Source organism: Amphiura filiformis, chromosome 11 (genome assembly GCF_039555335.1).
Source record: "Amphiura filiformis chromosome 11, Afil_fr2py, whole genome shotgun sequence".
Taxonomy (NCBI): domain Eukaryota; kingdom Metazoa; phylum Echinodermata; class Ophiuroidea; order Amphilepidida; family Amphiuridae; genus Amphiura; species Amphiura filiformis.
In genome coordinates, this window is record NC_092638.1 from 10,544,727 (window position 1) to 10,616,815 (window position 72,089).

At 37.2% G+C, this 72,089-nt stretch overlaps 2 protein-coding genes and 1 long non-coding RNA gene across 3 annotated transcripts; 1 reads left to right on the plus strand and 2 right to left on the minus strand.

Moving 5' to 3' along the window:
- Window positions 1–23,282: 23,282 nt before the first annotated feature.
- On the minus strand, window positions 23,283–32,992 carry LOC140163474 (macrophage mannose receptor 1-like). The gene is made up of 9 exons (XM_072186789.1): window positions 32,938–32,992; window positions 31,546–31,646; window positions 29,759–29,915; window positions 28,281–28,603; window positions 27,766–27,904; window positions 26,971–27,141; window positions 25,462–25,562; window positions 24,870–25,026; window positions 23,283–23,350 (listed from the first exon to the last, which is right to left on the minus strand). Exons 1-9 carry the CDS (start codon window positions 32,990–32,992, stop codon window positions 23,283–23,285), a joined length of 1,272 nt encoding a protein of 423 aa, XP_072042890.1.
- Window positions 32,993–35,538: 2,546 nt separating this feature from the next.
- Window positions 35,539–37,438, plus strand: LOC140164339 (uncharacterized). The gene is made up of 2 exons (XR_011860514.1): window positions 35,539–35,712; window positions 37,360–37,438. It is a non-coding gene; the product is annotated as an uncharacterized lncRNA (long non-coding RNA).
- Window positions 37,439–45,530: 8,092 nt separating this feature from the next.
- LOC140163475 (uncharacterized) lies at window positions 45,531–57,134 on the minus strand. Its single transcript, XM_072186790.1, has 6 exons — window positions 57,116–57,134; window positions 56,651–56,728; window positions 55,385–55,456; window positions 50,033–50,175; window positions 48,821–48,964; window positions 45,531–47,393 (listed from the first exon to the last, which is right to left on the minus strand). The coding sequence occupies exons 1-6, from the start codon at window positions 57,132–57,134 to the stop codon at window positions 45,531–45,533; spliced, it is 2,319 nt and encodes a 772-aa protein (XP_072042891.1).
- Window positions 57,135–72,089: the final 14,955 nt, after the last annotated feature.

The window sequence follows — 72,089 nt, forward strand, 5'->3', positions numbered from 1 at the left end:
CTCTGAAGTCGCTAGATTCTAGAGTCTGAACGATTCTGACGCTGAACGTTTCTAACGTTCTTCGTGTTCTCTTTATTGGTATTATTGCTTAATTGTTCCTAATAAAGGTGAAAGATTTTTAAAAACCTCGTCTCTCTCGTTTGTCTTGCATCGTTTGTCGAAAGTCGGTAACAATTCGCCTTCTCGCTTGAAAATGGCGGTATTTTGATCACACGCGTTCCTTTATATTCATGATCTCACGCATAATATAAGCCCCGCCTACTTCGTGAATATTCATATACCGTATGCTAATTAGCCACACCTCTCGTAAATATTCATATATGCAAATTAGCCACGCCTACCTCATTAATATTCATGATCTCGAGTGACCTTGAAACATGTCCCTACAGCCGGGTATACTACTAAATTAGTTTCCCTAAACCAAAAACACAAGGTAATCAACAAAGAAATAGAAACGATCGTCAACCCGGAAGTAAAATCACAGGTCGATTTTCATGTCAACAACACGCGTGTTACGGAAAATGAAAAATGCAAAATCCGTCAAACCGCGAAGTTAGAGAAGTTGAAAGACAAAAATGTGAGCAAAATATCGCTACTAAAGCGCTACGATAATGTAGACCCGGAATGTAGACCTTTCTGGAAATCAGCTCAAGAAATGGATGACGAACCTTTCCAAGCAGAAGCTTACGGATCCGGAGGAAAAAATCTTACAAAAAGGCTTGAACTTCGCGGTAAGTTGTGAACATGTACCAAATGAAGATTTCATAGTAGCAACCGAAAAGGCGTGTAGTTTCATCCCCGCGAATGATAGGCCAGCTTTGAGAGCTGAAGTAGTTGGTGTGCTACGAAATGCCAAGCCTCCCCAGTCCAACATATCTAAAGAGGAGAGGGCGGCTATTAATTCATTAAAGAAAAATGATTCCATCCTGATTATGGGCGCAGATAAAGGTAGGTCAACAGTTGTACTTGACAAAGAGAATTACGAGGAGAAAGTACACGAAATGTTAAAAGATGAAAAGACATATGAAACTTTGAAAGCCGACCCTACACCAAAGTACAAGCGCAATTTAATTGCTATCCTCTCTAGACTCCAAAAGGAAAACAAAATTGATCATGCTCAGTATAGGCTGCTATATCCCACCACAGCCAATACCCCAAGACTGTATTGTACGACAAAATTCACAAGCAGGGTAATCCAGTAAGACCTATAGTTGATTACACAGACTCTCTCGGTTATGAAACATCTAAAGCGCTAGCCGACCTACTCAATCCTCTCATCGGGAACACTGAGCACCATGTAAAAAATTCCAAAGACCTTGCAAAAGAACTCAGTGGTGTTTTCATTGAAGATCATGAAATTTTTAATTCCCATGATGTTGTTTCACTCTTTACAAATACTCCAATCAAAGAAGCCCTCTGCATAATTAAGCAAAGGCTGATTGGGGACAAAGACTTAAAAAAGCGCACTAAACTTGATGTCGACGACATAATTGAGCTTCTCGAATTCATTTTGACAACAACCTATTTTGAATTCCGGGGCACCATCTACAGACAACGTTTTGGCGCCGCGATGGGCAGCCCAGTTAGCCCCATCATTGCTAATTTTTTCATGGAAATTTTGGAGCAACAGGCCATCGCGACAGCCCCTTTAGAGTTTAAGCCACGGTATTGGCGGCGCTATGTCGACGACGTGCTCGAAATAATTTAAGAGGGTCAAGTACAAAACCTAACTGACCATCTGAATTATGTCGACGAAACTGAGAGTATCAAATTTACCTTTGAAGAGGAACAAAATGGCCAAATCCCATTTTTAGATACTTTGATTGTCAGAAAGCCAGATGGATCTATCAAGCTCTTAGTATATCGCAAACCAACTCATACAGACCAGTATCTGAATTTCAAATCAGAACACCCTTTCCACAAAAAATGGGTGTAATAAGAACCCTGTTTGACCGCATGAACTCCGTTGTAACGGAAACGGAAGATAGAATCAAAGAAGAAGAGCGAGTGCGTGCAGCCTTGAAAAATTGTGGCTACCCGGATTGGGCCATGGACAAAGTAAAAAATCAAATGCATAATAAAACCAAAGATGCTGAAAAACTGAGATCAAAGAAAACAAGACCGCCGAGGAAAAAAAGCAAAGGCATGGTGGTCATTCCTTATGTCAGCGGCCTTTCGGAACGTATCCAAAGAGTATATAAAAACACAAAGTTGACACGGCAATGAAACCCCACCGCACTCTCAGACAAATACTAGTCCACCCAAAAGACAAACGTGAAAAGGAAAAAAAACCGGCAATTGCATTTATGAAATCGGCTGCAAAAACTGTCATCTCTCATATGTCGGTGAAACCTCACGGATGTTCGGCACTAGACTTGCTGAACATAAAGCGGAAGTCAAAAAGGCCAATGAAAAAAAAGTTCACTCGCTCAGAACGCAGGACATCGGAAATGGAACAGACCAAATCAGCCATATCAGATCACGTAGCAAGGGCAAACCACGTTATAGATTGGGAAGAATCAAAGATACTTGGACGGGAGCACGACAAAAGATCCAGAGAAGTCAGAGAAGCAATGGAGATTAGAAGACGGGGCACCAAAATCAGTCATACCTGATGAAGTCCTCCGACGCACAGGACGAAATATTGTAGTGAGTTAAATTTCACTTGGTTTCGAAAAGCAAAAAATCCAAAATGTTTGCTTCTATTTTCAATGTTGAGCTATATTTTGTATTTCTAACTTGCGACATTATTTCACAGAAACTTAATACTACAGCAATGTTGAACAAATTGTATTTCTTTTCACCTATACCACCATATTGGGTAGTTTTCCGTAAGCTTAACTTTTGTGATTTTGGTAACTATTTTATATTTATTTGTGAAATCAATCTCAACTAGGCATTCTAAATTGTACTCACCATTTACATCCAAGGTATATTAGCATATCCACCTTGCACTTCTCGATATATATCCAGTTAAAGACAGAATATCAAAATTATGCCTCATTATGATATCACAGACTCTCACATGTGTATTCAAAATTGATGCTTAAATTTGACCTGAACCAATTGACCTATAACCTGACATACGGTGACCTAATAGCCTTTTCTTCTCCTAACAACACATTATAGTATTAAATTGACTAATGACTATGCATCCATTGTGTAAGTGTTTATTTAATTTATTCAGTGTTAATATTAACTGTTATTTTGCATGCAGCACTGGATTTTCTATAGAGAGTATAACAAAGGATTTAATGTATTCTATTCATGTACCCTACTTGAACATGTTGAATGGAATAAATTATGGTTTGTTATGAAACACACATTTGAGTTACTAGGATACAGTAAACAAAAAATATATAGGGCTAAAATGATTTACTAAAGTGGGTTTAAAAGCACTTTGTATGTAGATATATTTTGATGAAAATCAGGGTATTATTCCCCCTTAACAATGCAAGATAGTCTTTGACCAACACTTTGTAATTATTTCAATTGAATTATGTTACTCTCTGCTTTTGCAATTATGATCATCCTCGATATAATGAACTTTGAAATGAACTAATTGAACTTTGGCGGCTTTAACGCTGAAGGTGGACATGACAATACAAATTGCACCAAAATTGTGAATTAAGTATTTGTTTGTGATTTCTTATGTTAAGGGGAGTAATTTGACACCAGTTTCGATGAAATCGGACCATTTTTAAATTTTGAACTCTGTGTATGAAAGTTTTGACATTTTACCTATTCGACTTTATAACTCCTGAACTAAGCACCGCAGAAAAATATGACAATTGACTTTTTTATTTCCTATGGTGAGAGAAACAATTTGAGATACATTACAACATGATGGCTATTTTTAGGTTTTGGCCCCACTGTGACCCCTCGTGGGAACCATAGGGGGCATAGAAAAAATGGAACCAATCAAATGTTGATCCTTTTAGATTTAAGAATGCCAACAAAATTGGTTCCACTAATGTAGCAAATGAAAATCCCAAACCCATAGCGACCTGTAGTCAGTTAGCAGAGAACTTGAGGATGAATTTGCTTCCATTTTTACAACAATCTGACTATTTGACATTGGACCTGTTGAGCCTCAAGCCTCATAACGTATTTATTTTACATTTTGAGATCATTATGCCAAGACGAATTATAATTGGATACGTTTTTTAATGAATTTGGAGAATGTTTAATTTTTGCACTCTGAAGAGTCATGTGCTTAAATACAGATTGGCAGACAAAATAATTGAAATCAGCATACTTCAATTAACAAAACTCACTTTACCATATTTATGCTTAAATAAGCACATATTTTCAAAATAGAACCAGTCTATCTATATGAAAAGTGATGTGAATATTTTAGGTACATATGGTATGAGACAGTGGGAAAGCTATTGGGCATAACATGATAACCACGAACATGATGCACTTTACTGTAGAGTCAATAAATGTTTCATCCTTTTATATTGATGAATTTGAATGTCGCAAAATTTAGGAATTTGCATGGTCTAATAGCTGCATTCTACTTAAATATATTGTCAGAAAATAGTAGGCGAAGACATAAATTATTACTCATGCAGACCTGTGTTCAATTTAGACATTTTAAATATGCACGTGTCATACCAATTTGATATATATAATTTAGAAGACCAATCCCATGGCAACGTCCGAAAAATAGTGCAATATTTTTTCCTTGAATACAAGCTAGTGCTATTGTACCATGCCGTTTTCATCCTTTTAAAGAGGAATTGATTATGATAGGCAGAAAATAATTCAATCAAGAGAGGCCATAGGGTATACAATTAACTGTTTTGACTTTCGGCACCGCACCCATATCATTTCGCATCGTATTTTTCAAACCACCGGGTGTCTCTTATTAGACTCCCACACAGTTTCGGTTCCGATTCTGGTTAATAGCGAAAGTGCCTCACAGACAACCCTCATTATAAATATCGATCATGTAGATTGGATCACTTAAATGCACACCACATTTCGCCAAAATACATTCTAGAAACGCTTGCTGTTAGAATAAGAAAAATTTTAATGCTAATTTATTGCACATTCTAGGGAAGCGTGGTTACCTTTTTTAAAATAACCGAGTGAGAGGGTTTTCAAGAAAAAAATTTTCCTGTCAAAACTGAAGCATCCTCTGTATAAAAGAAAATATGAATATTAACTGCACATCATATATAACGATTCGTGATACCCAATTATGGCGCATTTGATGCCGTTTAAGAGGCAGAGAATTTTATTTCAATTTTATATACGCCAAAAAATTTTTTAATTGAGCAAGAATAAGGATAGAAAAAACGTTGAAAATCCTATGTGAATATTACATTAGACCCGGCAAAAGATTACTGTTTCGTTTTTATGGTAATCTAATCTTTTATTTCCTGAAAAAAAACATTTGGGGTCTAAAATGGAATTTTTATGTAATTGATAAAAACATCGAACGTGTATACAAGAAAATGGTAGGTTCCTCTATAGTATTTTACTGACCATGGAAATGTACTGACACCGTGAGAGCACGTGTCAAAATCGATATCATGTATTGTCCATATAGACGCGCATTTATCATGTTTATGGTCGGATTAACAACAATTGAGCGCTATTAATACACATTAATGTATTTAGGCAAATAAAATTCCAAAATATGGTACGTTTTCTGCTTTTGCTTGTCACGTGGTATGCCTATATTGAAGTTGCGATTATATCTTCAAATAAGTTTCAAATGAATTCCATGAAGACAAGTGGTCGAGTGGTCTAAGGCGCTAGGCTCATAGAGCATTATAAGCGGCGCCGTGAGTTCGAACCCCGCCTCTGCCAAATTTTAAAAGAAGCAAAATTTAAATTTTACTTTTTTAAATTTCATATTGGGGAAATGTGACTGGGAGAATTTATGTATGGCGTGGAGTGGTGTGACTTAAATGATGGTTAGTCAGATTCAGAAAATCCTGGTCCGATTGAATGCCTCACACACACCCAACTTTCCAACAATAAAATGGTGATCGTATTATGAATGTGGCATGATCGAGGGGAATTATATAAATAAACATAATTTTTCACCAGGTTCGACGTCGCAAGAAATAAAGAAAGGAGACAGGCAGAAACAGTGATCCCACCTGGGAATCCAACATAGGACCTCGGGTTTACAAGAGCTCGCCAAATTAAAGGTGCTGGATAAATTATAGCTTCAACAACTTCGTCCAACCCATACCACGTCAAAAAGAAATCTACACCACTGGACACTAAAATCAGGAAATAGTTATGGGTAGACGAGGTATTGTAGGTCGAAGCAACCAAAAAAAAAAAATTCATTATCTACATATTATCGTCATATTATTGACAAATAACACCTCGATATTTTGCAAAAGTTCATTCTACTAATATACTTTACAAACTTGTTTAATTTATTGTTGTTATTGAGTTATGTACGTTTTACAAATCTGTTCTTGTTTCAGCCCTCTTTACATCATAACTAAAGAACCACAGGACCAACAAAAGTATATATGTGGTATTTGAATTCTTCTACACGCTCGCTATGAAATGAGCAATGCAGTTTTTGCCGAAGCTCACATCCATTGGCAAGATGCTGTGAACTACTAAATCGCAACAGTTTGAAATAGTTAATAACCTTAATTGTGTGAAATAAGGGTCAAAGATGGGTATTGCTTTTGTTGAAACACCCTGTATCATATTTATTTAATACATGTGAATACATACATACCTTTGGAATCTGCTGTTGCACATCCTAGTCTCTCACGTAGCTCTACGACATTGTCATTGTTGACCAGCGTTAACGGATCATCCGGGTAAAAGAAGTTCTTTGATCCTGGGAGAGGTGTCGAGTTCGTTCCTCCGAACAGAATTTTGGTACAAGTACATAAGACGTCCTTATTAGACAGGACCCAACGCAAGCCCAATTCAGGGTGATCTGAGTCGGGTTGCTGCCACATGAAGCAGTTGTTGGCTCCACAGACACAGATAATGGCTATGTATAAACAAAATATAATAAAACAAAACACACATTTAAAAAATATATCAAGATTCAACTAGCTGGTATTTTAGGACAAAGTTCCATAACAGTACTAATAATTATATCAAAAACAACAATACACTCTGTATCCCAACACTAACCACAAATATTATGAACAAAACAAGTTGAAAAAGTATAAGCATGCAAACTTGAATAGTTACAATGTAAAACGAAATGGCCTGATTGAAAAGATAAAATGACTTTATTGACGACAATTCCGACTTTGTCTTCAAATGTTTGTTTGTTGTTTAAGGTTTCTTACCTGTCAAAGCCGCTATAGCGACTTTAATCGCCACAGACATGTTGAGGAAAATTTGGTAATTCTAAATCATCTTCCAATCCTATGTATATGATTCCAGAGAATGATGTTCACACCTTCCTCGCTGGTAGGCAAGGAGGAAACTAATAATACTCCTCGCAAAGATAAAACGATCGCAGCGTTGTCTGTTACCATAGTGACACCGGGGGAACCTGTCCCGACGATATGTTATTATGACGTTTGTTATATTAAAGAAATTAGTGTTTTGACCAATTTTGCACCTTATTTTTGTGAAATGCACCTGATATTGCACGGTTCATCTTAATGTGTACGTTTAATAAAATAGTAAATACGGTAAATATTCCAGCACTGTAGTTATGTGGAATATGTCCTGGTATATTTCAAATGAAAATGTATAGTGACAAAATGTTATTGATATTCCATTCATTTATGATGGGCTCCCCTGTAATACATGAGCTGGTATAATCTAGGGTAATTCTAGGCATTGGACGTTGTCAATGTTTCAGCTATTTTTGGAGTTATTCCATTATTTAGATGCCAACAAATGCGTTTCCAATGATACCTCAATTATTAATGCTTAATATCCGTCATTATTGCTATTCGTATTTTCAATGTCATATAAACATCATGACCATGAATCATTTTGAAGCCTGGTTAAACAGTATGTTAATCGATGTTAATTAGGTTAAGTGCTGCTTGTTGATGTTGATATTGTTAGTAAAGTAGGTAATGGGGATATGCATCCTGCACAAGAACAGGTATTGTAGTTTTCTTGTACCTCTAGACGTTGAAGTTTGTGCTTTTGAACCGCATTTCGCAAACTCTCTATCATATTAAAAGGTTTGACTACAAAAGCAATTCTCTTAAATATAAATGCATCTACGCACAGTTTCCACCTCGATACACCCGAGCACACAGAAATTTCCAAGCAGAATGAGTCTAGACCGTACGCAGACTGTGTTTTACTACACGGTTGAGTGCATAGCATCATAAGAGCTGTGTGAGATCAAGTGGAAAATAGAAATCTGTGATTGGTTTTCGTCAAAACCTCAAGCATTCCCTTCATCCAATCAGATTTTGTTTTTTATATATCAATGCTTAGAGCAAGGCGAATGTGGTAAATCTGTGGAAAACGACCTATCCCAGCACAATTTTTGAAAAGCAAAAACGTTGACCCCCCAGCTCAAGTGGCAAGTTCAAGCCAGTGAAAATCGAAAATCTTACACTAGAAGTCTAAATTTCACACCTAAATTTAACACCAGGGTATCAAGACTGATGGGTACCAGTCCTTTTGATATTATACAAATACTAACTGACTATGAGTTTAATGGTCGAAATAAAATCACTCGGTGATTGGAATGGACAATACATCTTTCACCGAGTGATTTCAACCATTACACGAATTTAAGACAGTTAATATTTGTTTTTTATCACTGAAACATAAATTCTGTTGTTCAACAATACTATTTAAATTGGGGAATACATTTTTTTTTATTTTGGCCGTGACATAACTTCACATTTTGGTATCCACGCCATAACTAAATCGGCGAGTCTAAAAGTCAGCGCACGGCTTGGCGCAGCACTATGATGGTAAATAAATAAATAAATAAATAAAATAAATAAATAAATAAATAAATAAATAAATAAATAAATAAATAAATAAATAAATAAATAAATAAATAAATAAATAAATAAATAAATAAATAAATAAATAAATAAATAAATAAAAACTATCACACGGAGAGGCTGATGGTAACAATGATAAATGGCAATCAACCAATGAACTGTCTGGAATTTGTGTATGATTGATATAAAGCATGATATTATTATACATTTTGTTGCTGTCATTGTCGTTGTCGTTAGGGCTAAAATACACGTTTAATAATTTGACAGTATGTACGAGCAGAGGAGTACCAAAACCCAATTCAGACATTAAATACCCATTTAGAGATTTTCAGTACAAATTATTTGGCTAAAAGCACCACCAAACGCGAACAACAATTATATAATCTGAATGTTGATGAATTTTATAGTGATCTGGTTCAGCAAACTGCTGAATAGAAAATAGACACATTTGACACCACAACAAGAGTTTATTTGAGTTTTATTTTCTCTTTATAATAACAGATAGTACACCAAGTTTGCCTAAATATTGGTCTACCATTTTAAATTAAGGGCTGGGGTATGAACGTTTGGACAGTATTTATTGTGGGACATTAGAGCACATCAGACATATCGAATTGCATTCTGAATATGAAGAATGCCATTCTGATATCAAATAATTTTGATTTTTTGAAATTCGCAATTTAATACACATTTTTATGCCAAATCATTAAAATTGATATTTTTGATATTTAACAGTACTTGAAGTAAACTTTATAAAACTGATGATTTATACTTAAAGTGTATGTAGGTGGGATGAAAAGCCGACGATCAATTGAAAATTTTGACCTTTCGTATTGAAGATATGGATTTTTTTTCCCAAAACACACAAAAAAATTAGGTCTTTTTGGGAAAAAAATTCATATCTTCAATATGAAAGGTCAAAATTTTCAATTGACCGTCGGCTTTTCCTCCCTGCTACATACACTTTAAGAATATGTCATTAGATTTATATAATTTACTTCGAGGACTGTAATATATCAAAATTTGAAAAATATCAAATTTTATAATTTGTCATAAAATTTGTATTATATTGTGATTTTCAAAAATGAAAATTATTTGATATCAGAAAGACATGCTTCGTATTCAGAATGCAATTCGATAGGTCTGAGGTGCTCTCATGTCCCACAAAAATACTATCGTAACGCAATAAACGCTCATTTTAGATCCCTTAAGCACCTTTATTTGTGACCTGCTACCACAAAATCAGCGTAAAGTCGCAAGGTGTTAGTCACTTAAAACACCCTGGCTACTGCGTTGGTGTTCACTCACCTGTTAAAGCCACTAGGTATGTCTGTATGTCCTTTGTGAATGGGGGCACAATTAGCCATTCACGAAGGATAATACTACTGGCTTGTACAGGTGACGGCAAACAAACAACTTCAACTTAGACCAAATATCTCGAAACAACAAAATGAGTACAAAGTCGCGGCGACCTTACATTGATTTCGTTGTAGCAGCTCACATTTGATTGTTAAGGGGCTGTGCAATAACTATGAGCCCTGGGGAGAGTAATATCACGTATGGGGGCGATATTTAAATAACACGCTCCAAAAAGGAAAACAGTACAGAAACATTCAAATATGTACAATTTCCTGCTGCGCTCACAATATAGACTAGTCAATTTAAATGCCTATAACATAATGAATTGTACGTCGGAGATATGTCAAACTATACTTTTTTGAAAATCCTAATAAGGAGAGGAATGCAATTAGATGGTTTTTGGCCATATTCGGCCAATTTTGGATATATACAAATTACAATTTTTCCACTATTTCCTTTTTTCTCCTTTTTGGACATGTTGGAGGGTGTTTAAAATCAAAAGCAAGCAAAAACATTGCTGTCCCATTTTTGTCTAAACTCAAACATGAATTGACTCGTCTAATATATAGGCTATAGACCATATAAGATTAACAAATTGGTAGCTCAAAAATGTGCTTTGTGCAAAGGGGAGAGCGCAGATTTTTTGGCAGGCCAAAAGGTGGGCAAGCAATTTTTGTCAGGCCGAGGGGGGGCAAGTATTAGCACGCTGTTCGAAATTTCCCCCTAGGCTCATAATTATTGCTCAGCCCATATGACACAAATTATACATAACTTTTGTTTTGATTAAACTAAGTTAGTCAATGACCCGATGCCAAGCGGGGAGCCATGTTTTTGAATGATGTTCAAAAAACTCCCCCTTCTTTTAAAGAGGAGGAAGTGGGATTTGCCCCTCACTCATTGAAAATTGTGTTGGGTTCCTAAACAATGATAACTAGGCCTGAACACGTACCTCAGCTGCACTGATACACGTACTATATACTTGTAACATCACATACACGTGTACGCATATCACTTACATACATACATACATACATACATGAGAGCTTTTGTTACACGCCATTTCAAAAGATCACAGCGTGAAAACCAAAAATCACTTGTTTCTGTAATATTGAGGTTCTATACCATAAGCTTAGCTTATTTACATTTTTACAAGACCTTAGATAAAAGCAATGCATAAATAGGACAGCAAGGTTGTTAGTCTGAAATTTAGGGTCAAAGTTAGGAGGAATGGCATTTTATGTTAGGACTAGGGTTAGGGATAATAACCGAGGGATATTCCGAGGTCCAAAGCAAAATGTTTAGATTTTTCACAATGTCCGACATATTACCGATGCAAAGTTATTAACCTCATTCATAACCATCATTTTAATCTCGTCACCTTACAAAATAACACAAACTTTTGCTCAAAAGTTTATTAAAATAAATGATTTTTACACCTTCCCTTTCCAAAAATCGATCAGGTTTAAAGAGGACGACCAATAACAAAAGTGCGTATCACAATCTGTGCAAATAAATTAGCGCGAAATCTAAATAGCAAAATGAGCAAATTTTTGCGTTATTTTGTAAGGTGAAGAGATTAAAGTGACGGTTATGAATGAGGTTAATAACTTTGCATCGGTAATATGTCGGGCATTGTGAAAAATCTAAGCATTTTGCTTTGGACCTCGGAAAATCCCTCGGGGCTATGCCCCTCGGGATATTCCTCGGTTCCAAAGGCAAAATGTTTAAATTTTTCAAAATGCCCTCCAAATGACCGATGCGCAGTTATTAACCTCTAATTAATGACCTCGATTTGCGTTCGCGTTTTCACAAATAATTAAATGTAATAGTTAAAGTGCCAAAATACCAGTTTCGAGAAAAGTGGGTTTAAAGTTATGCATTGTGTCTATTGACCACAAACTTAGTTACTTTTGTATAAAATTTGCTGTAATGAATTGATATGGATATTGTACTTAATGTAGCTATTTTTCAACGATTTGTCATTTATTGATTTTCTATAATCAATAATCAGTATTTTGTACTTGACTACTTTTTCCACTAAAACCATGGGTCAGATTTAAACAATTGCATTTTTCAAAAAATTGAAAGTTAATAATAGTTAAAAGTATACATTTTTAAAATGCCCATATCGAGAGGAACAATTTGGTGTATCATTTATGCAAATCGGATGTTGTTGAAAATTTGACCTCGTTTGACCTTTGATTGACCTTGACCCTATAACTGCTAAACTAAGCACGTTAGATATGGCAAACTATATATTTTTGTAATCCTTATACCCTAAGGAGTAATTTGGGACCAATTTGAAACAAATCGGACCATTTTGAAATTTTGACCCCACTTGACCCCTCACGTGACCCCTACTTGGAAGGGGTCAAATCGACCCAAATTTTCGGAAAAAAATGTTTGACCCCCAGTGACTTATAATCTGCCAATAACTCAATTTCGTCAAAATGGCACTTAACTACTTTATCCACTGGGGTCTTCAATTGAATACCTGAGTGGAAGAAGGGCCAACTCCATCAAAACTGTTTTTGAGATATTAAGAAAAAACTTAATATTTGGAAAAGTTTTATAGACATAATGTTGTCATCTTCAGGGCACACGAATATACAGTATTACATACATTTGAAATTATATATGATGTTTCCATGGCAACGGTACAGAAAGCTGGAGTTGGGCCCTTCTTCCACTAATATAACTGTAAGTGCCCGTTCCGTAAGCAGATGTGTTATAAATAGCTACAGAAATTTGATAATTATCCTTTATTTGCACATGTGATATGTTAGCAATAAAGTTTATTGTAGTGAAAAGCAGTTTTCATGGATGAACAAAATTCCATTTTAACCCAATATTTGTGGAAGAAGGGCCCAACTCCATGGAGCTGGGCCTTTCTTCCATAAAAACGATGATTAAGTGTACGTGGAATTCTATTTAGAGAGTGAATTGTGGCTCATCTTTCACACACAAGTCTGCTGACAATAAAATGCTGGGTTTAACTCATTTTTGTAAAAAAAAATGGAGTTTGGCCTTTCTTCCACCCAGGTATTCAATTGGATCGCACACATCGCGTTTATTAATGAGGTTATGAATTGGTATTAGGGTTAGAGTTATGAAGTTCAGGATTAGGGGTAATATAATGTTTAGGATTTATAAGTTATTGGGTTTTCGGACTATTGATCCTTCGAATAATAGTTTACAATACCACTATTACACAATGCAACAACAAATTCTACTACAAATTACAAGATCATCATGATCATACACTTTAGGATTGTGATACACAAGCAAACTGTTGATTTGGTCCATACCAAATTATATATAATAAATTCAATTATCGTTTTGTATTTTTGTATCATGTTTTATTATCTCGCGAATCTTAGCTTCTCATTATTTTGGCTACAATCAGCGAAAAATATTTTAAAAAATGCTCAAAACAATTCAAACTATACATTTCATACCAATAATATGAAGGCGAGTGATGCAAGTCATGAACAGAAACGTAGAGGTATCCTATCTCTCTTCATCATCAATGTTAGAGGCTCTATCGGACCTGATGCATGATGACAACATGGCTTTGTCCAACATCGAATTGGGAAACTGGGACAGAGATTCACCAAAAGACAGTCAAAAAGTGCAACATTTTTCCATGATTTTAGGTACCCTTGTAATACTCTGACCATCATTACCATAATTTGCTGTATAATATATATCACATACTCGTATGTAGTTCCCGACCCATTCATATTTCCAACGATTAATCTCACTTTCAGGAGTATACAGGTCTCTTGGACCAAATCACCTTTTTGCTTTAGTAGCCATTCGTTTTTTTACTTTCAAATGTTACCTAAAATTTACCCCAGTAACGTCAAAGGGGCGTACTTTGTGCAAAATAATCGTGTAGGTATAATGTCAAACATGAATTTATCAATTAGGGGTTCATTCATAGGATTGAGGACATGATCGCTGTTTATGCCCGAGGCGTGAGCCGAGGGCATAAACAGCGATCATGCCCGAAATCCTATGAATGAACCCCGTTCATACATACCCAACATTCTTAGCAATTCAATACAGATGAAAATAATAAGGGTTTACAAGTTTAAATAACATTTCCATACCGTTTTCCTTCATAAATTGAAAGAAAATGAGTAGGCCTACTTGCAGGAAGCAGTTCGGCTCATGAGGTCAACGGCCGGGAGTTAACGCGTGATACGCGTCATCTTTTGCGCGGTGACATGCGCGGTGACATGCGTGTGTACGCAACACTAGCAACTCGTGGATCGTGTTAATTGGGTTCCAACGCTGCGTGACGCAGCTTGTTTATGCCCTGCGTACTGGTCATAAACGGTATTTATGACCAGCAAAAAAGGGCGCAAATCCAATCAGAAACGTCGTTATATCGTGAGTATGTATGAACTATGATTTCTTCATAAATTGTTTTAATTTTCAATACAGATAAATAAATAAATAAATAAATAAATAAATAAATAAATAAATAAATACATAAATAAATAAATAAATAAATAAATAAATAAATAAATATAACTTATTCTACAGTTGTCTGAATTTTGGTGCATCACAATATATACAAACATAATGCAAAATTAATACACATCGATTTTCGTGATAATACAATCTGTAACACAAATTTGTTTTTTTAAAAAGCCTGCTTCTTTCAACACTGTTCGATAATGCTCGCCTGCTTCTTTCAGAGTGTGATCGGAATCCGTCCCTCACGTGAGGGACGGAAATCAATAGATAAATAGATGCACTGAGAAGTTAATGAGTATTTTCATTCAATTAAACTTGAATGGCTATTTGACTCTTAATAAGGTGAATATCTATGCCAAATGAATTGAAGGTGTTACATGTACTTTTGTCGTAATGTCGCATTTTGGCTCGTGAGGGACGGAAATCAATAGATTTGATAAACCATGGCAATAGTTACATCTTTCTTTTTTCTATTGAAACTTTTGGCCTTAATTACACTTGTAACATATAATATGTAATTTGAATGTTGTCTCTACCATATCAATACAAGAAACTGCTGAAATTTACTTCTAGTGGTTCTTTAAACGGAACATAAACTTAACGTTAGGGACGGACATTTTCTGTGTTAGGGACAGACAAAATGTGACGCCATTTTGAAATTAGTAGAATTTTTTCAAATTACCTCAAAATCTGTCCCTTGGCCTCTTACAGTATTATTTTAACTAATACAATGTTGCTTTGATTATTTTTAGTGTGTGTAAATACCATCAGCAAATGATTGTGAGGGACGGACAAGTTGGGTGTGAGGAACGGACATGCTGGTTTTCGTTCAATTTGGTAAAAAAAAGCATGTCCGTCCATCACACTTTTTGTAATTAAGGTTGCGTAACTCTGGAATGAAATGTTTCTAATTTTTGTAACTTTATATCAGGATACCTGGGCATCAATGTCAATAGATTGGGTATGTGTCATTGCAATTTATTCAAGAACTTTTACAAGAAAAAACTTTTTACAGTTAATTTTGTGAGGGACGGACAACATTTGATAATAGAGAGCTTGCGGAATGAAGTTACTGGAACTTTAACGGCAACTTCAAAAATATCGATTCGATTTCTTGCTCAACTTCACTTCAACGCGAACGTCAGATTGGTTTCTGTACCAACAGCGTCTTGTTGTTTAAACTAGGGAAGTGTATCAATGGGTGATCAAAAGAAGGGTATGTAAAAGCGACTGCATCAAATTTCTCCCTTTTGTTTGCTGAAGTGGTTTGTTGGTAACACTTATTACAATAGGCGCTTAGTTTGAATAAACATGGATTACATCTCTTGGCGATGACCAATGCAATGGGAATTAGGCCTATGTTATGAGCTATACGCTAATATTATACTTCTAAACATGTTTCAATTAAATATTCTTGTGATATGCCTATTATTGTCCCGGATTATTATAATAAAAGCTCAATTATTATTCCAGTAAACGTCAGCTTTGTCAATTTTATATTTCCATCAGGACACAAGCCCATTTTATCTGTTTGCTCTCCCTAGCCCCCCCAACCACCACCATCACCACCTCTCCATATCATCCCTCCTCCATCTATTCATCTATCCTCACTTTCCCACTCCCCAGTGGCGTTGCCAGGAGTTTTCTGTTAGGAGGGCAAGGACTCCTCTTTGCATTCTGATCGAATTAAATATATCTCCCCGAATGATCCTCATTTTGTTCTTTAAAAACTCCCAGAATTTTGAATTTCAACCAACATATTTCTGGATGCTCCTTTTCTGACATTCTTATTTTTGTAACAAATAGGCCTCCTCTTTTAATAATGAATAATTTGGTTGACATACAATACCCATAGGCCTATAATATGCGTATGAAAACGTGGCACATGGCAGACCAGCTTTCTGCTGAATTGGGGTACATAATGTAGGCCTAAATGAATAAAATAATAATAAAATAAAATACCTGAACAGTACAAACATATTTGGTTATATAGAGGTGTAATTATAAGACACGCAACGTTGTAAAAAAATGTTCACAGTAGCTGCAATTCGCAAAAGTTCACTACACTGCTGGGTCGCGTAAAATCAGTCCATTTTACTGGAACTTAATCCCCTTGGCGTTGAAGTCAAGCCAAAAACTTGGTTCCGCAAGCTGATTTGGTGTACGTCATGAGCACACACAAATCAAGTGTGACGTTTGGAACAAAATTTATTTTGATCTAATTCAATCAGTAATTTTTAGCATCATGTGGCATGTGTTTTACCCAAACCAAATTAGATTTCCAATAATTGGTCTATTAACTAGCAATACATAAGTGGTAATTATGTAGTCTATGAGGAAATATGCAAACCATTGTTTTAATTATGACGTATTTTCATCATAATTTACGGCACACTATAGATTCTGGCGTTAACTTTAACTTCAAGCGGCTTTAAAAGCTTTTAATGGCAGAGTGGTTTTGAATACATAATCCTCTATAATCCTCTAGACGTTAAAGTTAAAGTTAAAGTAACTTCATTTCGCAAGCTCTCTATTATCAACTTCAACTACCCCCTAGGCCCCTTTCTTACCAGGGACACATTTTGTATTCATCCAAACTCTATTATTGATAGTAAATGAATTGTTGTTAATTTGCAAAACAAAATAAGCTACAGGAACTCTTCTTGTTATTTAAAGCTTTATTTTTAAATTTGTACTGTGATGTCCGTCCCTCACGGTGTAATTTTGTTGACCAAACTTTACAGACCCCGTTTACGCAGAACGTACAGCAAAATTTTACTTTTTCTTTTGGATTAGTAAAACATTTATAACAATTTTAATTTTTGGCCAAATGTTACCTAATTTCCGATCACACTCTTCAACGCTGTTCGATAACGCTCTTATTATGATATATTATTATTTAATGCTCTTAAATTAGGTGCTATGCTGCATTCTGATGTAGCAGTTGTGTTCAAATTCACTGGTAACTGATGGGTACCAATAATTTTGATACATCCTATATAAACACTACTCCCACGCCACCCCATCCACTACCATAGCTATGTTTATCACCAGCAGCAAGACTACCAGCACTGCCACCACCGCCACCAGCGACACCCTGATTCACTCTCTAAATCCTCCTCTGATACTTCATTGGACATGTTGGAAAAGGGAGAAAGACATCCCAACACTTCAAATCGCAGAACACAGAGATCAATGGTACCTCCATTCCTGTAGCACTTGGTTGGTTCTATTCGGACGAATTGAGCTTGAGGACGAGAATGAAACTCACTCATTACAGCAACATTAGGAGTATCTGCACAATTGGCAATAAATGCCTGAAACAAAAAGAAAGAAACCAAAGTTACTTCAAAATTAAGTCATAGAAGTCCTGTGATCGTCTCCTAATTACATATACATTAAGATTGTAAAAATATAAATGAATAATTATGAGCGATATGGCGCGACGGTGCACTTCCGGTGTTACACAGAGGGCAGAATGGGCTGCCTCCTCGGAAAAATATTTGCGAGTGAAATTACGCGGATTGAAAAATCCTTTAATGGTAAATCAGCCGTTATTCTGTTTCTCCTCTGACAGAATGAAAAAATAGAGGATGCTAGGATCACGAAATAATCCTTTAAGTTAAAATCATATTTTGTAAATTAAGTTTGGTAGTTTTTAAATCTGTAAAGCGCATTGAGGAAACTGAGATTCACAATGCGCTATATAAATGCTGTTTTATTATTATTATTATTATTATTATTATTATTATTATTATTATTATGTCTGAGGTGACAAACATCTCAATAACAAACTTGGCTTTTGCCGTTTGCCCTTCATACCTGTGTGGTGAACACGATCTTTGTAGGGCCGATAACGAGTTTGGCATACAGACAAGCACCTTGTGGAGTTCCCGAGGTGGATTAATTTGTACATTGTAATTGGTACACACCCTGTATAATTCATTAACAGCGATTTACAAACATCTACGCTATAAAATAACATACTTATATATTTGTTGTCCCAAGCAAACACAAAACGTTTTACAGAAAACGTTTTATTATTGGGTTATATAAAGGGTATTATAACGTTTTAATAACTTTCCAAAAACATTTGCAAAACATTCTAGCATAATGTTATTTAAGAGTTGGCAAAATATTGTGCAAAAATATTTTACAATAACATTTTGAAAACATTTTTAATTGCTGTTGTAGGATTTTCATATAAAACCTTTTAAAAATGTTTTCAAGCCCTTTATATAAGCCGACATTTAAATGTAATTAAAACGTTTTGAATAAAACCAAAACCTGTCACACGTTTATAATATTTTAAAACATTTGTGTGTTTGCAGGGGTCTCCACATCATTCACAATGCAAGTCTCCACAAGGCCGAGAATTAGTGGAGCTGGTTTACTCACCTAAATGGTTAGTGTGTTGTGGTGCGGGTGTGTGGGGGAATGGGGCTGTCCGGTATGTAGGGATGGGTATGTGTGTTCATGGTAGGGGTAAATTAATATTAATGTAATACTAAACAATCTACCATATAGCCAATATGCGAAACGTGAATGCTACGGCGTTAACGAGTCATGCCAGGCATAATACCTTTTCTGCTGTTCCGTCATTATCGTGTAGGTAGAAAAGTGATGTCTCCGTCAGTCCTGTCTTCACTTTGAATTCCTTCACACAGTAGTTATACCCTGATTCACTCTGATGGCCTTGTGTAAAAACCCCAGTCGCTATCACCTGCTGTCCAAGATCGACCTGGATCCACGGTGTATTGTCATTCGAATTACTTGTCCATGGTAATTCGTTATTCAGCCTACCATACCTAAAATCAATTTACATAATTTCCAGACTAATAACAAGGTGATTCGTAATTTGGATAATATTTAATTTCTTGAAGACACGAGTTCTTTGGAGTTGCCACTTAAAGATATATTTTAGCAGCTACCTTACAAACATTATGTTGTAGTATCGCTTAATTGATTGATTGATTGATTGATTTTATTTGGTACTATAAGAATAACATACAAATTACACTACATATACAGTATTATTATAACAAAATAAAATATATTGCACATCAAAATTGTATAACGAAATTACAAATCAACACAAGTACCAAGGATAGCCCAAAAAGCCTTGGGAAAAGCTTATTTCCATTGGGGTCCTTTACAAGCAAGAGAAATATAGGAACAAACTGCCATACAAAAACAAGAACAGAGACAACGTGTACAAAGGACGCAAAAAGCAGAAATGTGAGACCAGCTCAAGCTCTAAAAATCAAATGGACCCTTGATCAGCTAAAAACTGTTTGACAGATTGTTTGTACAATTTAAAATCATTGATGATCTTGATTTCATTTGGCAGTGAGTTCCAATGATGAATTGCACTATTAAAGAAAGTGAGGCTATTTTGGCCTTTGGACTGAGGAACCTTAAAGTTGAATGGACTACCCCTGGTACTGTAATTATGAAGAGATGATACTCTAGTAAAATGCATTTTCATATATTCAGGACAACAGTTATGGAAAATTTTAAAAACATGACTACTTTTCTCATCACTTGTGCAATCCCGTGTGTCATGAATGATTTCTTGTCGTCTCCGCTGTCATACTCCATATGTATGTCTTCGGAGTCTAACGCTCAAATACTGGGAAAATCGAAACCGAAATCAACCCTTTCGGATTGGTTTTTTAACACATCGTGCAGGAATTTGATATTATGAATCCGAACCATAGTTTCTGTAATAGTGTTTGGGCTATAAACTTACTGCGGGAAACGATTATTGCCCTCATAAGATGATGCTGTTATATTAGTGGTATCGCTTAATATTTCACCTCTACTTTTCTCCTCACTTGTGCAATACTGTTTGTCATTTTCATGACGTCTCTGCTGCCATACACTCTATATGAAGATCTACGGAGTCTAACATTAAAATACTGGGAAAATCGAAACCGAAATAAACACCTTCGGATTGGAAATTTTGACAGTATGAATCCGAACCAGAGTTTCTGTAATATTGTTTGATCTACAGTAGGACACAGAGATAACTTACTGAGGGAGACGATCATCACCATCAAAAGATGATGCACTAATCTTGTTTTCTGCTATTTCATAGTTCTCCATTCCAAGAGGTCTCATACACTCTAAAGGAAGAAAACAAGAAAGTATATAGTCTATAATGTCTGTATAAGATGATGCGGTAATCTTGTTGTCTGCTATTTCATAATTCTCCATTCCAAGAGGCCTCATACACTCTAAAGGATGAAAACAAGAAAGTATATAGTCTATACTGTCTGTATAAGATGATGCGGTAATCTTGTCGTCTCCTACTTCATAATTCTCCATTCCAAGAGGTCTCATACACTCTAAAGGAAGAAAACAAGAAAGTATATGGTCTATAATGTCTGTAAGATGATGCGATAATCTTGTCGTCTGCTATTTCCTAATTCTCCATTCCAAGAGGCCTCATACACTCTAAAGGAAGAAAACAAGAAAGTTTCTAGTCTATACTGTCTGTATAAGATGATGCGGTAATCTTGTCGTCTCCTACCTCATAATTCTCCATTCCAAGAGGTCTCATACACTCTAAAGGAAGAAAACAAGAAAGTATATGGTCTATAATGTCTGTAAGATGATGCGATAATCTTGTCGTCTGCTATTTCCTAATTCTCCATTCCAAGAGGCCTCATACAATCTAAAGGAAGAAAACAAGAAAGTATATAGTCTATACTGTCTGTATAAGATGATGCGGTAATCTTGTCGTCTGCTATTTCATAAATCTCCATTTTAAGAGGACTCATACACTTTAAGGAAGAAAACAAGAAAGTACATAGTCTATAATGTCTGTATAAGATGATGCGATAATCTTGTCGTCTGCTATTTCATTATTCTCCATTCCAAGAGGCCTCATACACTCTAAAGGAAGAAAATAAGAAAGTATATAGTCTATAATGTCTGTATAAGATGATGCGGTAATCTTGTCGTCTGCTATTTCAGAAATCTCCATTCCAAGAGGTCTCATACACTCTCAAGGAAGAAAACAAGAAAGTAAATAGTCTATAATGTCTGTATAAGATGATGCGGTAATCTTGTCGTCTGCTATTTCATAATTCTCCATTCCAAGAGGTCCCATGCACTCTAAAGGAAGAAAACAAGAAAGTAAATAGTCTATAATGTCTGTATAAGATGATGCGGTAATCTTGTCGTCTGCTATTTCATAATTCTCCATTCCAAGAGGTCTCATACACTCTAAAGGAAGAAAACAAGAAAGTATATAGTCTATACTGTCTGTATAAGATGATGCGGTAATCTTGTCGTCTCCTACTTCATAATTCTCCATTCCAAGAGGTCTCATACACTCTAAAGGAAGAAAACAATAAAGTATATAGTTTATAATGTCTGTATAAGATGATGCGGTAATCTTGTCGTCTGCTATTTCATAATTCTCCATTCCGAGAGGTCTCATACACTCTAAAGGAAGAAAACAAGAACGTATAGTCTATAATGTATGTATAAGATGATGCGGTAATCTTGTCGTCTGCTATTTCATAATTCTCCATTACAAGAGGTCTCATACACTTTAAAGGAAGAAAACAAGAAAGCATATAGTCTATAATGTTTGTATAAGATGATGCGGTAACCTTGTCGTCTGCTATTTCATAATTCTCCATTCCAAGAGATCTCATACACTCTAAAGGAAGAAAACAAGAAAGTACATAGTCTATAATGTCTGTGTAAGATGATGTGGTAATCTTGTCGTGTGCTATTTCATAATTCTCCATTCCGAGAGATCTCATACACTCTAAAGGAAGAAAACAAGAAAGTATATAGTCTATAATGTCTGTATAAGATAATGCGGTAATCTTGTCGTCTGCTATTTCATAATTATTCTCCATTCCAAGAGGTCTCATACACTCTAAAGGAAGAAAACAAGAAAGTATATAATCTATAATGTCTGTATAAGATGATGCGGTAATCTTGTCGTCTGCTATTTCATTATTCTCCATTCCAAGAGGTCTCATACACTCTAAAGGAAGAAAACAAGAAAGTATATAATCTATAATGTCTGTATAAGATGATGAGATAATCTTGTTGTCTGCTATTTCATAAGTCTCCATTCCAAGAGGCCTCATACACTCTAAAGGAAGAAAACAAGAAAGTAAATAGTCTATAATGTCTGTATAAGATGATGCGATAATCTAGTCGTCTGCTACTTCATAATTCCCCATTCCAAGAGGTCTCATACACTCTAAAGGAAGAAAACAAGAAAGTATATAGTCTATAATGTCTGTATAAGATGATGCGATAATCTAGTCGTCTGCTACTTCATAATTCCCCATTCCAAGAGGTCTCATACACTCTAAAGGAAGAAAACAAGAAAGTATATGGTCTATAATGTCTGTAAAATGATGCGATAATCTTGTCGTCTGCTATTTCATAATTATCCATTCCAAGATACCTCAAACACTCTAAAGGAAGAAAACAAGAAAGTATATAGTCTATTATGTCTGTTTAAGATGATGTAGTAATCTTGTCGTCTGCTACTTCATAATTCCCCATTCCAAGAGGCCTCATACACTCTAAAGGAAGAAAACAAGAAAGTATATGGTCTATAATGTCTGTAAGATGATGCGATAATCTTGCCGTCTGCTATTTCATAATTCTCCATTCCAAGAGACCTCATACACTCTAAAGGAAGAAAACAAGAAAGTATATAGTCTATAATGTCTGTATAAGATGATGCAGTAATCTTGTCGCCTGCTATTTCATAATTCTCCATTCCAAGAGGCCTCATACACTCTAAAGGAAGAAAACAACAAAGTATATAGTCTATTATGTCTGTTTAAGATGATGCAGTAATCTTGTCGTCTGCTATTTCATAATTTTCCATTCCAAGAGGCCTCATACACTCTATAGGAAGAAAACAAGAAAGTATGTAGTCTATAATGTCTGTATAAGATGATGCGGTAATGTTGTCGTCTGCCAGTTCATAATTCTCCATTCCAAGAGGCCTCATACACTCTAAAGGAAGAAAACAAGAAAGTAAATAGTCTATTATGTCTGTATAAGATGATGCGGTAATCATGTCGTCTGCTATTTCATAAGTCTCCATTCCAAGAGGCCTCATACACTCTAAAGGAAGAAAACAAGAAAGTAAATAGTCTATAATGTCTGTATAAGATGATGCGATAATCTAGTCGTCTGCTACTTCATAATTCCCCATTCCAAGAGGTCTCATACACTCTAAAGGAAGAAAACAAGAAAGTATATAGTCTATAATGTCTGTATAAGATGATGCGATAATCTAGTCGTCTGCTACTTCATAATTCCCCATTCCAAGAGGTTTCATACACTCTAAAGGAAGAAAACAAGAAAGTATATGGTCTATAATGTCTGTAAAATGATGCGATAATCTTGTCGTCTGCTATTTCATAATTCTCCATTCCAAGAGACCTCATACACTCTAAAGGAAGAAAACAAGAAAGTATATAGTCTATAATGTCTGTATAAGATGATGGAGTAATCTTGTCGCCTGCTATTTCATAATTATCCATTCCAAGAGGCCTCATACACTCTAAAGGAAGAACACAAGAAAGTTTATAGTCTATTATGTCTGTATAAGATGATGCGGTAATCTTGTCGTCTGCCAGTTCATAATTCTCCATTCCAAGAGGCCTCATACACTCTAAAGGAAGAAAACAAGAAAGTAAATAGTCTATTATGTCTGTATAAGATGATGCGGTAATCATGTCGTCTGCTATTTCATAATTCTCCATTCCAAGAGGTCTCATACACTCTAAAGGAAGAAAACAAGAAAGTATATAGTCTATTATGTCTGTATAAGATGATGCGGTAATCATGTCGTCTGCTATTTCATAATTCTCCATTCCAAGAGGCCTCATACACTCTAAAAGGAAGAAAACAAGAAAGTATATAGTCTATAATGTCTGTATAAGATGATGCGGTAATCTTGTCGTCTGCTATTTCATTATTCTCCATTCCAAGAGGTTTCATACACTCCTGATATTCACTATAAACAGCAGCGCTTTCACTCCTCTGGAAAAAGTGCTTTACAAACAACATAAATAAAACCAATACCTTTGAATACTCGGCAGATATAGGTCATTGAAGCATTGCACCGGAAGTCATTCCACAAACCGCGGGAGTCCTGCTGGGTAATGTTGCCATACATTCCCACACAATCTTCATCGTCGACATTATTCGGTTCACCTTCGGTCCATGCGTTAAAGTCCACCTGCATGGTTAAAATTAACATAATTTTGCATCGGAAATTAACCGGAGCGAAATGACTGTTAAATATTATTCAAAATATATAACAAAACAAAACACAATATTATATAAATTGATTTGTTTCGGGATCTGTTTTTGAGTTTAGAAGTGCCACTTAATGCATGTTTAATAATCTGCTCGTTGCCGCTACTGCCATTGCATTATACCGTACGTGTTCGTTCTTCCCATTGCCTGGAATCATAGGTAACTGAATTTTTAATGAATTTCAACATTTCAACGAATAATTTGCTGCTTTCACAATACAACTGAATCAATGTTTTTCCACAAAAACTTTTACAACATGTTGAATAGCGCCAGATTAAAAAGTAGGCATGCTACTTCTTATAAGGACGTTATAACATACACGTAATTGGTTATTGTAATAAAGTCGTTTACAAACCTGTGTTCCGTCAGTCCATTTCCATGTGGTTTCATCATCAATGTCATTTAAACCAATGAAATAGCCCAAGGAAGTTACTTGCTGATGATCTCTGATATGACCTACATAACAACAGTGACAAGAAAAGTCTACTAAGATGGCGTAGGTTGGTCTATTCCCCTTTTTTATTACTTCTTGTAATTACAAACAATGCAAACGAAGAAAGCAAAATAAAAGAAACTCTCATTAGAAACTTAAAGGGGCATTTCGTGTTCCACGTCCTCGTCCCCACTTTTATCCAAAAATACCATACCATAAATGCTCTGGCTACATAATATTCATGTGCAAAAAATTTCTTGCAGATTCATTCGCTTGGCAAAAATATCTTCAAATTTATATTTACCTTCTGGTTAACAGAACGAAAACTGTGTTACACAGTGGCCTATGTACGCAATGTAATAACACATCATCATGCATAACTCGTAAACGCAAAATCGGAAATTCTGGGAATAAGCTTTTTCGTGGATATATACTGAAAAAGAGAGGATGCTAGGATCTCTTTTAATCATTATTCTTGGTCTTGCTAAGGAATTAATTTGTTTTTGTTACACTTTGCTATACTAAAGAGGCGGTACAACACCCCTCTGTGTTCTGGTAAAAATCCTTTTCATGTACTAGGCCTATATGATACCTACCTACCGGACAGTATCATGCATTTCTGCACTTGCTGCTCGAAATGGATATAGCCATGAATCGGTACAACCAACATTCACCATAGTAACGTCATAATGTGAGTTTCCCCCTTCCTTTCCCAAAAATAGTTGAGCTGGGCCTAAAACTATATCACTTCAAACATTTTTTTTATGAGCAAAGATTAAAACCACGGGGCATCATCAACTTCCCTTGTCCCCGGATCACTAAGTACGGCGCTCAAAAGTAATCATAAGGATGATCCCAGGATTAGCGTATGTCAGATGTAGCGGTTTCAACGTTTTAGTGCACCGGGTTGGAAAGCCATTAGTACGGAAGTAACTAAGGGCCATGCGGTTTGCTTTATAACTCAAGAAGTCAGGATCTTGTGAACACAAATCCCGACTTCTTGTGTTGATGACTTAGCCAGTTAGAAATAAAGAGATGGTAAAGATATAAAAATAAAGAAATAGTTAAGACAACTCACGATCTCAAGAACTCATGAAATCTGTTCAATTTTCACGGCGTCAGTATTTTAATTGTAAGCCCATCCACTTTTGTTATCTAGAGATCCTATTTTCAGGATCACGACTTCCTGGATCACGACTTCTAGGAACTCGCGATCTCGAGATCCTAACTTCATGACTTTAATTCAGGAAGTCAGGAATTCAAGAACACGAGATCGTAACGTTCTTGAGTTTCTGACTACTTGGCTTTCAGGCGTCTGTCTAGAATAACAATAATACAGGTATTATTATGTTTGACATGCTGGAAATTAAAAACATCCCGCCACAGAACACAACTTCCTAAACGTTAAATGAATTTTTACTAACTAAATACCTGCCAGAATGTCCTGTTCTTGTTGACTGTGGATACTAACTAACTGAGATCCCATGTCAGAGCATGACTTATTTGCCTCAAAGTATGTCACTGCAGCTGCGTGATCGAAGAAATAACAGTAATTATTGTAACCTTCCCATCCTGGCGTGCAACCTATGCTATTTACCACAACTGTGAAAATAGAAAGAGATATTTTATGCAGAAAATGAAAGAGGCATAATCGTTTATTTAGCATGATTATTGATAATAATTGGGATTTTATTCCAGTCCTATCGTTGTAAACATACTGTTAGTTGTCGTCTTGGTTTGGCCAATAATGCATTATATTGTAGGATGGCATAATGGTAATATTAAAAGTGTGTGGAGGTCGGTTTTTTTGCATATCATTCCGTACTCGTACCATACTGTACATGACTCTGTATACCCGTACTCAAAATTGCTAAAATGTTGCTAAAAAATTAGATGTTTTGAGAAGCAAAATCCAAAAACAAAACCCCCAAAATAAAAGTAAAAAAATCAGGCCATTTGCATTTGACAGCTGGATATTACGTGAACCCCCTTTCTTGGCCTTCCAGCTGTTCGATTGTGTTAAATAATGGTGCAAAAAATGGCAAAGTCACGTTGTATATCTGTGTAAGTTGGCATGCTACTCTAGTCCTACCAACAGAGGTATATCGGTGCTTCGCGCGTCTAGCCTTCTGCTCGCGCCCAGCGCTCTCTATTCGGGCATCGCGATCGCGAGATAAATGACTTTGAGCTAGCACTATTATGGCTACTAGCCAGAACATGTTTTACCTTCACAACCAACAAGTTCAAAACGCATGCTGATGTGAACGTGCCATGCTGTAGGGAGTATTCGGATGTAAGACGCTATAACTGGTGTAGGGAAAAGATTGGTGACAACCGTAGTTTGGTCGGTGTTACCATCAAATATCTGTGTTTAGGGATTGAGATCAATGTCAATAAAAACTGCATTATGTATTATATCTTGTTAGATTTGTTTGCTATTTTTGACTGTGTAAACTAAGATTTATCTTGCCTGCCTTATACTGGGCATCCTGGAGAATATCTTGGCTGCTTACTAGCCATCCGCTATTTTTTTTGTCAACAAAAATGGTAACAAATACATAAGCAAATCAAAATTGATACACTTTCTTATACTGACAAGGGGTTATCCTTGTTGGGTGGCTACATAAAATACGGTCCGTCACGGTAAAATATCTCGCATTATAACGCATATGTATTGTTCCTCTTATTATCCCACAGACTCACCCCTACACAGTTCATCAAGTACACATGAAGATACTTACTATAATTGTCCCGTTGGGATCCTGAACAAACTTCCAATCGTCAGGGTCATGAGAGTATTGAACTTTGAATTTTGTCACCCATTGCGACCAATCTTCCCTTCCTTGAATCAACACGCCAGTAACCCATGTTGGGATGCCAAGAGCTGCCTGGATCCATGGGTTGACATCATTGGCCTGTGCGCTCCATGCTCCAGCAGTACCTGCCTGTGCAACGCGGTTCAGACGAGCATTGGTAGCCCCGTGGTTACTAGCGTGTTCGGTGGAAGCTGTGATTTGGCTGTCACTTATCCGACCATCCTCAACCCCGAGACGGTCTCGACAAGCTATCAATAGTTAAATGTATACAAGAATATCATTATATAACTGGGGTAAAAACTAAATGACGGTCCTATTGTAATCACATGAGAAAAAATGGGGCGATTGGGAGAGGTTGTATGGATCATGCATGAGAATATCTTACAATCACCCTCCCCTGCATTTCGCTCTCTAGTAAGGCGGAAAATATCGCCTATAGTACGAGTAAAAAATAAATTCCCCAAAATATCAATAATTATGAGTAAGGATATAGGGGCTGGTTATTCCGATTGTTAAAATTTTCCAAAAAGGGGAAAATAACATTACCATTTTACTTGCAATATATATAATATTGCTGTTTTATTATATAACTGGGGTAAAGTTTATTTGAAAACTAAATAACGGTACTATTATAACATTGTATAATCTCAGCAGAATATACTAGGGCGATTGGGGGAGGTTGTATGGATCATGATAGCCTCCTCCTACGTGTTATTAACAAAAACTTCGCCCACTTAGAGTTTAAAAAATATCCCCAAATTGTGTTTTTGATCTTGGATATAGAGGCGTTACGACCTGTGGTAGCGGGGGGGGTAAGTTGCTCATCATGCTCATGGCTAGAAATACCAGGACAAAACTGACCAAAAGGTGTTATGTGCATCTTCCTTTGACCTGGTTTTATGCCACAATTGTCCTCCTTTTGACCCATTTTAGCAATATTTAGTACATTTTCGCACGCTTCGGCATTCGTCCCGATAAAGTCATTTTAGTACAGCGTCAGCGGGACGATTGGGAATTGTTGCCCCCCCCCCTCCCCCCGGCTCGGTCGCCCGGTACGCCACTGCTCATAGGGTTTATTAAACCCAATCTGTCCCGGTATCAGTTTGGATATTCGTCCCATTGCTGTTTCATTCACAATCTAAGTAACCAGATTCTGATATTCAGTATAATTATAAATAAATAAAAGCGGCGAATCCGGGGGACGGACGGGGAACACTTTCCCCTTTTTTTCATAGGGAACATCCCGCCCCGAAAATTCAAATAAAAAAATTAAAGCAAATATTGTCCTGTGTATCTTTATTTTTAGCCCGAAAAACACTCGCATTTTAAACCAAAATATAGTAACATTGCTCAACTGTGTGCGCTATAAAAATAAATACCTTTAAAAATAAATAAAATAATACCTTTAAATGTTCGGCATATATAGGCCATTGAACCATTGCACCGGAAGTCAGTCCAGAGACCTCGAGAGTCCTGCTGGGTAATGTTGCCATACATTCCCACACAATCGTTATCGCCGACATTACTTGGCTCATCTTCGTTCCATGCATTAAAGTCCACCTGCAGGTTAAAATTAAGGCAATTACGTTTAGAAAAATATACAGCGAAATAGAGAATGGCAAATTATCACATTAAATTTAGTAAATTGTCTATAATGGGTCTTACAGTTTCATTGGTGCACCGTATTACAAATATTATTTGTTTCGCTCTCGTCAGCCCCACTTCTAAATAATGAAAATTGCTTTTACTTCACTGCTACATAATGGAAACAATAGATGATGATTGAACGTTATTTTAAATGTTCACTTTTGAAAACCTGTAGACTCCTATTAGTGAAACCTACACCATTCATTTTGCTTCTTTCCACAATGCAACTGAATCGATTAAAGTATTGCTAAAAAAAAAAAAAAAATAATAATAATAATAGGGGACTAATAATAATAATAATAATAATAATAATAATAATAATAATAATAATAATAATAATAATAATAATAATAATAATAACAATAATGGAACGTTCATAAATACTTTGGTGGGGCTGGGCAAAACGTGGGGGGGACAGAAAAATAATTTTGAAGTTTGCACAAAAGGGGGGGGGGTAAACAAAAAGTTTTGGTTAATAAAGAGGGGGTTCAAAAAAGTTTTTAACAAGAAAATCCTAAAAGAACAAGAGCATAAAAAGATTTGCGCGCTACGTGCGCGTATTGTACCAATAAAGCCATTTCTTACCCGATCATGGCCCAAAATAGTGTAAAATACAATTTTTTGCGCGATACACACGCTCATTACCCCATTAAAGCCATTTTGGAAGCTGGAAGACTTACATGTAGTTGTACAGTATCTAAAAGTGTATGTATGTAAAATATGTATGTATCCCACCGATAACACCGGGTCAAAACAATGCAACCGGCATTTTGTGTCGTCTTTGCCCCGAAATTTATATTTTGCCCCACTGACCAAGAAAGCTGGCTGCGCCCCTGATAAACAAGTCTTAAGCATTAAGAACAATTTTGCGCGCATCGCGCGCATTGGCCCTTTAGGCTATATAACAAAATGTATCCTCATTTTGGGGGTAAAATTGTCTGAAATCAAATTTTTTTGTCCTAGTAGCCTGTCTCCCTTTCAATTCTAATGCTTCCGCCGGCGGCCGCCATTGTCGATCTTAATATATCTAAACCAAAACTTGGCTTTTGAGTGGATATGCCTTCTTCACGGTAAGTTGGGGCCTCCAGATTTCGGCCCAGCCCAAACAGCCGGAGCAGCGAAATGAAAGGAGCGTTCACCAGCGGATTTTAGATTTACACGGGGAGATTTCAATAATCTTTCAGTAGAAGATCGAAGTGATCGAGCTGGTTTGTACGTGCAGAGCGTAGCAGATAGATAAGTTGGTAAAGTATCTTCAAAGTGCCGAAAAGCAAAAACAGCTAACTTATACTGAATCCGAAATGCCAGAGCCAGTGAAGCTCATACCGTATATGACGGGGTGATATGCTCATACTTCCTTTTCTTCATGATTAAACGGGCCGCGCAATTTTGTATTCTTTGAAGTCTGTTAAGTTGGTCAGTGGTGATACCAGTCAAGGACGAGTTACAGAATTCAAGACGTGGGGGAAGTCAAAGAAGGGGATCAAAAAAGTTTCAGGTTCAAAGTATTCCCTAATAATAAACCCTGTCATCTTTAGCAAACCTGGGTTCCGTCAGTCCATTTCCAAGTGGTCTCATTATCAATGTCATTTAAACCAATGAAATAGCCAAAGGAAGTTACTGGCTGATGATCTCTGATATGACCTACAAAGAGAGGTAAACAGTGACAGAAATTTAAATTTATTCAGATTGTGTTAATTGGTTAAGTCCTTTTTATCACTTCCTGTGACTGCCAACAATGTACAACAATTCGAAACAAAAGCAAAGCACTAAAAACTAATTTATCATTAAAAACGTAACTAATAATATTGCTCCTACTCATTTAGTTATAAAAAAAGGGGGAGCTTGCACATCTCCTCTCTGGATTTCTTTATTTAAATCCTTTTGATGAATAGACATAAGTTATGGGCCTTTGCCCTTTCCTATCCAGGTACCAAAATAATTCTCAACATCACAGATTGATAAACGTGTTTTCAAATGCATATTTGAAAAAAATAATAATGTGGAACAGGTTCTAGGGATGAATTGAGCCGTATAGGTTCAATACTACTCATTCTATGTTACACAGTTTTCAATGGAAAAATAGAAAATTTAATTCAAGCACGATTTTCTCATACATAGAATTGTCACAGTGAATATCAATTAATAGTAGAAGGTTGAATCCTCTAACGACCAAAATGTCAACATACGGTGACCTGAGACTTTTTTTTTTTTTTAAACCACTGAAATGTAAATCCTTTGCGCCATCCTTTTGTTGGGACGGCTGGGTGGGAAAATCAATGTGCAGCGAATTCGGGGGAACATTTCATAAAAACTATAAAATAATGGTAGAGAACATGTCATTTATGCATGTTACTCTGAAATTTGCAAATTTTGGCAATACAGTTTGGAATTTGTCAATGATTTTTAAAAGCACTTTTTTCAGATGCCGTGCAAGAAAATGGTCCCTTTTTCTTTCAAGCACTGCGCAGATCTAATTAGTGGTGTTTAACCATAGAGGCAAGGTAAGCTATACCACAAAATCACAATTTCCGAGATAATGATATTGTAAAGTTCCCAATTTTAAAAGCTTTGCATAAAATTTGTTATGGTTTATGCTTTCTTTCACGTCTTAACTTTGCCACTTTCGGTAAATTTTTTGTCTCTATTTTTTCTCGATTCTTAAAGGCCAATATCTGAAAATTACAGCGTACTTTGCCTATATACGGCCCAATTTTGAGTAAGTCTTCTAATAGATACGATATATATATATACCATGTATACAAATAAACAAAAGGCCACAAAGTCCTGTTCGTCTTGACTGTGGATATCAGCTAATTGAGATCCCATGTCAGAGCATGACTTATTTGCCTCAAAGTATGTCACTGACTGCTGCTGCGTGATCGAAGAAATAACAGTAAATCATACACTCCTATCATGTACTAAATATGCCTACCTGCCAAAAAGTCCTGTTCTCCTTGACTGTGAATACTAGCTAACTGAGATCCCATGTCAGAGCATAACTTATTTGCCTCATAGTATGTCACTGTCGCTGCGTGATGGAAGAAATAACAGGAATCAGTGTAACCTTCCCAGTGGGCACAGGTTAGGATTTCGACGTTGTATCAACGTTGATACAACGTCGAAATCTAACCTAACCTGATTTCAACCCGATTTCAACCTAGAGATTGGTTGAAATCAGGTTGAAACTTCAACGTTGATACAACGTTGAAATTTCAACCTGATTTCAACCAATGTTTCAATGCACAACTTAATGACCTTACATAAAATATTATTAGGACGAAATATGCCTATGCCTAGTATATTAACATGTTTAAAGGTCGAGAGCATTGAGATTTTACCCAAATTTCATTTTATATATCCAGGCCGCATGATCTAACGATTTAAACCGGACTTCCGTTTTCCTTCAAGTGGCGCGCGGCGTGCACTACCTCCAATGACGGGGCATGCTATACGGCCCCGTCGCCGCTCAATTGGCGGGCTGATGTTGATAATTATGGGAATTCCTACAACATGGTGAACACTTGTGAACACTTGGGGGGGTTGATGCAAAAGGGTGGGGTGGGGCTTTAGTTCTGACCCTCTTATGGGTACGGCAGGGGCCTTGAAAAAATGACTAAAATTTTCCCAGGAAAATTGAGTTTAGGCCTAGCCTATATGATTTTCTATGGGATTGACTCATAAATTTTCAAAAAAAAAGGGCGGCCCTGAATTTTTGAGAACTGAAAGGGGGGCGAAAAACTTTCGCGATGATTTTTTTGCATCACCCCCCCACAAGTGTTTGTGAGTGGTCCCTAATAGGCCTATTGGAACTTCGCATATCTTCTATTTTACTAACCCGATTATGTGATGTCGCCCCGGGGTATTGCCCGGGTATCGCCGGCGTCAGTAGGTGCGATATTGTGGGTGGGTACGGTACGTAGGCCTACACGCGTGCACAAGTGTTAACTCGCCGGTACACACATGCGTTCGCAAATGTTTGCGAGTACGCACTCATGTTTACAAGTGTTCATGGGTACGATTGCGTACATTGCCGGTACACACATTCACAAGTATATGCGAATACGCACTCGCGTGCGCAAGTCTTTATGGGTAGGGCCTACGCATGTAGGCCTACATGTTCAAGTCTTTATGAGGGCGCACCACCAAATCACTCCACGATTTATGTACCAGTGAAATTCGGTTAAAATAGTCCACCGCTTATTTCAGCTTGTTGCGGCTTTATTTTCTATAGATATTGTCAAAATTCGCTCGTTTTCAGCTCATTTGCTTCCGACAAGTGTCTGCATGAAAGAATCTGAGAAAAATCCAATATTTTATTTCAGAGGTGAAGTTTTGGCGCGAATTTGAACAACGTCCGGTTTCAAAAATTGAGTGATTTTTAGGGTTAAATTTGCACCTTTTTTCTTTGCGGCCAAATAGCAAAAAAGTAGATGGTCACCAATATATTCTGTTAAAAGAATAATATTCTACACGTGATAAGCTTTAATTTGATACCAAACTTTTGATCTATATTACGTTTTTGCAGTGACAAAACGCCATCCAAACGTGCGTATTTTCCTGTGTTATCCAATGGCGCAATCATTGGTGGTGCGCTCTCAGGGTACGCACATGTGTTTGCAAGTTATTGCGGGTGCGCACGCGCGTTCGCAAGTGTTTGCAAGTAGGGCCTACACATGTGCATACACAAGTGTTTGCAAGTACAAACGCACGTTCGCAAGTGTTTATGTGCACGCATGCGCGCGGGCAAGATATTGCAGGTAGGCACGCGAGTTTGCAAGCGTTTATGAGTACTCGCGTGCGTGCGCAGGTTATTGCGGGTACGCATGCCCGTTCCCAAGTGTTTGCGAGTACGCACGCACGTTCGCAAGTTGTTACGTGTATGCACTCGTTCTCAAGTGTTTATGCGTACGCATGCACGTTCGCAAGTGTTTGCAAATACGCAAGCGCATGCGCAAGTGTTTATGGGTACGCACTTGTGTTCGAAAGTTATTGCGGGAACGCACGCGCGTGCGTGCACTAGACATTGCCTTACGCAGTCGAGTTTTCAAGTGTTTTCGAGTACGCATGCGCGTTCGCAAGTGTTTATGGGTACGCGAAAGTTATTACGGGTACGCATGCGAGTTCGCAAGTTTTTATGGGTACGCGAAAGTTATTACGGGTACGCATGCGAATTCGCAAGTGTTTGCAAGTACACTCTCGCGTTCACAAGTGTTTACAGGTAGGCCTACGCACGCGCATTTGCAAATTATTGTAGGTACGTACGCGCGTGCACAAGTGTTTGTGAGTAGGCCTACGCACACGCGAGTGCAAAACTTATGCCACTGCCGCGAGCGGGATGGCGCATCAGCCAATGACAAATGCCTTGAATGTGTCCGTTTGTTTGAACTTGATGTAGGATCTGGATCTGGATCATCTTGTCTCAGGGCTAGTCGGCCTAGGCCTATATCTGAAACATGTTGAAAAACAATTTCAAATTTTGGATATTCGCATTTTGACCTTAAAAAACAGGTTTTAATCCTAGATCCACCATAAATGTTTGGACATTCGAAAATTATATTTTTGGATTAAAATTGTAGTAGTGCGATATCGCTTTCGCCCAACACTTTTCCAGAGTGGATATTGCCCAATGTACAGCAGCAAGCAAAAGGAGTTGCACGCGTACGTATGACGTACATAAACTTGAGGCCTAAATTTGCAAATAAAACAGGTTAGTAAACATTTAAATTTTCTTTAAAGGTCTACTTGACCTTTGGACACATTGCTGGATGTATATTTCAACTTGGTTTTCCATTTTGTATCATCAGGATATGTTAAAATAGTTAAGCTTACTGAGCAGTTTAAAAATTACATGCCTGCTGTACATGACATGCATGCTGTATATACAATCATGAATGCACCATTCGAGAAACACGAAACAGTGCTTTAAAGTTGACATGCTTGTGACATGACTTGTACTTTGTAGAAGACCCAGTCATGCCAGTTTGGAATATTTGCTGGGGAAATCAGGCCCCATTTATTTGGGGGGGTGCTGATTTTGAAAAAGTGGACCTTTTTTTTTTCTTCAAAATTTTGACCTTTTTGGACTGGGCGGATTTGGACATTTTGGACCAAGAAAGCATGCGCTCGCAAATGGGACTTCAGGGGTTAAAAGGGGAGATTTTTGCGGTTAAAAAGGGGGACCTTTGGGGTTAAAAAAGAAGACTTTTTGAGCCTTTGGCATTTAAGGGGGGGTGGCAAATGTTTATTTTATAATTAACAAACTTAGGCCCTAGGCCTAGCCCTAGACTAGTCATATCGTGCAGCAAGGTCTAGCTTGGATTGTACTGCTGGGAGCATAGGTGAACCCCTAGACTACAGGTCTAGTCATGCTCATGTGCTAGGTCATTGTACTAGTGTTTTTGGTCAGTTCTTTTTCTTTCTTTCTTGCACCCCGGTTCCGAAACTAAAGACGTTTGGAATTTTTCTTCGATTAGTCTGTCTTACCATTCAATGTATAAAGCCTAAATCAGCTCAGCGAACTCAGTTTTTGTTTTTGCTTTTTGCTGAACCATGAAATGGTATCAGCCTATAACAGTGTATGTTACTCGGTTACTAACTAACCTTTTGGTCTGAAATGGACATAACTTTAAATGCCACGAAGGTATGAATCAAATCATGAACCCCCAGTGATGTCAAATGAAAGAGGAAGGAGTAAAGAATATAATAAAAATATTTCCTAACATCAGAGGTCATAAAGGAGTCACAAAAAAAAAAAAGGTCATTTGAACCGAAAATGCTCCAATTGAGCTGAAATTTAAATGCAATGATCATTCTGACATTCTAAACATGTTTAAAATAATTTAATATTCATTTAAGGTCATAAAGGGGGTCAAAGGTCATGTTTTCAAAAATGCTCCAATTGAGCTGATATTTAAATGCAATGATCCTTATGACATTCTAAACATGTTTAAAATATTTTATAAATATAAAATATAATCTCATGCTATATGCCAAAAAATATAAATATAAATTCATTTAAGGTCATTAAGGGGTCATAAAGGGTTGATATATACATGTACCACAATATACTGCCAAAGCCCCATTGTTCAGCTATGGTACGGTAATCGCTCTAGTTTAAACATGTAAAGAAACTAGAGCAAAAATACTTACAATTTCCTCTCTTTTGGTCCGAATAATGGCCCTAAGAATTGTTCAACAGAATGACCCTAAACAGTCAGGAGTAACTATCTTACATTAAGGCTAAGCATATTAATCGTACTGCATGTCTATGTCAAATATAATGTTTCTGTATGTGTAAATTATGGAAATGTATTTTCAAATGATAATCCCGAAATTGTTATTTTTGTCGTTACAGCTGACGTGTTGTTGTGCCACGTGACAATGGAATCAAAACAAGATTGGCCATGCAATAGACTATAGTCCATGACAATGTACAATGTATAAAGCATCAAAAAAAAGTTTAGATGCAGCCAAAGATTTTGGATGAACTGGCCAATTGAGAGAGCCATAATTTTAATACAAGAGCATGGTCAAATCAAAGATGGAGTAAACTGACACGGCATGACATGGAATAACTCCGACACTGAATAAAGCTAGATACAGTCCAGAGGCGGGTCATTCACATCACAGATCGACCCTCCTTCAAATTCTGCCTTTGGGTCCATCGTAAAGCAGTTGCTGCCACGTACATCAGATCTAACTCAAGTTGTTAGTCATCATTCATTCCATATAGCCCGCAGATGGAATGTACTCACGCCTCACATTCCAGGAACTGTGAAACGGACCAACTTCAAAAAGTGTTTTGGTCAAAAATGTGATTTTTGGTCAAAAATGTGCAAGCCCATCAGCTTCATGATAACAGCTGTTATTGCCTTGATATGTGTCTTGACATAGAAAGAAACAAGTTGAACAACTAAGCAAGCAAATACAGATTCTGGTCTAGATTTTCTTCAAGTAATATTGGTATTGATGACATCAATGCGATATAAGCCTACTGGTAGGGTTGACGTTTTTGATGCTTATCTCCTTCAGCTAAAACTGAGCACAAGGATCCTTTAAATATATTGAAGGGTGGATTGCAGGGGATCACCCCGGTACTGTTGACTGTACTTCAAAAATACACTCATTAACTCTAGGTTCTCCTCGTCTGGTTACAAATGTAGCGTTGAGGAGTATCAAAGCAGAAGCAGAAGCAAACGCAGAACAATTCCAAAGCTATTGATCACACTATCTGTATATCAGTCTAAGAAAGTTCTGTGAAGTTCTTCCATGAGAAAAATAGAAGTATTCAGTTATATAATCTATCAACAATTTCCAGTTTAGTTATATGTTAGTGTATCAAAAGTCAGGACTTAGAAACCATAATTATGTTAAAGATACCTTACATGGTATCAGAAGTTTTAAGTTAGTTGTAACGTGAAAAGAAGAAAAACTTGACATTTTTACTCAGGATTTTTACTTCATCTTAATACTAGATACGGCGTGTCCGTCCGTCCCTCTGTCCGCTCGCTATCGCGTTCGCGTCAGCGCGGTTCGCGTTCACGCGATGCACTATCGCGTGCTCGCGGTGCGCTATCCCATGTCTATGTGCGCTATCGCGGAGTATCAACAGGAGTGTGCGCGGAGTACAGTACGCGCATCGGAAAAGCAGTGTGACTAACAGGTGCATCTCATCGGACCAATAATTATAGGCCTTATTTTCAACACATATTTCAATACCGAACACGTGCACACACCAAACACGTGCATCTCATCGGACCAATAATTATAGGCCTATTTCAGCAGAACATGACTATTTCCGGAAGGCATATGAACCGTTTTTGCGTTCACGTTTCTCGCGATTGATTTCATTACTTTAGTAACGCCCTACCCAGCAAACACAAAACGTTTTCGACATCATTCGCAAAAGGTTGTCAGAAAACGTTTAAATGTCGGTATATATAAAAGGAATATTAAGAGTATAAAACGGTTTCATAACCTTAAAAAATTTTTTGATAATCTACTGCTCAGCAAACAAAAATGTTTTACAGAAAACGTGTAGGGCCTAAATGTCGGGTTATATAAAGGGTATAAAAACGTTTTGATAACATTCCAAAAACATTCTTGAAAACTTGATGCAAAACATTCTAAACAGAATCTTATTTTGGGAAAAATTTTTCCCCAAAATATTTGCAATAACGTTTTCAAACGTTTTTATGACCTTCATGTAACCCGACATTTAAATGTTATTAAAATGTGTGTTTTTTTCAATAAGAACATTTCTGTGTTTGCTGGGTTCAAATATTTTAACATAATGTTATTTAAGTATTGACAAAAATATTGTTGTAGTGTGTTTTCATACAAAACGTTTTAAACGTTATCATGACCTTTATATAACCCGACATTTTAATGTTATTAAAACGTTTTCACTTAAACCAAAAGCCAAAATATAACTTATTTAAAACATTTTTAAAACGTTTTTGTGTTTGCTGGGTATATCCACGTCCAGATACTAATTTCGGTTTCTCTAAATGTGGTAACAGGGCAGGGCTTGGAAGAGGCGAATGATGGGTTTCCAGATTATGGGTAGGCCTACCGAACTACCGAAGTAAGCATCACACCTATAAAAACAAACAGAGTTGATTAAGTTGTGTAAAGTTGGGTCTTGATCATTGAGAGATGCATTTCATAGTAGTTTAAAAAGTCAGGGCAGGTATATGGGTAACGGGTTTGGGTAATTAGAAATAGGCCTATCACGAGAAGCGCCCGAACCGAGAACCGCGAAATCTAGTTAAGTATAATGGGCACGTTGCATCCAGTACATTCTTAAAGGTTCCAAAAGGGTCAAGTTCTAAAGTGTCCTCCTAGTACATAGGCCTATGGATAACCCTCACACTTTAACATAAAATACTTCTTGAAAATTAACGAGTTCTTTTGAGAACCATCACAAATCTAATGTGTTTAGGTTCTAAATGTCCAGCTCGTAACACTTTTTAAACAAATACACACTTTTTAAAGGAAGGCTCCGCCTATCACAACAATATGCCCTATGTAAGAAAAATAATTATCAAGCACGAATCACGTGGTTTTATCTAAAACAAACTCATGGCGACCATGTGATTCGGGCTTGATTATTATCTTTCTAAAATTTATAAGGCATGATATTATGATTGCCGGAGACTCATTAAAGTGCTTAGGAATAAAAGAAAATATTGTTTTCCACATTTTCACGAAACGATTGGTATTTTTGGCAACACCAACTCCTAAACATCACAAATAAAAAGCTTACATATCTAATTTCTAAAAGTTTAAACTGACTTTCAGCACAAATATCCAAGTAACCTTGAATTGTCGATGTGTGACACACATCGTCATCAGAAGCAGTCCTATGATGTTGTTACTTATCTAAACATGTCGCTTTAATAGCTAAACGTTAGCATTTAGAGTGTTGAAGACGGGGTATAAGTGTTTAGGATGCGTTTTGATACAAATTGTATCAAAGTATGACACATGTAAAGTAACTTGAAAATCAAAAGGACGGAGCTGATTTTATTTTGGATTTGCGATGTGTATGATAATATGTTTTATAATATGAAATCATAACAACTTACACTGAATTTCAAAATCTATTGAAATCGCATATCTATGTTCTAAAGACAGAATTTTTTTTTGAATAGGGACCTTAAAATATCCCAATTTTTGATCCTTTTTAACCCATATTTTTAATTATTCAAAAATTGTTTTGAATCTTTAGAACATAAATATGCAGTTTTTTTGTGTGCGTTTTCCAGCTAAAAATAAAGGCGGCAGCCACTATGAAATTGGCTATACCATCTTGAAAAAAATAATGGATTACCTCATATCCAAAATAATTGTTCTACAGCTAGAGCACTATAATATTTCTGGTTGCTTTTATACCAATAATAGGTGAAAGAGGTGTCCTGTATATGTACATGTGTTTGTTGTTGTTTTCAGGCAGTTGTTAAGGCAGCGGCCATTTTAAAAATGGCGGCACATCTTGAAAAAATAAACCAGAATTGTTTAGTCTTTATTGCTGTATTACTCGCATTATAAAGGTAAACAAAATGCTTTGTCAACTCTTTAATAACATTATGTTAAAATCGTGCATCTATTTTTCAAAAGTGTTTTAGAACGTTATTAAAACGTTTTATACCTTTATATAAACCGACAATAACACGTTATCTGTAAAACGTTTTGTGTTTGCTTGGCAACTCAACTTGAAGGCTCTACGACGACGTTGAAAAATTGATATGATGATGATATATAAATGTCAAAGTTCAAGACTTATGGCCTAAAACGCGACGCTTACTTTGCACCTAAAATCTATGGAAAGCTATTTAGGATTTGAAGGGTAAAAATAGGTCAAATCATCAAATTGAGGCTATTACGATAAACTGATATGAAAAGGTGAGAAATTAGGAAAATCGGATACCAAGAAGATTCCAAAAAGTTGCATGTTTACTCAGTGGTGGCCATCTTGAAACAAAAATGTGATTTTTGGTCAAAAATTAGATTTTGACAAAATGTGTTTTAGGTAATAATGTGATTTTGGTCATAAATGTGATTTTTGGTCAAAATGTGTTTTTATTTCAAAATATGTTATTTTGGTCAGGGGTCAAAAATGTGATTTATGGTCAAAAATGTGAATCTTGGTCAAAAATGTAATTTTTAGTCAAAAATGTAATTTTTGGTCAAAAAAGTGATTTTTGGTCAAAAATATGATTTTTGGTCCAAAATGTGATTTTCGGTCAAAAATGTGATTTTTGGTCAAAAATGTGATTTTTGGTCAAAAATGTGATTTTTGGTCAAAAATGTGATTTTTGGTCAAAATTGTGATTTTTGGTCAAAAATGTGATTTTTGATCAAAAACATGACCGCCGTTCACGGCCCTCCGACTCCATACCCGGTTGACTCCCGCGTATGGATGCCGACTGCACCAGCCCTCTGCACCGACAACGAGGCGTGACCACTGCGCAGCTCACCACGACTCCACACCCGGTTGCATCCCGCGTATGGATGCCGACTGTACCGTCCCTCTGCACCGACAACGACGGCGTGACCACTGCGCGCGGCTCACCACGACTCCACACCCGGTTGCATGCCGCGTATGTGTGCCGACTGCACCGGCCCTCTGCACCGACAACGACGGCGATACCAGTTACCCAGGGGCGATACCAGGCCTAGCCTATAATCATGAATTCATGATAATATTCTCCCAGACGGACCACAGCGGTGAGGTTCTACACGGGTACGTATAAATATATTACTATAGGCCTATAATAATTATAATTATTTAAATAAATATCAGGTTAAAATCGGATTGAATTCAGGTTGAAATTAGGTTGAAATTTCGACGTCAATACAACGTGGGATTCAGGTTGAAATTAGGTTGAAATTTCGACGTTGAATCAACGTTGAAATCGGGTTGAAATCAGGTTAGGGTCGATTTGCAAATACAACGTGATTTCAACGTCGAAACGTCAACCTGATTTCAACGTGATTTCAACGTCGGGTGTGCCCACTGGGTTCCCATCCTGGCTTGCAACCTAGGCTGTTTACCACAACTGTAAAAACGTAAAGAGATGTACAAATACGTAGGCAATTCGTTATTTATCCGCGGTTATTCTAAGGAGAAATAATAGTTAGACATGGTTGTTAACCAGGTTGACAAATAAAGATACAATGAAACCCTAATATGTTGTTAATTTGCCTTTTTATTTAGTGCCTATAATAGTTTGCTCTCGGATAGAAAGCAATTATAACGATTCGTCTAGAATATGTGTAAGGGACGCACCATTAGATTCTCAGGGGGGGCATGGGAGTTTGGGTCAGGCAGAATTTTTTTTTTCGCCTCCAAGAGCACCAAATTTTTTTTTCGCCGCCTTCGGCGGCGAAAGTTATTTTTTCAATTTTAATGTACATTTTTATACAAAGTTGGGTGGGGAATTTTTTTTTTTACTCATCAGTGAGGCAAATTTTTTTTTTTTCATCTCACTAGTGGGCAAAGTTTTTTTTTTTCTCACTAGTGGGCAAAGTTTTTTTTTTCAAAAAACTCCCATGCCCCCGGAAATCTAATGGTGCGCCCCTAAGAACATAGTGGATCAGTCGATATAAGCCGGTGAAGACTGTATATACCGTAAACGTTCACCTAATGGCGCTCATGGGCTCCTTTGCCTTGGGGTAAATTTCATGTACAAATAGAGAGCTCCCTCCTCTGAAAATCCCAACAAGAATTAAAGGTACCTGGTTTTGGTTATTGCTCATTTGGTTATTGGTATTCATTTCTCATCATAGTTGTATCGTCTTGGGTTCCGCGCACGCTGACGAGTTATACGGCGACATTTTGTACTAAAATTATAAATCCAAAATTTATTATTTTATTTTATTTATTATTTAAATCATAAGATGTGCGACATATCACATGACTAGTCTTTTGTTCGTAAGGGGACAAGTAAAGTGTTTGGATGCGAGCCGTTAGACCAATTAGTCGGGCTCTCATTCACGCGCGGATGGGAAATAGTGTTCACTTTATGTTTGATACGGTTTCTAGACTGAAATTTTGCGTAGAACACGCTCCCGTAGTCCACTTTAATTAAAAATGTGCCCAAAGTGCTTTTTCCGGGGGGTGCCCCTACAATGGGGGTCAAAATTACTAAAACTGTATTCTAAGGCCAATGGTGGCGATTTTGGTGTCTAAATATATGTTTATGAACATGAGAAAGTCATTTAGACAGTTTACGAAATCCAACATGGCTTCCTTATGTTCCAAAATTCAAAATGGCGGCCAAAATGGTGAATTTTAGCCAAACGTGTTTGAACGGCTTTTTTAGGCCGATGGTGGTGATTTGAGTGTCTATGAATATGTCTGTGGACATGAAAAAGTTATTTACATAGTTTATCAAAATGCAAAATGGCTGCCTTATACAAAAAAATTCAAAATGGCCGCCAAAATGCCGAAAAATATTCTAACCTATTTGAACGGCGCTCTCGGGCCGATGGTCGTGATTTGGGTGTAGGTATATGTTTGAGAACATAAAACATTCATTTATATTGTTTATAAAAATCCAAAATGGCTGCCCTATGCCCAAAAATTCAAAATGGCGGTCAAAATGTCGAATATTAGTCTATATCATTTGAACGGAATTCTCAGGCCGATGGTGGCGATTTTTAGTGTCCAGTTATATGTTTGGGGACATGAAAAAGTCATTCAGCTAGTTTACAAAAAAAAAAAAATGCTCTATGGTCTAAAATTCAAAATGGGGGCTAAAATAGTGAATTTTAGTAAAAATTACTTGAAAGATATTCTTAGGCTGGTGCTAGCGATATTGGTGTCTAGGTATATGTTTGTGACATATAGGCCCCTATAGTGTACATGACCAAGTCATTTAGACAGTTGATGAAATCTAGAATGGCTGCCCTGTGCTAAAAATATCAAGTAGTGGCCAAAATTGCAAATTTTATATTGATTTTATCTAATCATCATGGCGGTCAAAATGTCGAATATTAGTCTATATCATTTGAACGGAATTCTCAGCCTTTTTCACGTTAATTTTTAATTAAAGTGGACTACGGGAGCGTGTTCTACGCAAAATTTCAGTCTAGAAACCGTATCAAACATAAAGTGAACACTATTTCCCATCCGCGCGTGAATGAGAGCCCGACTAACTTGTATGGTCTTTAATAGATTTTGCCATTTTTGCAAGTACTAGTTTTAATAAAAATGTTTTAATAACATTCCAAAAAGATTCTTGAAAACTTGATACAAAACATTCCAAACAGAATGTTATTTTGGGTGGAAAAAATATTTTGCGAAAAATGTTTGCCCAAAATGTTTTCAATAACGTTTTAAAAACGTTTTCATGACCTTTTTTTATTATTTAGATTTTTGTGTGACAAATCCAATAAAATATACTCACTGACTTGAGCTTTCGCCATCCAGGCTGATGGCTTGATCACAAGTGATCTGGTCCACTGCATTTCCCGCGGTGTTTGGATGCACTCTCACTCCTCGGGATCAAAGTTTGTTTTAGCAGTGGATCATATACGTGACTCAGAGAAAAGAGCCGTCATCGCGGTTGATTGCATTAGCCCCCTTCTTGCGGATCTGAATTGATTCTCGGATTCTTCTTGAAACAGCATTTGAGTCTTTGTCTAGTATGCTGGCCCCCTCCCAATTGATAACATGATTTTCTTGGGCGACGTGATCTGTGATCGCTGACTTATGTTGTTCCGATGTTGACGCTTTTCTATTTGCTCTGGTGAACTTTGTGTCTTTGACCGTTTCAGAGTCTTTTTGGTGTTCTTTTAGACGGACGCCGAATTGCCTTCCTGTTTCTCCCACATACGACTTATCACAACCTTTGCAGGGGATTTCGTAAACTGCGTCACTGGTTTCTAAGATGTCTTTCTTGTCTTTGGGATGCACAAGAATGCTTTTGAGTGTGTTTGTAGGTCGCATGGCTGTTGAAATTTTGTGTTTTTGAAAAATCCTTTGGAGTTGTTCCGAAAGACCTTCGACATAGGGGATCACAACCATACCTTTTGATGGTGTTTCGTCGGATTTCTTAGGCTTTTTGGTTCTTTGGTTTTCGCTTCCATCTGGTGTTTGACTCTGTCAAACGCCCACTTGGGGTAACCACATTCCATTAAAGCGTTCTTGATCTTTCTTTCTTCTTCCATTTTGTCTACTTCTTCCGTCACTATATTATCCTTTCTGTCCATGAGCGTTCTAATTACACCGAGCTTCTGGTGGAGTGGGTGTTGAGACTTGAAATTAAGATACTGATCCGTATGGGTCTTTTTACGGTACACAAGCATTTTTACCGAACCGTCTTCCCTGCGAACTATTAGAGTATCCAGGAAGGGGATTTTCCCCTGATCTTCTTCCTCGTGGGTAAACTTTATGTTGCCCGTAGGGTCGATGGTGTTGAGATGTTCTGTAAGCTTGAGTGTAGTATCTTTCTGAATGATCTCTAAAACATCGTCAACGTATCTCCTCCAGTACTTTGGCTTACAATCTAGTGGTGCTGTCATTATGGCCTCTTTCTCTAACCACTCCATGAAAAGATTAGCCACGATTGCGCTGACCGGACTTCCCATGGCTGCACCGAAAATCTGGCGAAAGATTTGTCCGCGAAAGCTGAAATATGTGGTTGTGAGGATAAATTGTAAGAGCTCGATGATGTCTTCCGTATTTAGTTTTGTTCTGTCTTTGAGTGTTTTGTCATTCTCTAGCCGTTCCTTGATGATGTCAAGACATTTTTCTATGGGAGTGTTGGTGAATAGGGAAACGACATCATGTGAATTAAAAATATCACCATCGTCGATGCATATCCCCATCATCTCCTCCGCTAGGGACTTCGAATTAACCACATGGTGTTCCGAGGTGCCGACTAATGGAGCGAGAATTTCAGCTAATGCTTTAGAGGTTTGATAGCCAATTGAACCTGTATAGTCAACTATGGGGCGGATCGGATTCCCCGTTTTATGAATTTTGGTAGTGCAGTAGAGCCGGGGGGTGTTTTCAGCTGTGGGGTATAACAATCTGTATTGACCTTCGTCGATCTTATCCTCCGATTTGAGCCTTTTCATGATGTCTACCAACTTTCTTTTGTACCTAGGCGTGGGATCTTTGCTCAGTTTTTCATAGGTGTTTTGGTCACTGAGCATCTCATTAACCTTCTGTTCATAATTATCTTTGGTCTGAACTACAGTGCACTTCCCTTTGTCAGCACCCATTATTAACAAATCATTTGATTTCTTAAGCTCACCTAACGCCACTCTCTCCTCCTTGGTAATGTTGGATTTCGGGAGTTTTGCCGACTTCAAAGTACCAACTACCTCTGCTCTAAGACTCTGTGCTTCTTCCCATGGCAATTTCTTACACGCCGATTCACACGCAACGATGTATTCTTCGTGTGGGATCTTGTTTACTGACACAGCAAAATTCAAACCACGCGCGAGCAACTTTTGCTGTGGATCCGATAAGGGTTTATCGGAAATGTTTTTGACCCACTTTTCTCTCCATTTCTTCAACTGGGACCCGCTTAGGTCGGGTTCTGAAACGTCTGCTTTCTTACTACTGGCTTCATTTCTAGTTTTGAGATGGTTTAGCTTTTCCTTATGTCTCTCTTTGGTTTTGTTTTCGACTGATTTTCGTTTCGTATCCAAGTGAGATTCAACATGGCCGATGACCTCGGGGTCGATGTTGAGTGTTTCTAGATCGTTTTTCTGTGATTCTCGCTTTCGTTGTAAACCTCTAATTTTATTGTTTACTACACGAATTCGCTCCCCGATTAGACCTTTCTCCGCTTTCTTGATGATATTCCTCGCTTTTTCCGTGTTGATCGGGCAGCGAATTTTGAGGCTTGACGGCGTGATGCCATTATCCTTACAGCGGTGGGTGAATGTTAAATGTTGACGGTGCCGGGCCAATTTTTCTCTGTATTCTCTAGGTCACGTATATGTTTTACTGCCGGTTGTCCATAACGATTTCTGACTTCCGTAAACAGATGCATCGGTAGGATTGTAGATCAAATTATTTAGATTTTTGTGTGACAAATCCAATAAAATATACTCACTGACTTGAGCTTTCGCCATCCAGGCTGATGGCTTGATCACAAGTGATCTGGTCCACTGCATTTCCCGCGGTGTTTGGATGCACTCTCACTCCTCGGGATCAAAGTTTGTTTTAGCAGTGGATCATATACGTGACTCGGAGAAAAAGAGCCACTGCTAAAACAAACTTTGATCCCGAGGAGTGAGAGTGCATCCAAACACCGCGGGAAATGCAGTGGACCAGATCACTTGTGATCAAGCCATCAGCCTGGATGGCGAAAGCTCAAGTCAGTGAGTATATTTTATTGGATTTGTCACACAAAAATCTAAATAATTTGATCTACAATCCTACCGATGCATCTGTTTACGGTTTTCATGACCTTTATATAACCCGACATTTAAATGTTATTAAAAGGTTTTGAAAAAAACATTTTAAGAACATTTCTGTGTTTGCTGGGTTCAAACATTTTAACATAATGTTATTTAAGTATTGACACAATATTTGGCAAAAATGTTTGCAAAAATAGTTTACTATAACATTTTTGAAAACATTTAAAAATATTGTTGTAGTGTGTTTTCATACAAAACGTTTTAAAACGTTATCATGACCTTTATATAACCCGACATTTTAATGTTATTAGAACGTTTTTACCTAAACCAAAAGCCAAAATATAACTTATTTAAAACGTTTTTAAAACGTTTTTGTGTTTGCTGGGATTATCCCACATTCGAGTATTCAAATGCCTTACTTATCTGAAGTACTCACAGGGTGAGCAAAAAAACTAGCTAACCAGTTAGCATTTTTGTAGTTTGATAAGGCAATTTATGTCAAGTACAAAACAGTCCAAGTGTAAAAAAAGTCAATAAACGGATTTTTTTACAAGCACGATTATCTTTTTTAGAAAGGTGGAAATTGAAAACTTACGACATGATTGCGTGTTGCAGCTCTGTGAAGAACTACTAGCTCCGGGACATGAACCGCTCCCCACACATGTCCTGTACCGATACTTTGTCACACCGCCACACGTACTGCTGCAAGCGCCCCAGGAATCCCACGAAGCCCAGGTTGCTGTTTAGGATTCAAGAATAAATCTGAAATTTGACTGTATCAGCTTGTATCATTGTTTGCAGCATTGTCTTGTCCATATTGTATGGTATGATTATAGTGTCCACTTCATGCATAGTTACACTAACTTTGTCAAGTTTTGTAACAAGTTACACGATTAATCTTCTTAGAAAGCTTGAAATTGGAAACTTACGACACGCTTGAGTGATACAACTCTCTGAAGAATCATCAGATCCGGGACATGCACCACTCCCAACACATGTCCTGTACCGATACTTTGTCCCACCGCCACACGTACTGCTGCAAGCGCCCCAGTAACCCCATGCTGACCAGGAGGCTGTGATTAGAATTCAGAAATAAATCAGAAAGATGAATGTATTTTCATATGGAGCGAACACATCACAAAATCAGGTCCAACCCTATCTGACTAAACAAATCACAACTAGTGTTTCCATTAACTGGCCATACCTGGTTATTTTGATGGAAAACAAAAGTTTAGAATGAAGGCTGGTGTGCCCATATTTTTTGTTATAGTTGTGCTCTGTGCATGTTTTTCTCACTATCTAAGAATACAAATTTAAAATATTACAATTCTGACATTTTAGGAAAGTATTTTGGTTCAATTTACCAAATGGCGTCACTTTTCTTCTGTACCTTTAAAAACATTAAGTATAGGAACTTGATATTGTGGTGTGATCCTTGTAGCATGTTTGTGTTCTAACAACAAGAGTAAAGACTAAATAACAATAGAAACAAGAATAACAACAACAACAATACTAATTTGCCGATATGGCATGATGATTGTTAAAGATACGTCCATCCAAACCTGTTTATCCAAGTAGTTCGAAACTAGAGGTATTTCGGTGAGAGCCTAGACACTGAAAAAATGAGTGCCCCCCGGGCATTTTTATGCTGTCCGATTGTAAAAACACGGTATTTTAAACAAGCACGATTGACTTTTTTAGAAAGCTAGAAATTGAAAACTTACGACACGATTCAGTGTTATAGCTCAGTGAAGAACTATCAGATCCGGGACATAAATCACTCCCAACACATATGTCCTGGACCGAAATATTGTCCCACCACCACATTGTAACAAATTTGTTTTATCATTGGCGAAACATGGGGTTTTGATTTGAACTGTTGTCATCAGCACGGTTCACGGGGTTTATCTGTTGTATAGCTTCGGATGCTTACCGAAGCTTGAAGAACCGTGAAGAATTGAATAAATAACCAACGCAAGATTCACATATTAAAGTATTAAAATACCTTACTTATCTAAAGTACTCATAGCTGGCCAGTTAGCATTTTTTATATAGTTTGACGAGGCAATTTCGAACAAGTTCGAAACTGTCTGAGGGTAAAAACATGTAAGTCGGATATAAGCTGAATATTGAAAACCTACGGCACGGCTGAGTGTTACAACTCTCTGAAGAACTCGCAACTCCGGGACATGAACCGCTCCCAACACATGTCCTGTGCCGATCCATTGTCCCCCGCCACATGTCCTGCTGCAAGCACTCCAGGAACCCCATGAAACCCAGGAAGCTGTGTGTGGTGGAATTCAGGAATAAATCGGAAATATTATTATATCATATTGTGGAATATTGTGATATAAATGACCAACGCCAAGATTCACATATTTAAGTATTCAAATGTTTTACATATCGGAAGTAGTCACAGAGTAGCAAGAAATCTAGATAGCTAGTTAGTATTTTTATAGTTTGATGAAGTAGTTTAGAACAAGTAAAAAGGGTAAAAACATACGTCATGAAACGGTGTTTTAGACAAACATGGTTAAACTTTTTAGAAAGCTAAAACTTTACCAAGCTGGATATTGAAAACCTACGACATGGCTGAGAGTTACAACTCCCCGAACTTCTTATGGAGCATTGTGTTATCAAAAAGTTTTAGAATCGCCCAGAAGTGAAAGAGCTATATCAATGAAATTTTGTCAGTGCAATCACTGGTCCTTATGTACATTATGGTAGAAAAATTGGTTTCATAGGTATGTTTACTTTTTTTACAGGTGGCACTAGATGCCAATAACCCGCTGCCCCAGTCACTGCACATAAACTGCAAGATTGAGAAAATTGAGGCAAGCAGCATTATTAAGATCCTTCTTTTGAAGGGTTGCAGTGCCTAGAAAATTGATGATGAAATGAAAGGTATCTTCGGTGGCGATTGTGATATGTCACTGTCGCCTTTTTGGAAAAGGAATTTTTATTTCATCACAGATTTTCTGGGCACTGTAACCCTTAAAATGGAATGCATGCCTCAATTTTCTCCATTTTGCTGGTTATGCGGTTACATAGGCAGGTAGTGACATCTAGCTCCTGTAAAAAAATAGACATACTTATGAGACCATTTTTGCACCATAGTGTACATAAGGACCAGTGATTGCTCTGTGTTTCAAGGGTTTTTCTGGTATCCTAGCAACAGAAGCCCATTCCCATTTGAACTTGTCCCTCAGATCATTTAACTTCACTTCCATCCAACAGACTAACATGCAGCTATAACCACTGCTCTATAAGATCTCCATCTATAATAGTCATTTTACATCAAGTTGTTATATTCCATCTACATCTGTATTAAATAAAGAGTTCATCTACAACTTCATCAGCAAGTCATCATCTTGTGTATTTTTCTTGTGTTCTAACTTCCTTTTAATGCATGGAGTAAAAGCTCCTACGGCTCAATCGTTGGCATAACCCCATCCCATCGGTTACAGACAGTAGAAACTCTCTCTACTGTCTATTCAACAACACGAATTTGTGGAAATTTGCCATGATTAGTGTCCACTCGGAGGGTTATTTTTTGGACCCTGAAGGGGTCCAAAACATTGCCCAAGTTGTATTTTTATAATATTATTTTTGAAGACAATTTTAACAATGTGTGTGTTTTTGGTCTAGAGCAGTCAGAAGGGAGGGGGGGCAATTTTAGAAGAAAAAATAAAATGTAAACAATGCCCCCTGAGAAGTAAGAAACTTTTGCAAAATGAAGACCTAATTGGAGCGATTTGGTGGACCATTTGGTACTATTAATGTGTAAAATTTTAGTTTAAAAAAGCCGAAAATGCAGTCCATGGAGCCTTTCGTGGACGGCAAGTTTCCCCTATTATTGTAGGCCTATTGTGAATTCAATTGTGAATTTTTCCTCTGAAGGGGTCCAAAACATTGCCCAAGTTGTATTTTTATAATATTATTTTTGAAGACAATTTTAACAATGTGTGTGTTTTTGGTCTAGAGCAGTCAGAAGGGGGGGCAATTTTAGAAGAAAAAATAAAATGTAAAAAATGCCCCCTGAGAAGTAAGAAACTTTTGCAAAATGAAGACCTAATTGGAGCGATTTGGTGGACCATTTGGTACTATTAATGTGTAAAATTTTAGTTTAAAAAAGCCGAAAATGCAGTCCATGGAGCCTTTCGTGGACGGCAAGTTTCCCCTATTATTGTAGGCCTATTGTGAATTCAATTGTGAATTTTTCCTCTGAAGGGGTCCAAAACATTGCCCAAGTTGTATTTTTATAATATTATTTTTGAAGACAATTTTAACAATGTGTGTGTTTTTGGTCTAGAGCAGTCAGAAGGGGGGGGGGCAATTTTAGAAGAAAAAATAAAATGTAAAAATGCCCCCTGAGAAGTAAGAAACTTTTGCAAAATGAAGACCTAATTGGAGCGATTTGGTGGACCATTTGGTACTATTAATGTGTAAAATTTTAGTTTAAAAAAGCCGAAAATGCAGTCCATGGAGCCTTTCGTGGACGGCAAGTTTCCCCTATTATTGTAGGCCTATATATTGTGTTAAACATAAATCCACAAATGTCGAAAGCAGAAGTGAAAATGGCTATGTGTTTATTAACTACGCTGGGGTTGCCCCCCCCCCCCGAACATCTGAAATTTTGCAAAATGAAGACCTAATTGACGCGATTTGGTGGACCATTTTGGCACTATTACTGTGTAAAATTTAAGTTTGAACAGTTGAAAAAGTCAAAAATTTGTGAAATGGAGGTCCATGAAGTCTTTCGTTGTCACGTTTTCCCTATTATTGTAGGCCTATAAATTATGTTACACATAGGGCCTAAATTAACAAATGTCGAAAGTAGAAGCTAAAATGGCCAGTTGTTTATCCACTGCGCATGGGGGTGTCCGACAGAGAGGGAAAATTGGCAAAATTAAAGTACAATTGAAGCCATTTGGGGCATCATTTAAGGGGTTGTTTGGAATGACAGGTGAGTCAGGGGTCAAAAACAAAATTTTTACCTTTTTGACCTCAGCACATGTGTATGTATGATCTGCCATACAAAAATTAAAAAAACAATACCTCAAAGTATCATTTTTAATGTTTTTTGTCATAATCACGCTTTTCTACAAATTTCATCTGTTTGTACCGGGGGCGTGTCTGTTGCCAGGTAGGCCTACATGACAGCATAGACACACGTTACAACCTTGAATAATAATACAGAATGACGTTATATTCTTCTTAACCTATCTTAGAACTGCCTATTATTTCAATTGTTATACTGTTCTGGTTGGTTTATTGCATATACTGTATAGAAATTATGCAATATGACGTCGAGCATGACAGAGTCATCTTCATTCAAATAAAATTCAGGTACCCGTAAGGTACCACGGAGCAATTCGCACGATAATACAATAAAACAGATGAAAGGTATGAATGGTTGTGGAATCGAATTGCAGACCTGTCCCTCTGTCACCTTAGAACTGCATCTCGTAGGCAATGGTAGGTAATAAACCAACCGGAACGATATAACAATTGAAATAACAGCATGTCTTGGTCTCAATTCAAGATGTGCAATTTGGACACACCTACTCGTTGGCTGATTTATACTTCAACAGTTCCTCAAAGTGATATCAGAAAAGCCACTATCTCATTGTTCATTGGCCCGCAGTATGCGCTCGCCCCGGGGCACTCAACTTTAGAATTGATGGGAATGTGCCTACATTTTGTACAAGCGTCGCGAAGTAGGCGCATATCAGTACAAAACGTTGGTTTTTTTTTTAAATAAAAAAAAGGGTCAATTATGTACAATCAAAATGAAAAAGGGGTCATTGGGTAGGCCTATAATATTTTGAAAACTGAAGGTGCCTGGTCATCGGGTATAGTCGGCTTCAAAAGAGGGGCATATATTGACAGGCACATACCGTCACCTCTAAAGTTGATGCCCCGGGTGCTCGCATTATATTTTGTTCATGGCTCGGCTTTTAAAACTCCCACACATCACAATAAGGCTATTGAAAAGTGTATAGAATAGCTAATGATAGACTGGTCCCTGCGATTAGTCGCGGACCCGAGCGACAATATAGTAAACACATCGAGTTTATAACACAAGTGACAGTAGTCGTGAATTATGGAGGGTTTCATTGAACTTCTACCAGCAAAATATGGAATAATACTAACACAAGACACCAATCGAGATGATGATACCAGCCATAATGGAAGGCTTGTATTTGACCTTCTTATGAATCCAATTTCGTGGCGAGAAGTTAAAAAGGTAATGTATATTTCAAGAAATTTGGGTTCAAAAATTCCGTATCAGCTCGTATCATCAATTCCGTAAATATGGCGTATAGAGGCACAACTTGACAATAAACTGAACTATTTAAACGTAAAGGACGCACTGGATACACATACATTTGTGTTTCCTTGCTGGCGGAATAGTTGTAAAACTCTTTTTTGTCAAAAAAGTTGGACAATTTATGAATTATGATTGGCAAAATAGCGAAAGGAAATAGACTTTTCCAACCATGTAAAACTACACTGGGTTGTTGACATGGTCGACATACATTAAGACATACGCATGTTCCTAAAGTAGGAGGTAAGTACTATAATTAATTGTTTAAAGTGCTCAACATACCAGCAAAAAGTCATAGGGTCATCAGAGTACAGGGACTTTGTGAAATACTGGGTCCAAAAATAAAGTGCGTGAGCCGATATGCAACATCAAATATAAAAGCCGATTTACATAATTTCCCATGACCTTACAGAAGTGATCGTGCTCAAATATAAAACTATAGAGTTTGGTCCTTGATATGCACCATCAATTGTGTACTTGTGATCAATATTGCTAGGCAAACAATCACAGCAAACATGCCAAAATCCTCCCATTTCTCCTCCATTTACACACATATAAACCCACCCCTTAAACAGAAAAAACGACCCGAACTCAATTTGCAAAATTTCAAACTGACACTAGTCTTGAGACTCGCAATCACTAAAACATGCATGGATCGATGCGGACAAAATGTGATGGGGCCTGCCTGTCGGGAATAGGTCCTAAATGCCAAAAGCCGAGAATAAATGCACAATATCGGGTGTTTCTCAATTCAAATCTTGTAATTATTTGAACGCGTACGTTTTCAAGATTTGGACGCATTGGACTTTGGGACTTTGGATTTGAAGGGGTCCGCAAAGTGCCTGAACGCGTAAATACGCGTTTTTGTGCGTTAAAGTAAACACTAACTTTGGTCATGCTTCAAGTAACAAATTTCGGGATTTTTGGGTTAGCCACCACCGATATTTTTAGAGACCGATTAAGTTGTTCGTAAGTGGACGATATCGCTGTAACTATAATTGGTACACTTGAATGGCATCAAAATGTCGAGAACAAGAACAAAATCCCGAACATAGCTATGATCGTTTGTTCGGAAAATCGCTCAGATAACTGAATTTGTGCAAGACTCTCAGCTATAAGATATTCTTTCTCATTAAACATAAATAATAAGTTATATTTTTACCTTCAGTTGTGTGCTGCTGAGTAGTACTTCCAGGATTCGTGGTGACTTGGCTTGTAGTTGTTACAACGGCAGCTAAAACAAACAAACAAACAAACAAACAAACAAACAAAATAAAAAACAGTCATCTGGGTTGTTTGTGTTCATAATGAATGGATTCGTGCAGATCTTCCGTATTACATAACATTATATACATAGCGAGCATTATTTAACATAAATAATAAGTTATATTTTAACCTTCTGTTGTACGGGTCCCTAGCTATGAGTAAGGGTACGGGTACGGGTCCGAACCCAAAATAGGGTGCGAGTACGGGTACGGGTACGGGTCCGGGTATGTGTACGGAAATTGGGACTTGAGTAACGGGTACAGGTACGGGTCCCAGTACGGTATGTGTACGGGTACGGGCCATGGGTACGGGTACAGAAATTAGAAGTGTAATACTTATATGGGTCCCATTATGAGTATGGTATAAACAAATCTATTGTTATTGGTGTAAACATTAATTTATTGGCAATACCTTGCTGTAAATACACTCTTTGATGTCATTTATATCACAGCAAATAAATAAAACTACATTCCGCACCAAAAAAATTATTATGTCATAATCATACATAGCATACATTTTAAGTTGTTATGTGGATATATAATATCAACATGTGTATAACATACATGTACATTTTGTGTAGCCAGGGCATGGCAAGATTGACCTTTTCAGGGCCCTGGGCTAGGCTAAAGTTTAGGGCACTTGCTAACTGGATTGTGTTAGTCCCTATCCAACCCCATCCATGTAACCTATTTGTTTTGATTATTATCAGTTGACTCAGAGGGGGATTCATGAGTGGAGTTGCATCTGGGAAGTGAGAGTATATCTACTCTCCCATTTTCCTGCATGCATGTAGCTATGTGCTGTATGGACTATGGAACCCGTACCTATGGTACATGGGTCCCGGACCATGAGTACGGGTACGGGCCCCATGCCATAAGTACGGGTACGGGTCCCAGGCAATGGGTACGGGTATAGGTCCCAGTCATTGAGTACGGGTACGGATACGGGTCCGTGTACAGAAATTGGGACTCTAGTACGGATACGAGTACGAATACGGGTACGGCTACGAATACGGGTACGGGTACTACAAGTCATATATAATTGGTACCATAAAGCTATACTCATTTCAGCCGAAAATCACACGAACTACCGGAATACACAAGAAATACCAGACTTTTTTACTTTCTCATTATTATCTGACATAAATATGTTATATGTTTACCTTCAGTTGTGAGCTGCTCAGTAGCAGAAGTGCTTCCAGGATTCGTGGTGACTATGCTTGTGGTTGATTCAACGGCAGCTAAAACAAACAACCAAGCAATGTAATGAATATTTCGTATTCATAACAATATTCAGACCAGTAAACGTAGTAGGCTACTATAATATTCTATAGCACTATACAACCATTATTCATTTGAGTCACTCGTGTTTGTGCTCATATTGAACATGAACATTTCCATGGTTCAAATCTTTCGTACTGCATCTAACGTGTTTGTAACGTAACGCAGTACTGTTATAATCTATAGTACTATACAATTATATTTACTTGAGCCTCTGTGTTTATGCTCAGAATGAACATTTGCCTGGTTCAAATCCTTAGTATTGCATAACAATAGTGTTTGTAATGTAGTACTACAATCTACATTTTCATGCATGGATGTAGCCATGTGCTGTATGGATCCCGTACCTATGGTACCTGTACCCATGGGTACGGGTACGGGTCCCGGACCATGAGTACGGGTACGGGTCCCATGCCATGAGTACGGGTACGGGTCCCGTGCATTATTTTTTCCTAAACATTATTTTTATTTCCTAAACAATGACATTAAATGTATGGATGATTTCGTTCTTATTTCAACTGGTTTCATCGATACAATTTAAATAGAGTTTTGTTTAATGCCATCATTCTTTCCCAAGAATATCGACATTCGCTTGACATTTTCAGATACAGTGACTTTACAAGAATTGTTTTCCGTAACCTAAGTCATTATTTTAAATAATATTTTCTTGTACAAAAGTTCTTTTGTTTCCAAATGTCCTTCTCATAGTGTGTATTCAACAAACAAAACGAAATACAAATTGAAAATAAATGTGTAGGCGGATGTCACACCAGCGACAAAATGATAGCCTAAATCTAGATGGAAGTGGATATGAATAATTTAGCAACATAAAATTATAGTATGATTATCGGGAAGCTATTCGTCATAACCAAGCACATGATACACTCATGTAGAGTTTTATCCTTTAATTGAAGAATTTTAATATCAATGTGGAAACACCCATGGTCTAATTAATTGCATTCAACTTGTTCGATACATTTTTAGAAAGCAGTAGATGAACCCATAAAATATTCACCATGTTCACTATGTTGAACAGAGTTTAATTTAGGAAATTGGCAATAATGGTGACATATCGGAGCAATTTATCAAGATCAAGCATATCAGGAGACCGATCCCATGGTAACGCCAAACAATAGTGAAATGGAATTACTATCTTTAATTAAAGAGGAATTACGGTGGACAGTACAACCAGCTGGCAAATCCGTTTTAGATATTTGAAACTTTACCAATGTTTACCCCTCGAAAGCTTTTTAAATCAGGATTTAGAAATCGTCCCAGAATGATTTATACCGTGTTTGAACAAAATATCAAAAATATATAGGCAACAGTGTATCTAATTTTAATAAGTGCAATACAATGACAACATTACAGGTTACGGGTTATTTTCAAGTAATACATTATCATGTACGTGTATATTGTTTAAAAGGCTTATTATTTGTCCGTTAGTGGCGCATCAATTAAGTGGCGCGTTGCTACACCAAGATTTCTAGTTACCTTTTCCTCTAAAAATCTCTACTAGGAATAATTATTTATATAATAAAAGATGACAATTTGTATGAGGTTTATTGATCATCAAATAATTATGTTATTTAGAGCATTCAGCACATCATGATGACATTATATTCAATATCTTATAATTGTTGTAATATCGGAAAGGGGGTCAGATTTGGGTAGTATTTTATTGAGACACAATACATGTATCTTTTTTTATTTAATACAAGTAAATAAAATACGTACCTTTCGAATCTGTACAGCCTAGTTTCTCGCGTAACTCCGTGACATTGTCATTGTTGACAAGCGTTAATGGATCATCGGGGTAAAAGAAGTTCTTTGATCCTGGGAGAGGTGTCGGGTTCGTTCCTCCGAACAGAATTTTGGTACAAGTACACAAGACGTCTTTATTTGTATATGGCAGGACCCAACGCAAGCCTAATTTAGGGTGATCTGGGTCAGGTTGCTGTCCAATAAAGCAGTTTTTGGCTCCGCCTGGTCCACAGGCACATATAATGGCTGTATAACAAAATATAACAAAACCATATAAAACGTTAAAATTTAATTGCTACGTGTATTTCTAGGAGGTAGGAGGAAATTTTACGATCATTAACAATGCCTAATTATAACAATTAAAACAAAACGGAATACCTATATCCTCTGCATCCTAAGACTAACACTAACCCTAACCCTATGATAAAAACAGTAGAAGAAGCAACGCCACCCCGGCTAGCCAACAAATATGTAAAAACGATACAATATTTAAAGTAGAAAATGGGCTAGAAACTAACAATAATGATAATAACAACAGCAACCGATGATATATAACCGGATTTATAATGCATGTTGGATTTTGATATATACCATTACCATGTAAATAGTTTTTATTGGTCACGGTCACTTTATAGTATTTTGTTCTCGGCATTAAATATGAATATTAAACATTGTGACTATGTGAAAAAGTAAATAATGCAAACATTAATAGTTACAGATACACCAAAATTAAGTTTGATGACTTCATTGAAGAAATAATATGATATTAGTGACAACAATTCCGACTTTGTCTTTAATAATCATTTGTTAGTTTGTTGTTTAATGATGCTTACCTGTCAAAGCCGCTATTACGAATTTTATCGCCATAGACATGTTGAATCCAATCTAAGTCATATTCAAGTCCTGTTAATTGTAAATTTGATTCCTGATCATGATGTTCACATCCTCCTCGCTTGTAGGCAAGGAGGAAACTAGCACTCCTCCCAAACATATCACTATAGCAGCGTTATCTGTTACCATAGTGACACCAGAGGGACCAGTCCTGGTAATCAGTTATTATTACGACTGGTATATCATGTATATAAAAGAAATTAGGGTTTTTGACTAATTTTGCACCTGATTTTTGCAATTATTCTATACTAATTTTGAAGGGTTCATGATGTTATAAGTTTCGGAGCTACGGAGTTGTAAAAATATTACTCGGTATATTGCAAATGAAAATATACAGTGACAAAATTATGAGCTCCCTGGAATATGGGAGCTGGTATCCAGGGTAATATTCTACATTTGTCATCGTCAATCGTCATTATCGCTATCCAGGGTTTTAGATTCCTCATTAAATATTCAAATTTCGATTTGATGTAAATATAAACCAATTTAACATGAATAAAACATATTAATGTTTCAGAGCAGGATTTTCATTCTGTTATCAGGGTGATTACATACAGGGTGGTACAAAAAGAACTTTTTTTTCAAAAATTCATTTATACATTAATTGATTATAGTCCCAGATTTTAATCCTCTCATGCTAGATTCAATAATATACCCGAACTTCACTCCCGTCATTGAATTATGAAATTAACATAACAATAATTACAATGTATTTTTGAATAATTTGTTATCATAATATGCAACAACGTCATTTGAAACGTCGTTCTGTGGTATGTGAGGCAAACACAGTGGCGTAACTAGGGGGGCAGAGGGGGCAACGTGCCCCGGGCGCCACCCTTAGGGGCGCCAAATTGACTAATTCAGCATCGATTCTGCGCCCCTCCAAGCGATGAAAGTCAAAATTAAGACCGATATTCAACTTCTAGTAACCAAAATTAATTAGTGTATAGGCTTTATTTGTCCAAAATTTCGCTCGCTCTGCGCGCAATTGTTTCAAGAATTAGGGGGGCATTATGTATCCTTAGCCCCTAGCTACGACACTGCCCGCGTCTGAGATATTCTCGGGTGGGGGTAGGGGCGCAAATTTTGTTTCTTGCCCCGGGCGCTACCAACCAAAGGCACTGGGCAAACAGTTGAATGGAGAACTTACTTTTGAGTTGGCAGCTGTTCAGCCAGTTCTTCGACGTCCACGCCGTCCTTTTTCTATAATGTATTTAACACATTACACTTTCAGTATTGTGAGCAGTGGAGTTGGAGTCGGGTGTCATTATTGGTATCAGTAGTCGGAGTGTCATTATTTGCATCAGTACTGGGCCCGGAGCTATTAGTATATAGCTAGTGCTAATTACAATACTGTTGGTAATCTGACACATCCCATTCAATTACGTGTGAACAAAGTGATTTTTACCCTCTTACTGACAACTAGCACACTTTGTTTTTAATTTGCCTTCCTTTTCTTTCATTGTTTAACAACATATTCTTAGAAAAATATATAATATATATATATATCGAATAACAATATTGTTAATAGCTGCCATTAACTCCAAGAAATTAACCTTTAAAATTGGGTAATGTTCTTTTTGGACCACACTGTACAACGTTAACATGATAAGGGGTCATTTGCTGCTGCTGCTGCATTTATGCATGTTGTTACTCTTGCTGCTGTGGTTACCTTTGCATGTAAGTACACACCCACCCCCACACATAGCCTCAGTAAAATTGTGAACTTGATTGTTGGAAGTGGCCTTCTTTTCCTTGTTCTTTGTCTTCAAATCTGTTTCTCACTATTCTTATATAGGCTTTTTAGCCTGGCTTAAGCAGTTTGTTTAAGCCTGGTCCCATCAGGACCCAAGCGTGTCTCCAAACGGAGCGACCGTTTAAAAAAAAAAACACACTTCCCACAAAACCACCCTACACAGACATGACAAACCGCATAAACATAACACCATGTATTGTCTGCCCGTGTGGACATGTGCATAAGGGGTAAAGGGAAGAACATGTGTTCACAGGCTGGAGTGCCCATCTCTCTTTTAAAGCGATGGGTCAGCAAGGGCGTAGCAAAAGCATCAGGGGCCCACACAGTGTCATCGCCCCAATATCTTCATGGAGAAAATCGCCATGGTAGGTTGAATCCACAGCCACGCATGGCCATTTTGTTCCGACCTGTTTAATAGTTTTGAGACGCATAATGAACTGAAGGAGATCCGACTAAGGCTATTGACAATAGCCTGGTGACTGACCTCTGTACGGTCAGTGAGCATGGTATACATCATGAGGTCATCTGCTCTTAGACTGCCTCCACGAGTGGCCTACGCTGCGCTATTATAGTTCGCCACATAATTTATAAAATCAGAATTTTTGTCAGTTTTTGAGCTCAATACGCACGATTCTTTCTAACGACTATCATATCCTTTCAACACATATATTCAAGTGCAAGCATAAAAATATGGCTTCTTTTGAATAAAAAAATTACGGGAGATATTCATCATTTTCTACCCCGGTATCCAAAGATTTATCGTCTGAATATCAAATCGTGCATAGCACATTCACGTATATCGATCCCGGGTATTCATTTTAGTGTCTCTGCTGTAATGTAATCATTAACCAGGCGATGTTGGTGTGGCCCATGGACAAGGAGCAGTACGGGCCCTTTTAACCAGGACGGTATTTACCTTATGGGAGCCCTGGCCAGGGACAGGCCAAAATTGGAGGGCCCCGAACTTACGTGCCTAGGAAGGTATGTGCACTCAAGTCAGTGGCCAAGTTTTGGTTTACGTATATTATAGAGGGGTACTAACATATTTTGTACCGATGTTACTAGGACATGTGTGCGCAAAGCACGCAAAAAAAAATCAATTTCAGACTATTTTAGCCCCCAGATCATCATGGATATGGATATTTGAATGCGCGCGAAGCGCGGAAAATTTTACAATTTTGGCTAAAAACCATGATGTTATTAAGGTTAAAAGAACAATGCATGGGACATTGGGGCCCTCTAGCCCAATGGTAAACCCGGCCCTCCATTATCAGCCCTTGTTTTCACTTTTGTACTCGAGGCCCTTGACCCCTCCGGGCCCATGGACTTCGTCCACCCTGTCCCCTCGCTTGCTACGCCTCTGTGGGTCAGGCTAGGGTCCCGGGGGACACTCACTAACAATTGGTGAATGGGATGTGCGGCCACATTGACCCCCATTTTTCAACTCCCTCTTACCCAATCGACCCCTTTTTTGTTTTACTGAACTCCATCTCACCCAACGACCCCCTTTTTGTTTTCCTGTCACCAAAAGACGCCCTTTTTCAAACATTTTGGCAAAAATTCTGATAATCTCACACTGAATGATTGTTCAAAATTGTTCAAATTGTTCAAAAATTTACAATTTTTTTTCATGAATTTTTATGAATTTTTGAAAATTTGTATCAACTTTTACATCTTAACCCAATATTATTCCCAGTCTTACTGAATGACCACCTTTTTTGGGCAGATTTTCCCCAGTCTCACGGAAAGACCCTTTTTTTAGGACCTTCTCACTGCATGAAAGACCCCCTTTTTTCGGTGTCTAGGCTCTTACTGAATGACCCCTAATTTCGAACTGCTGTCCGCACATCCCCGTCTCTTCCAAAGTCGAGTGCCCCCCTCATCGGGGGGTAGACTCCTCCGTGAAATTGCACTGCTGATTTCCCTTGAAAACAACGATTCATCCAATTTCAAATGTTCAGTATTGTTGATTTCTTGTATGGGAAAGTGATTCTTTGAAGAGGGCCTCATACTCCAGGTGGGTACTAACTCAATTAAGTGTTAAGTGTGCATGTTTTTTCTGTATACCAGTAACCAGTTGAGACATTTATTTTATGACACAAATTATGCAAATTAAAATGAGACTTTTTGACACCATAACGGGAGCTTATTTGAGCTTTATTTTCTCTTGTGAAGTAATATTGAACATAATACAAGCAAGATCTTGTACAACTATCAGTTTAAATAATTTGCATTTTTATTTGACTGTTTAACTATAATAACATGTTGATTAAAACTATACATGATATCTGTTATCGTTGAATTTGTTATATGTCCGTGATGAGCTGATTGCAAATATTAAACATTTGTGACCTGATCAAGCAAAATCAGTCGGAACTCGGAAATATTAAATTTTCAGTTTCTTATAGAATAGTAAAAAGCATTTACAAACCTGCATTTTGCAGAATTTGTTTTGATTGAAATTGAACAACCAATTTCAAAGATATGAGCAATTAAAGAGTTTCCAAAACAATAAGAAACAAAAGGAAATATTTGCTTTGTTTGGTTATATTTCAAAATCAATATTCCCGAGTTCCGACTGATTTTGCTTGATTGCATCACATTTATCGAGGTCTTTAAAACATGATCAAACACATTGTCTGCCTTTGTAGAATTGAAGAATGTAACCTCCGTATACATTGATATACATACCAACCTTTTCCCTATACTTTTGAAAAAGAGATTTTATACCATTAACCTTAATAACTTATTACTTTATTTTACAAGAACATCAATATTATAAAATATAATGCAGAGTTGTCTTCAAAAAGTAAAAGAATCTACATAGCACGTAACACAAAGCAACAACAAATTCTACTTCAAATTGTGCGATCATCATGATCATACATTGTCAAATTTGTGTTTTCTTTGCCAAATGGTGTAAAATATTTTAAGTAGCAACTGTCTAGAAAGTTTCCTGGTCACTGATTTTAAGCCAAACAAATGAGGTAAAACGAAAGAAAACTCACTTGATATCTTAGTAGCTTAACTGATGTGGATTTCTATGGGGGATTTAAAGTCATTGTTATGACTTTGTGTAAATATTACATATATGCCAAAAAATCAGGTTTGGAAAAAAAAGATTGACCAAACTCATTTTAAAAGATCGTACATTGTGACTTTAAAACATGACCCAACATAGTGTCTGCTTGATACTGCTCGTAGAATATATCGTTAATATACATAACAACCTTTTCCCTGTAATTTTGAAGAAGGGATCATGATACACTAAAAAGTTAACTTTGATTTTACCCATAACGATTTCGATCAAATTTCAATTTGGTTATTCTTTGCCAAATGTTAGAAAATATTAGATTGTTAGAAAAGTAGTAACTGTCTGGAAAGTTTTCTGGTCACTGCTGATTTTAAGCCAAACAATTGAGGTAAAACGAAAGAAAACTCACTTGTTATTTTGGATTACTATGGGGGATTTAAGGTGTAAGTGGGAAAACATTACAAATATACCAAAAATCAGGTTAAAAAACAAATTGACCAAACTAATTTTAAAAGATCGTACATTGTGACTTTAAAACATGACCCAACATAGTGTCTGCCTGATACTGCTTGTAGAATGTCCATATACATACCAATCTTTTCCCTATAATTTTGAAGAAGAGATTTTATACCATTAGCCTTAATAACATTATTTCACAAGAACATCGATAGATAGTGTAAAATGTAATGCAGAGTTGTGTTCAAAAAGTAGAAGAATCTACCCAACACGTAGCACAAAGCAATAACAAATTCTACTACAAATTGCACAATCATCATGGTCATACATTGTCATATCATGATATACTAAAAAGCAAACTTTTGATTTGGCCCATAACAATTGTTGTTTTTATACAAATAAAAATTCATCGCTTATCATTTTTATATCATATTTGATTTATCTCAAGAATTTTAGCTTCTCATGATCTTAGGTGATTTAATTAGAGTTAGATGGATGTACACCAGTACCCTCGGCCCTTATCATTACATTCTTCTTATAACTGTTAATCACTGAACATTGTCTTCAAAAAGTAGAAGAATCTACACAACACGTAGCACAAAGCAACAACAAATTCTAGTACAAATTGTCCAATCATCATGATCATACATTGTCAGATCATGATATACTAAAAAGCAAACTTTTGATTTAGCCGCGCCCATAACAATTGTTGTTTTTTATACAAAATAAATAAAATTTACCGCTTATCATTTTTATATCATATTTGATTTATCTCAAGAATGTTAGGTTCTCATGATCTTAGGTGATTAAATTAGAGTTAGATGGATCTACACCAGTACCCTCGGCCCTTACCATTACCTTCTTATAATTGTTAATCACTGACCATTCAAAAATGTAGGTCTAAAAATTTTCTGTTGTTGTTTTTGGATTTTCTCCCAAACTGAGCATTTTACCAAATCTTGGCGTCACCGATGGAGTACTCAAGTGTTTGCCATTCTAAATATATACTTTTACATACTTTAAACTACCAATTTACCAGTTATGAGGCTCAAACATATAAAACCAACCTTAACGCGTTTAATACAAGAATATGGCCTAGTACACAACACGTATTACTTCGTAATATATCCACAGGCGAGAAAATGCACAAACGATCAACAACGAGGCAGAGTCTCAGTGCTTTGTATGCTGAGAATTCCCGCATATTCATGAGGGCCGATCGTTCGAACGACCGTGTCTAACAAATTTACGCACACTGTGTTCGTAGCTTTAAGTTGTATTATATTTTAAGCTCCATGGTACCTAGATGGTTCAACACCACTAATTATCTATTACACGGGTTTTAATGGGAAAATGTCTAATTTCGGGTGGAATTTTCTCCTATTCAGAACTCTCGCAGTTAAATGGCACTAATATCAGGTGAAACTATATGATTTAGATGAAAAAGTGATCAAACACTCAATATAAGTTGACCTGAGACTTTTCTTATTTTAACGCACTGAGCTGTAAACACCATAAAATGGCAGTGCGCCCTCGAAGTTGAAAGCTACAATATGATAGGGGGAATATTGATTAAAAACCAATGCCGTGCGTATGACTTTTGGTAATAGGCTTATTACAACACAAATGTCATATAATGAGAGAAAATATACTATTTGAAGCATCAAACCCTAAAATGTACTTTTTTTGGCTATATAACTTGGTCAATTTCAGTGATTTTAAAGCAGTCTTTTCAGATGCCATGCAAACAAATAGTTACCCATCGTATTTCCATGCATCGCCCAGGCCTATTAGTGGTGTGTAACCATCTACATCAAGTTACGCGAAATTGTCAAAACTACATATGCTTTCGAAATATGCGCGCAAAATCGGCGTAGCGTTTTCGTGCGCGTGCTTTATGGAACGATATTTCCTCATGAACGGACAGATGATGCTGGACTTTACCTGTTGGTGGGTCGACTGTGAATGTAGTCACATTACATGATTATGGAGTATCCAGGAGCATACAGATTTCATGAACCAAAGTTACATCACACTTTTTGTAACCATCTATGTTTTACACTTTGGGGTGTTCCCCGAATGAAATTGAGTTACAACTGTCAGTGCAGAGAACATACTCTGTAAAATATCAGCTAATATCCCTATGGTCTGTCTCAAGTTGAGAGTAACGCCATGTTGGATTTTGCAGTGACAGGTTCTCGCGCTTACCTTATCCCGCGGGGCGACACACACGCGTAGATGGGCGATTACTCTTAATTAGAGCCCACATGATATGACATAAGTCCAGTCTGGTGCAAACTACACACAAACCCTCTGATCACCACAGGTCCTGAGACTGTCCCTTCCCTTTGATCTTTGAAATATTTAGTGATTCACAGGCACATCTAGAACAGCTCAGAGAGGGTAGGTCATGGTTTTCACATTTTGTTTTTAACATGACAACTTTATTGAGGAATAATATCAAGGCTCAGAATCTGAGATAATGGGCGCTTTGTCCGTACGCTGGCGATGCAACCACATTGATTCGAATATACCATTGCAAAATCAAACATAGCGTTACTCTCAACTTGAGACGAGACACTCAACTTGAGGGGAGACCAAAGAACTGATATAATAATGTATACTTTCTTGGGACGAGATACCTAACACTACTACATACGCACATGAATTTATCAATTATATTATAGTGTGTCTTGTCTCAAGTTGAGAGTAACGCGATGTTGGATTTCACAGTGGCAGATTTGAATCAGTGAGTTTACGGACAAAATCGCCCTTCTACGCGTGTGTAGACGCTCCGCAGGATTAGGTCGGCGCGAGCGATTCGAATCTGCCACTGCGAAATCCAACATGGAGTTACACTCAACTTGAGACCACACTATAATCAAAGTTATACGACTTCTACATAAATTGTTTTTTGATGTGCACTTCAATTAATCTCAGAAGACTACGCGCATAGCGTTTTAATTTCGAAATTTGGTGTGTTATTGTTTTTTCATGTTCTGAGATTTTTCCTTTTTTTGTTTTACATTCTGAAAAAAATAAATAAATAAATAAAAGCCCAATATGTTTAAAGCAGTTAGTGGGTTAGCCCCAGGCGCGTAGAACATAACTTTTATAAAAGGAGGAAAGTGCAAATAGCGTAACGATATTACAATTTCGTTTGAGACAAACCTTTTTCGTTGCTGTTGATTTTAACATGTTTAAGCAACAACAAAAAGCAACAACAAAAAATGTGGCATTTAAAAAACATGCGAATGTTGGTGAGTTGTTTTTAAACAAAAATCATTGACACATTGATGTTTTTTTATCTCGATTATTTTGTCTCGATTGTTCATCAGTATGTAAAATACACCTTTTGTTTTCGCAAATATTGTTAAAATTTATAAATTGTAGAAATTGTAATGATTACACTTGTCTACAGATATTGACAGTAGTTGTCGTACATGAACGCGTGACGATATTGGTATTTATTTATGACAGCGTAAGCGTTATTTTCGTAAGACTTGCCTGTCAGGCTGTCAATAATTTATACTTAATGTTATGAAAGTTCACTACATTTCGTATGAAATTTAGAATATGACATCATGCGTTCACATACGACGTCGAACGAAAATTAATTCTATAACAACTACCGCATACCAAAACAATTTCTCCGTTGAGTCCTTTCCCTATACATCAAGGTACCAACATCAGCAGTAGCTATTCCATATCACTAGCATTCTATACTAGCTCTTATACACCACCATCGATATTCCAACACTACATCGACACCTTAACCACCAGCACCACCCACACATCCCAACACTTCAAATCGTAAAACACAGATATCAATAGTTTCTCCATTCCTGTAGCACTCGGTTGTTTCTATTCGGACGAACTGAGCTCGAGGACGAGAATTAAACTGACTCATCACAGGAACATTAGGAGTATCAGCACAATTGACAATAAATGTCTGTAACAAAAGGAAAGTAACAAGAGTACTTGAAGAAATTAAGTCGTAGAATCGTACACTACACAAACAGTCATCAGTGTTTAGCATTGAAACACTTTTCTAAACACATTATTGCCTTAACTTTGTAAACGTGTTTATTAATACTAAAAATGTTTAGAGTATTGATTGCTAAAACATTCTCCATTGCTGTTTAGGAATTTGATATGAAATTTTTCTAAACACGTTTAAAAAGTGAAGGTGAGAATGTGTTCAATTGCTAAACACAGTTTTATATAGCGGACATGGCGTAAGTCACCCCCCCCCCACACACACACACTTTTTTAGAATTTCAAGAGTCATCCTGGCTAAAAAATTTACATTTTCTTTGGCCCCCGGGGTAGGAGCGGCCACGATACGCCACTGATGGTAAATAGTAATAAACAAAAAAACAGTATTTCCCTCTAAGACTGGACAAACTTCTAAATGACTGGGCTCTTGGCCTCAGTTACTCGCCTGTATGGTGTGCACTCACCACATTGCAAATATAGAGTTCAACATGATTCTTTCGAAATCTCAAAACGTCCCCTGTTATACGTCACTAATACCCCAACCCCCAATAATAAAATTAAAGTGCGTAATACCTTCTCTAGTCCTGTGCCGTCGTTATTTTGTAGGTAGTAAAGTGATTCCTCCGTCAGTCCTGTCTTCACCTTGAATTCCTGCACACAGTATCTATTTCCTGATTCACTCTGATGGCCTTGTGTAAAAACCCCAGTCACTATCATTTCCTGTCCAAGATCGACCTGGATCCACGATGTATTGTCAGTCTGATTACTTGTCCACGGTAATTCATGATTCAGCCTACCATACCTGAAATATTTAAAATTAATTGACATGTTTCCAGTCATAATGCAGTTTTGTGTACTATCAGACATAATGCAGTGGGTTTAGTTTGTGTGTACGATATATGGATGATGATTTATAATTCCAACACCTGTACTTAAAGGTAAGACTTACGAGAAATAACACTCATTTCACGAATGGTTGGAGAGAAGCTACCACTCCTTCTGACTTTTTCCTGTTGGGCCTAAAACGCTCAAACGAACCTCCATTTAATGTTTTACCCTACTACCATGACTACCTTACGCGGGGTAGATTAGATCGTCCAACTTCGAGGGTAGGGGGATGTTGATAACCAGGAATACAATTTCGTCCATTTTTGAGTTTTATTAACAGCTACAAAAAATCGTTCTTCCTTCAGTCTTTTGATATATTTATTTATTTATTTATTTATTTATTTATTTATTTATTTATTTATTTATTTATTTATTTATTTATTTATTTATTTATTTATTTATTTATTTATTTATTTATTTATTTATTTATTTAACTTACTGAGGAAGGCGTGCATCGCTTTCATAAGAGGATGCGGTAATCTTGTCGTCTGTTATTACATAATTCTCCATTCCAAGAGGCCTCATGCACTCTAAAGAAAGAAAACAAGAAAGTATATAGTCTATAATGTCTGTATAAGATGATGCAGTAATCGTGACGTCTGTTATTTCATAGTTCTCCATTCCAAGAGGCCTCATACACTCTAAAGGAAGAAAACAAGAAAGTATATAGTCTATAATGACACGGTAAAACTTGGGTGAAAAAACACGCCCAAAAGCAATTTGACGTCTCCATGGGTGCTTTTGATGGCGCCGAAGTCTGTGAACTGGTCGGTTTGTACATCCTCAACGAGCTCAAGAAAAAAATGAAATTTGACAGTGTAGGCCTATACCGTGATGACGGCTTGGCTACCTTGAAATCGTGCTCCGGTAGCCAGGCTGACAGCGCAAGGAAGAAACTTGTAAAAGTTTTCCAGAGCTGCGGCCTGAAAATCACGGTTCAGACGAACTTAAAGTCTGCCTGCTTCCTCGACGTGCACCTAGATCTCAACACCGGCTCGCATAGACCCTACAGAAAACCAAACGATGACCCAGTATACATTAACCGCCTATCTAACCACCCGCCACCCATCATAAACAACATACCACCTGCCATTAGCAAAAGAATTTCGACGCTGTCATCAAACCCAGGCATATTTAAGGATGCAGCACCTAGCTACAATGCAGCTCTAAAGAAAGCTGGATACGAGGAAGAAATTGTCTACACCACGAAGAGCAGCGATAAGAGACAACAAAAAAAGAAAAAGCAAAGAACAAGAAAAACAATATGGTATAACCCACCATTCAGTAAGAGTGTTAAAACCAATGTGGGTGCGCATTTCTTAAAACTCGTTGGCAGGCATTTTCCACGTGAACACAAGTTGCACAGAATATTCAACAGAAATAGCATCAAAATCAGTTACAGCTGCATGAAAAACATGCAACAAATTATCAAGGCTCACAACAGCAAAACCATGGCGAAAAGTAATCAAAATACCACTGAAAAATCTTGCAACTGCAGGCAAAAAATACCTGCCCCTCCGTGGAAAATGCCTTGCCAACGATATAGTGTACAAAGCTAAAGTCACAACTGATGAAAAAATTGCCAGCTACATTGGACTAGCAAGTGGTAACTTCAAAACCAGGTATAACTAGAGCCCCTGTGGCTCTCGAGCCACATATATCGTAGGTTTTTTCTGTGATGGCTGTTGTAACTGTGGATGAGGGCGCGCGGGGGATGAGGTGGGGTTGGGGGTTGGTTGTTGGGATGTTGATGGTTAGTTGTGCCTAATGCCCTACCAAAGGCTGATATCCTTCCCAAAACCTTTCCTATTGCACCACCATTGCAAATTATAGATGGGCAGTCGAGTGCCACAACAGCTTTGTTATTATATGGTTTACTTAGGGGGCCAGAAACAATCACTTCAGTGATGACCTATTATTAACTTGTTGCTTGTTTATAAATACCAGGTTTTTTTTTGCTACATGCCCAAACCTGCGATCAGGCCTGTACGCAGGATTTTATTTGGGGGGCTGACTTTGAAAAAGTGGACTTTTTTCCAGGGAGGGGGCAATTTTGTGTAAAGTGGACAAAATTTGAACCTTTTTTGTCCAAAAAAGCGTAAAAAAACTGATTCTGAAATTTTGGGACTTTTTGTATACTTTTCCAAATCTGGAGAGGTGTGTCGCACCCCCGCACACCCCCCCCCTCCCTGTGTACGGGCCTGCCTGAGATATTTTCCCCAATATTCAGAACTTTAAGTTGAGTTCATTCTGTCAATAAGAACTAGCGATCTTGAATGTACTTATCATCCCCCCCCCCATTTCATTCTGATCAATAGGCCTACTGCTGACAATTCTGATCAATCAGTAATGTTGACATTTTTAGAATGATTCCCTCAATTCTAACTACATGTTCCATTGGCATTCATCAGTTCAAACTTGGTTCAGAAACTTACCTTTTCCACCAACACAACTCAAAATATACATAACGAATAGCGAAAATTACAAACACAAAACACCCAACAAATCTGACCAAATCGGCAAATCCATCAAA

Bases quoted from the DNA above. Each gene is read 5' to 3' on its own strand.
- LOC140163475 (XM_072186790.1), bottom strand. The intron at 55,457-56,650 runs GTAAACATATAA...TGTTTGTTTTAG, and splicing joins TGAGCAGCTCACAACTGAAG to CTGCCGTTGTAACAACTACA. The intron at 48,965-50,032 runs GTAGGTTTTCAA...TTCTAATCACAG, and splicing joins TTGTAACACTCAGCCGTGCC to CCTCCTGGTCAGCATGGGGT.
- LOC140163474 (XM_072186789.1), bottom strand. From the start codon at position 32,992: ATGGGATCTCAGTTAGCTAGTATTCACAGTCAAGGAGAACAGGACTTT. The intron at 29,916-31,545 runs GTTTGCTAAAGA...TTTAACCTGCAG, and splicing joins AATGGACTGACGGAACCCAG to GTGGACTTTAATGCATGGAA. The intron at 25,027-25,461 runs GTTTGTAAACGA...TTAACCATGCAG, and splicing joins AATGGACTGACGGAACACAG to GTGGACTTTAACGCATGGAC.